Source organism: Vigna umbellata, chromosome 5 (assembly GCF_029865625.1).
Source record: "Vigna umbellata cultivar VRB3 chromosome 5, Vumbellata_1.0, whole genome shotgun sequence".
In the NCBI taxonomy this organism is placed as follows: Eukaryota; Viridiplantae; Streptophyta; class Magnoliopsida; order Fabales; family Fabaceae; genus Vigna; species Vigna umbellata.
In genome coordinates this window covers 9804606-9876694 of record NC_142169.1, presented here as the reverse complement: position 1 = coordinate 9876694, position 72089 = coordinate 9804606, and the positions used below count along the sequence as shown (strand labels likewise).

The following is a 72089-nucleotide window of genomic DNA, read 5'->3' as shown; positions in this document are numbered from 1 at the left end:
CTTGCCAAATAATGTTCCGATCACCCTCGGACACATGATCAAAAGATGGAATGAGAATGCTAATCTTATCACGTGCCACTACTCCAAGGTATGATCGGAAGTCATCTGCATGGGGGCCAGTTGCCACACCCGTGGTGACATTCACGTTCACCGGAGTTCTTTCACCACTATTTTTCCTTATCAATAGTTGTTTCATCCTAGTGGGTCCTCTAGTGGATCTGGTTGGGGGAGCCTCATCCCCTGAAGAATGTGGATGATCAGCCATATATCTGTCAAAATAAATAACAACATTAAATTTTCTTTCAAGACTTATGTAATATCATATAAATTAACAAAACATGTAATAGTAATCATAGGAAATGTATAAAAGGAAACCTTATGTTATATTAATAAAATACTTATACAGAAATTGAAAATTCATACATAAAGATATGGATTCATCATATGTATATTCCCTCATCATGATCTGACCGAATTGCATGTACATCATCGTCAACTACAGATTGGTCATCCAAATTTGTTGTAGTTTGAAATGAATGGTTGTCAGCAATATAAATATTAATCAGATTGTCTTCGTTAACTTCAATTTGTTTTTTGCCTTGAAGAGCAACATACCAATGGTCAGACGCAGGATCTTTGACATAAAAAACTTGAGATGCTTGATGTACCATGATAAACGGTTCGTCTCGGTAACCCACCTTGCGAAAATCAACCAGTGTCATACCCGAGTCATCTATTTTCACACCACTCTTATTGTCAAACCACTTACACTTGAACAATGGAACAAAAAACTTGGTGTAATCAACCTCCCATATCTCTTCTATTATACCATAATATCTCATTGATCCAAGTACAGGAGATTGATCTTTTGATGTGGAAAATTGAAGTGACTCAGCTTCTAAACTGACTCCACTATTTTGTACTGTGCTTTTATCATCTAAAGTCTTCGTATAGAATGTGCAATTATTGACTTCATAACCTGTACAACACACGACATCAAACTTCAAACCATTTGCAAGCCACAATAAAGTTTCAGAAGCAATATACCTTTCAATCATCGAACCTTCAGGACGATATGGATTTTTAACGTACCCTTTCAAAATCTTCATATAACGCTCAATAGGATACATCCATCTTAAGTATACCGGTCCGCACAACTTGATTTCTCTAACCAAATGAACAAGTAAATGTATCATGATGTCAAAAAAAGATGGAGGGAAAAACATCTCTAGTTGACACAAGATGATAACAATCTCGCCTTGAAGTTCATCTAACTTTGTAGGATCGATGGCTTTACTACATATTGACGAGAAAAATGAACACAACCTGTTTATGGTGTGCCTAACATTTTTGGGCAAAATTCCACGAATAGCCACCGGTAACAACTGTTGCATTAAGACGTGACAATCGTGAGACTTCATGCCAACAAGCTTTAAGTCCTGCATTGACACTAAACTCTTCATATTTGAAGAGTATCCTTGTGGTACTTTGATACTCTTTAAACATACACAAAAACTTATCTTTTCTTGTCTAGACATTGTGTAACATGTAGGGGGCAAATAAGTACGTTTACCAATCTCCTTGGGTGCCAACTCTTCTCGGATATTCATGTCAACCAAATCCAAACGAGCATTCACTCCATCTTTTGTCTTTCCGTGAATGTTGAGCAATGTACCAATCAAGCTATCACACACATTCTTTTCTACATGCATCACATCTATGCAATGTCGAACATCTAACTTTGACCAATATGGAAGATCAAAGAATATTGATTTCTTCTTCCAAGGGGTCGTTACAGATGACTTCTTCGATGTTTTCCCAAATACATGATGTATTTTATTAACTTTTTCAAGAACTTCAAGGCCAGTAAGTGGATTTGGTGCTTCGTCCCTCTCTTAATCTCCATTGAATGCTTTTTTTAACCTTCGATATGGATGATTACGTTTTAGAAATCTCCGATGACGCAGATACACTGTCTTTCTTCCATGTTTCAATTGATGAGCTGCAATGTTTTCTTCACATATAGGACACGCTTTATGACCCTTGACACTGTACCCTGACAAATTACCATAAGCAGGAAAGTCATTAATGGTGCAAAATAACATTGCACGCATCATAAAAGTCTCTGAAGCGAATGCATCAAATATTTCAACCCCATCAACCCACAAAACCTTCAAGTCTTCAACTAGTGGGCTTAGATAAACATCTATGTCATTTCCAGGCTGCTTTGGACCAGATATCATCATAGACAACATCATGTACTTCCTCTTCATGCACAATGCAGGAGATAAGTTGTAAATTATCAATATAACTGGCCAACAACTGTGATTGGTACTCAGATTACCAAATGGGTTCATTCCATCAGTGGCTAAACCAAGCCTAAGATTTCTACACTCTTTACCAAATTCGGGGAATTGTCGATCAATATTTTTCCATTGCTTTGAATCAGCTGGATGACGAAGCAGCCCGTCAATTTTTCTCTCATCTGCATGCCATCTAAGATTTTTAGCATCTTTGGGATTCGCAAACAAACGCTTAAGTCTGGGCACTATTGGAAGGTACCAAACTACTTTCAAAGCAGATCCATTTTTTTCTATCTGACCATTATCTTCACTATTGTTTTTTGACTTGTATCGTGATAAGCCACATTTTGGACACTTTGTCAAAAATTCAAACTCTTTCCTATACAAAATGCAGTCATTGGGACAAGCATGTATCCTTTTATACTCCATACCCATTGGACAAAGAATTTTCTTCGCATCATAATTACGAGTGGGCAGTGTATTTCCATCTGGCAACATTTCATTCAACAACGTCAACAGTTCTGTAAAACTCTTATCAGTCCATCCATTGCTCGCCTTCAAATTCATGAGCCTTAAGACCGCTGATAAACGTGTGAACTTAGTTGAACCGACATACAAAGGTGTTTCCGCATCAGTCGACATCGTCTCATACACATGAGCTTTGGCAAAATTTTCTGCTCCAACATCGCGGATCATGTCCTCCAATTTGTCTTCATCCGGTCGATCTTCTTCCATGGTGGAATCAGTAACATTTACACTTTGAGAGTCAGTGGGAAAATGCATTTCTTCGCCGTGCCAGATCCATATTGTATAGCATCTTAGAAAACCATCACATATAAGATGTTCTCTAATTTGAGTTGCGTTCAACTTTCTCCCATTCAAACAGTTCACACAAGGACATCTAAACTTCACTTCATCATCACTTCTCCCCTCATTACATTGCGCAAATTGTATAAATTCCTCTACACCTCTCTCGTACTCAGCACTAATACGTGGTAAATTAATCCAATTTCGATCCATATTCCTAAATATTACATAAAAAGATAAGCTACTAAAAATCAAACTTGCAATTTCATACATATCATTGAAACTTAGTGAATAATATTTTAAGGTTTATAAATAATACAAGAACTACAACACACATTACCAAAACTATAGCAAAAAACATACCATACATTACCAAAACTATAGCAATTTCATGCATTACCAAAATTAAAGCAAAAATTATACCATACATTACCAAAACTATAGAAACTTCATACATTACCAAAACTATAGCATTATGCAAAAACTAATGAAGAAATCACGTTAAGAATGCAAAAGGGCATAAATACCTGGAAGAGGAACGGCGAAAACGCTTGGTGCAAAGAAAACGAAATCGCAGCGGAGAGGGAATGACGAGTTTCAAACGATTTTGATCGGCTAAAACTGTTTCAAACGCGTCACAAATGAGAAAGGACCGAATAATTTCAAGTTTAAACGGTGCAGAAACGCGTACCTGAGATGATGGCTGTCGGAGGAGAAGAAAACGCGAACAGAGCACGCGAAGAAGACGATCACTGTTCCAAGTTTTGTTTTTTAACTCTGAACTGGGGAATCTACCGCGGTTCACTACTTACCCGCGGTATAAAAGGGGTATATGACGCGGTTTCACTCCCAACCGCGGCATATACTGATTAAAAAAATAATCCTAAATGGCATTTTTGAAATTATTTTCAAACTATATGCCGCGGTTCAGCGGGCAACCGCGGTATATACCTCGAAATATTTGAAATATATATTAAATTAATTTCAGATAGGGGTATATGTCGCGGTTGCTCGTAGAACCGCGGCATATACCCCCTGTAACTTCTGAAATTCTCTGACTGGCAGAGAAGTTGAGAAGTTACAGCGGTATATGCCGCGGTTCTCTGGACAACCGCGGCATATACCCTTGTAACTTTTGAAATTCTCTGACCCAGTCAGCACCTGCAATAAATTGGCAGGGGTATATGCCGCGGTTGTCCAGAGAACCGCGGCATATACCCATGTTATTTAATTTTTTATTCACACGTGGCGTCAAAGGTAATGGTTGACTGGAGTATATGCCGCGGTTCCCCTCCGAACCGCGGCATATGTGTTCGATTTATTTACAAAACTGCCACCGCGCACCATTATGTTGCGGTTTCCATTGAACCGTGGCATAATGTGCGCTGTAAAAACCCAATTTTTTACTAGTGTATATATATATATATATATATATATATATATATATATATATATATATATATATATATATATATATATATATATATAACACCAAGATCCAAACCAACAATCTAACTATCTATGCCAAAATTAAGATATTAATATATATACTCAATTACTTTTCCGGTGCTATTAATTATTTTGGACAACACTAGTAAAAAAACGCTATTTAAACTCGCACAATAGGTATCGGTTTAGGCGAAACCGAAGTCTATCAAAACACGGTGGCATTTTTGTAGTTTAGTCGAACTTATACGCCTCGGTTCAAAGGGAACTGAAACGTATAAGCTTTATTACCATGAGAAACAATCACCATTATGAAACTATAAAGGATACCACGAGAAATATCATAGAAATATTTAAAGTACTATCCCTATACTTATTCTCACCAATTTTAATTCACTTTGAATTCATAATCAATTAGCTATTCTACAATAAATCCATCCTTATTTCTAGTATAATCTTAATTAGTCATATAGATTAAAACAGATTGACACACCTTCAGAATACATAATTCTCACTTTCACATATATAAAGTATAGAGAAATGAAAATGTTTACTGATAATTTTATTGTATTTCATAATTTACAGAAGTCCTATTTATCCACAGCAGTGAATAAAAACTAATTCCTATAAATCAGAAAACAATAAAACTGACAAAGAGAAATATTAGGTGGATAATAACTAAGACCTATAAATCAGGAAACAATAAACTATAGAGAGAAATATTAGGAACCGTATTTTATTTTATTGATTACAATCAGGAACAGACAACAACGACGTGAGTACTCCAATATAAAGCTTAATTATAGTTCAAGCCCAGATAGAAGAACTTTATAATATTTAAGCATTACATTCTATAAACTAAACATACATGATATATTCAAACTATTACAAAGTTCACGAATAAGAATCCATATATAAACTCATTACGGTTTCACAACATCATTATCAATTTAATATCTAATCAGAATTAAACCAAGGTTTTCAGAATGTTAATACATCCAAATAGTCATGTTCAACAAGCACTATTTGAAATGCATTTTAATTCAACTTTAAAGGCATACCAAAATAACTATAACTACAAAACAACCATTCATAGACCAGTGAAAGCTTGATTGATACATCTAGGGGGATGTATTGAAGATGTGCCGTGAGATTGGAGGTGAATGGAGGCTTGGAAGGCAGCTGAAACCAAGGGAACAGTGGCGGCAGCAACTGCAGATTCTGGAGGAATTTCTGGATCAGATTGGCTGGGATCTTTGGAGGTGTGGCAGCGGATTGTTGGTGTTTATGGTGAGTGAAGATGGAGGCTAGCTTGGAGAGGTGATTCACAACTCAGAAGGCTTCCTAGAGTGGAAGAAAGTTGCAATGGAAATCAAGCTAAGAAGTGACTCTTGGAGAAGGAATTTGCTATACATTTGAGCAGAAATTCTTTACTACAATCCAAAAGTGAGCTACAAGCTTTGCCTATGAGATTTTATAGATCAATCTCAAGGCTTAAGCAAGCATATTACACGTTTCAGATCTGAAATGCTAATAACTACCCATGTGCTAAATGTGTGGCTTCTAGAAAGCTTTATGAAGCACGTGACAAATGAGTTTTACGTGTGGAGGAAAAACAATTACTAATGCCGCCCCATAGAAGGATAAGCACACCCCTTCTTGTGTAGAAATGTCCACTTTACCCTTCTCCATGTTTTGGCAAATTTGTAACAACTTCTTGTTCTCCAATTTTCCATCCAAAAATAGCAAATAGTATTTGACCTTGGGGAGAATACTCATCTTGGATCTTTTTGGCCATCCCTCTTGTGATGGGTCCTATGGTGCTAGGCCTTCTTGTATCATCCCCTCCCTCTTGAGAAGGATTTGCCCTCAAATCCAAAAGGTCTTCATCTTCACTATCAAATCCTGAAAAAGGTTTAAGATCAGATACATTGAAGGTAGCATGAACACCATATTCAGGAGGAAGATCAAGTTGATATGCATTGTTATTAATCCTCCTTATCACTCTAAAAGGTCCATCTCCTCTAGGATTGAGTTTGGATTTTCTTAGTTGAGGAAATCTTTCCTTTCTAAGATGAATCCAAACTAAATCTCCTTCATTGAAGATTAACTCTTTCTTGCCCTTATTATGTTGCTTGGCATATTTCTCATTTTGTTGTTGAATTTGAATTTTAACCCTTTGATGTAAATCTTTGATAAATTTAGACTTAGATACCCCATCTTGATGAATAAAATCAATAGAATTTGGAAGGGGTATTAAATCCATGGGTGTCAAAGGATTAAAACCATAAACAACTTCAAAAGGAGACAATTTAGTAGTTCCATGAATTACTCTATTGTAGGCAAACTCAACATGAGGTAGGTACTCATCCCAAGATTTGTGATTTCCTTTAAGAACTACCCTTAGTAAAGTGGAAAGAGATCTATTGACTACTTCAGTTTGACCATCTGTTTGAGGATGGCAAGTAGTAGAAAAAGATAACTTAGTCCCTAATCTAGACTATAAGGTCCGCCAAAAGTGACTAAGAAATTTTGTATCTCTATCCGAAACTATTACCTTAGGTAACCCATGAAGTTTAACCACATCTCTAAAGAATAACTTTGCAATGTTGCTTGCATCATCTACTTTGTGGCAAGGTATAAAATGAACCATTTTGCTAAATCTATCTACCACCACAAAGATAGAATCAAAACCCCTAGAAGTTTTGGGAAGACCTAACACAAAATCCATACTTATCTCTTCCCAAGGGGTGGAAGCAACATTCAAAGGAGTATAAAGTCCATGAGGCATTGATTTAGATTTAGCTTCTAAACAAGTTATACACTTAAAGCAATACCTTTGAACATCCCTTCTCATGTGAGGCCAAAAGAATTTTTCTTTCAACATGCCAAGGGTCTTTTCTACCCCAAAATGCCCCATTAATCCTCCCTCATGTGTCTCTTTAACAAGGAGTTTTCTATGTGAACCTTGAGGAATGCAAATTTTTCCTTCTTTAAAAAGATACCCCTCTTTCACATAGAATCCTCCTTGAGGCTTATTGAGACATTCCTCATAGAGATGAGCAAAATCAAGATCTTGTGAATATAATTCAAGAATGTTATTAAATCCAAGAATTTGAGCTCCCAATGTGGCTAATAGATTAATTTTTCTTGACAAAGCATCAGCCACCACATTGGATTTTCCTTTCTTGTATTTAATAACATAAGTGAATTGTTCAATGAATTCCAACCACTTAGCATGCCTCTTTTGTAACTTGTGTTGACTCTTCAAATACTTAAGTGATTCATGATCACTATGAATGATAAAGTCCTTGGCAACAAGGTAATGTTCCCAAGTTTGAAGAGCCCTCACAAGTGCATAGAGTTCCTTGTCATAGGTGGGGTAATTACAAGAGGCACCATGAAGTTTTTCACTAAAGTATGCAATTGGGTGTCCTTCTTGTAATAATACTGCACCTATGCCAAATCCTAAAGCATCACATTCTAGCTCAAAAGTTTTGGAAAAATTTGGCAAAGCTAGAATGGGTGCTTGTGTGAGCTTCTCTTTGAGTAGCTCAAAAGCCTTTTGTTGTTTATCCCCCAATGGAATGTAACATCTTTTTTCACCAACTCATTGAGGGGTGAAGCAAGACTAGAGAAGTTAGGAACAAATCTTCTATAAAAGCTTGCCAACCCATGGAAGCTCCTTACTTCTCCTACATTCTTTGGAGGAGGCCAATCTTGGATGGCCTTTATTTTTTCTGGGTCCACATGAACCCCATTTTTGGTGACCACAAATCCAAGAAATATGACACTATCAACACAAAAGGTACACTTGTCAAAGTTTGCAAACAATTTGTGTGTTCTAAGAATTGTTAAAACAACTCTCAAATGATTTTCATGAGTTTGCAAATTTTGACTATATACCAAGATGTCATCAAAGTAAACAACTACAAACTTCCCAATGCAATCCCTAAGGACATGATTCATAAGTCTCATGAATGTGCTTGGAGCATTTGTAAGACCAAAAGGCATAACTAGCCATTCATATAATCCAAACTTGGTCTTAAAGGCAATTTTCCATTCATCACCTTCTTTAATTCTTATTTGGTGATAGCCACTTTTTAAATCTACCTTTGAAAATATTTGTGCTCCATGCAATTCATCCAACATATCATCAAGCCTAGGAATGGGATGTCTATACTTGATTGTGATGTTGTTGATAGCCCTACAATCACAACACATGCGCCACTTCCCATCTTTTTTTGGTACAAGCAACACTGGTACAGCACAGGGACTTAGACTCTTTTGAACACATGACATGCTTCCATGGGAACTATATCACATAAAACTTCATCTTTGAAGTTCCCAATGGAAAATGCCAACTTCACTTGATTCTTGACTATTATATCCCCATCTTCATTTAGCCAATGAAGTTTATAAGGTTTTGGATGGGGTATAATATCAAGCTTCAACTTCTCAACCAACCTTGTGCTACAACAATTGCAACAAGATCCACTATCAACAATGAGAGAACAATGATTTTCTTGAATTTTACATCTTGTGTGAAAGATGTTTTCTCTTTGTGATAGGTGTTCAAGACTTGGTTGGTTGCTATCCTTCTCACCATGAGAAGTTGTCCATCATCAGCATATATTTCCTCTTCCCTTTCTTCTTCCTCACTCTCACTTTTACTAGTTGGGGTGTCACTTTCACTACTATAAATGTCCTTGCCTTTCAAAATGGTGTTTCTTTTTGTAGGACATTGAGTAGCTACATGACCCCTTCCTAGACATTTGAAGCATTTGATTTCACTTGTTCTGGTGTGTGAGGGTGTCTCTTTCTTGGGTCTCTCTTCTATTTTGGCTAGAGGTTTAAATGGCTCTTTTTCTTTAAAAATTTTCTTTTCAAAAGTAGGTTGAACTTGAATTCTTTTAGAAGAAGATTTTCTCAAGTTTTGTTGTTCTACCTTTATACACATTTGAACAAGATCATTCAAATCTCTATAAGGTAGAAGTTCAACCCTATCTCTTATGTCAAAATTGAGCCCACTTAAAAATCTAGCTAAAGTAATTTCTGGACCTTCTACTATGTCTGCCCTCATCATATACAACTCCATCTTTTGTCTATATTCCTCAACTGTCATAGACCTTTGTTGTAACCTTTGGAGTTTATCCATGAGTTCTCTATTGTAGTAGGAGGGAATGTGTCTCCTCCTAATGGCAAACTTGAGATCATTCCAATAGTGGATGGGAGGGGCTTGATGTCTAAGCCTCTCTGTGACCAAAGCAGTCCACCAATACATTGCATACCCTTGAAAACTTAGGGTAGCTAGAGAGACCTTCCTCTCTTCACTCACTTGGTGGCATTCAAACAATTGTTCTACCTTCATCTCCCAATCAAGATAAGCCTCTACATTGTCCTTCCCATGGAAGTGAGGCAACACAACATTGACTTCTTTAGGGGGTGGGGGTGCATGAGAATTTCTCCTATGCCTCCTAGAAGTAGAAGGCTGATGAGGGTAATAATCACCCATACTCAAAGACATCCCTCCCTCTTGAGAGTTTTCACTCTGACTTCCCCTAGACTTACTTTTCCTTATCAATCTTAACTCATCTTGAATAACAGCATTTTGAAGCTCTCTATTAGCTTTCTCTTCATTCATTTCTCTTCTTATTTCCTTGAATTCATTAACTAAAGTTTGAAGAGAAAAATGTTCTTTTTCACTATCACTAATCCAAGGAGAATGCCTTCTAGACATTATGATGGACTTAAATGTTATTCTTAAAGTAAAGACTAGAGATTTTCACTTGAAAGCAATATTCCAGGTAAGGGAGGTGATTCACTAGGAATGCTTAAGTACCAAGCCTTATCCTTGCCAAATATGCTTCTGGCTACTTACTAGAGTCCTTAGATCAAAATCACTCTTAAATCCACTTAAGTCTTAAAGACAACAAAGAAAACACAAAGCAAAGAAAGGACACAACCTAAACTCTAAATTCGGACCCCTAAGAGAGCTTCCTATTCGCACAAGATATATGCTATCTAGTCGAGAATTGGAAAAGCAATTAAAGTGAGGTCTCCTAGGTGAGGCTTAGACTTTGGATCTAAGACACACTCACCGACTACTCAATTTTTGGTTGTGAGACTTCTCTGAGTCTAGTTACAAATGAGGGAAGAGCACTTGTGAACTCTAGCACCTCACTTGCTTGGATTTGGAACTTACAACCAAAGAAACCAATGGAAATTACAAAAGAAATTTGGTAAATTGGAAAGGAAAAAGTTAAAATAGGCTAAGGGAACAATGTGTGCAACTTTGGGTTGCTCTCAAAGAACTTGAATCTACTGGATTCCAAACAATTCTCTCAGCTGCAAAGTGCTTAAACAAGGAAATTGAGTTTCTGCAGAATGGAACTCTGCTGCAGGTTGCTGGTCGGACAATTCTGGACAGAATTGGTCACGGCTTTTCCTTCTTCAAGAGCCAACTTCAATCACTTTCCTCACCAATTGAACTTCCTTTGATGCTTCCACTTGTAATGAGCCATTTGAATTATAGTTCACCTATCCAACAAACCAGTTAATCATAGAAACTACCACCACAATTGCCAGCAAAATTACATCCAAGTGACAGCAACACCAAGACTTTTGTCAAACAGATGGTGTGCAGAGTATTCAAAATTCAGAAAGCAAGCAATTAAATGGCTATCAATCACGGTGGCACTTCAAAATGATCTTAGGAATGGCTCTAGAACAGATTTAAAACGCAATAAAAGACCAGAAACCAAAATCAAGCACGAAATAGCTATGCAATGAAAGTGGATCAAACTGTTTGTTGAAATGTCTCAATGAACTTGCATTAAATTTGACAGCAATGTTCAAAGGTGCAACCAGAATTTCGAAATCAAGATGTATTGGTCCTATTCTGCCTTTTAATGTTTTAATCACTCTTTCTAACTTGAACTTTTGATATTTTATGGACCAATGGCTTTTGCTACATCCACTCTTATTGAATCAACAGCAAAGCTTTGAAACTTTGGACTCAAAAAATTGTTGCATAGCTCTCGGCAGCCAGCAAAAATCTACCTAGAAAATGACCAAATGCACAGTACAGTTTATATGCTCATTCCAATGACTCAAACATGTTTCAATGATGAGTTAGGACTTGCAGAAACAGCTATAATGAGCTAAATCACGGTTTAACAGAGTTGGAATACTGCAATGGTCATTTTCAGCTCAAATTCACAACCACAAGGGTCAAAATGTAGATTGGCTTTGATTCTGGATTAAAAACAGCAAAAAGAGTTTGAAAATGGTATTTGAAAGTTGCTCAAATCAGCAGAATCAACTTAAGAATGATTGGCAATGATCTAGTACCAATCCAACTCAAATTATGCATAATTTTTAACTCAAATACACTTTGCAGATCGGCTACTGCATTTTTTTTATGCTTACAACATTACAAAACACTTGGAATCAAATCATTTCATGTTCCAAATGATTCAGACATTAACTCATTCAATTGTTGTCCAATAGAACAGTCCACAATGCCAAATGAACAGTGGAATTTTGTTGCAGCAGAAACACTTTATGGAAGAAACAGAACAGAAACTGAAAAGCAATGCAGATCTGAGTTTGGTTGGCAAATTTAAACACCTGAGCTCATCTCTTGATTGTTCATTGCTATTAATTGGTGTAGCCACATCCAAACACTTTCAGAACCGTAAAACTTGGTTAAAAACCAGATTTGATGACAAAAACAGCAAATTAACCAAACATGACTAAGACAAAACTGGAAATGATGCTCAAATGATTAAAATGACTCAAAGTAGCAAGAGATAACCGAATAAAAAGATGAGAGACTCAAGCAAATAGAGTTGCTATCAATAAAACTCAAAACATAGAAGCCTAAACACATCATAGATGTTGAAACAGAAACAGAATTCAGAAGAACAACAAGACATAGCAGGAATTGAATGACAGTTTGGAAATGAAAGATGAAACCACTTATCTCACGGTTCAAGTTAGAACCTAAGCTCTGATACCACTTGATACATCTAGGGGGATGTATTGAAGATGTGCCGTGAGATTGGAGGTGAATGGAGGCTTGGAAGGCAGCTGAAACCAAGGGAACAGTGGCGGCAGCAACTGCAGATTCTGGAGGAATTTCTGGATCAGATTGGCTAGGATCTTTGGAGGTGTGGCAGCGGATTGTTGGTGTTTATGGTGAGTGGAGATGGAGGCTAGCTTTGAGAGGTGATTCACAACTCAGAAGGCTTCCTAGAGTGGAAGAAAGTTGCAATGGAAATCAAGCTAAGAAGTGACTCTTGGAGAAGGAATTTGCTATACATTTCAGCAGAAATTCTTTACTACAATCCAAAAGTGAGCTACAAGCTTTGCCTATGAGATTTTATAGATCAATCTCAAGGCTTAAGCAAGCATATTACACGTTTCAGATCTGAAATGCTAATAACTACCCATGTGCTAAATGTGTGGCTTCTAGAAAGCTTTATGAAGCACGTGACAAATGAGTTTTACATGTGGAGGAAAAACAATTACTAATGTCGCCCCATAGAAGGATAAGCACACCCCTTCTTGTGTAGAAATGTCCACTTTACCCTTCTCCATGTTTTGGCAAATTTGTAACATTTTCTTGTTCTCCAATTTTCCATCCAAAAATAGCAAATAGTATTTGACCTTGGGGAGAATACTCATCTTGGATCTTTTTGGCCATCCCTCTTGTGATGGGTCCTATGGTGATAGGCCTTCTTGTATCATTGATTAACTCAGATCTAAACCCAAAACAATATTAAATGTAAATTTCCAGCACTTCAAGATTCAAACAGCCAACCAAAACATACCAATATTATTTTTCAGAACCTAATTTCACACACACGATGCTATAAAAAAAAAACTTAAGTCACCAAATACGAATTTAAACATGATATGCCACAATTAAATCCTAGCCACCACATTCTGCCAATTACACATATATTGTATTCGAACCAAAACCACACAGTATTCACAAATCAATAGCCTAGAAGAAACCCCAGAATTTTCCAGATTATCAAACACTTAAACAATCAAATCAAATGATTAATTATTTGACATCACCGAAAGCATGTACACAAGACGTTTACTATCATACATTCTACTCTAATTATCCACCTGGTATTAAAATAAATCTTAACTCAATATTTCAATTACTAACTTATACCCATGCTTGTATTAAAATCCCTAGTTCTTACCGTGTGAGGGGGTGTATTGGAAATCCTACATTGCCTAGAGATAAGACTAATTTATAATATATAAGTGGGTGCAAACATCACCTTACAAGCCGATTTTGTGTGGTTGAGTTAGACTTAAGTCCATTTCTTAACATGATGTAAGTGGAGTTAGCCTTCAATATCTATGTTTAAGTAATTATGCATGAGTTCATGTATATTTTGGTTATGTGTGTGCCGTGAAGGTGAGGGCAAATATCATGTGTACGACCTTTGTTTTTATCCAAATATCATGAGACATTGCGCATGTGTTATGTGTATTAAATGTAGTTTTTGGTTTGGTCATATTTATTTTATATGGATTGGGTAGTTTTATGTCATGTAGTCCTTGGAGTGGAACCACGAATTGATGATAATGACTTATGATGTTTATATGATGAACCATAGTGTAGTGTTGATTGCATATGATTGTTAAAATGTTATTTCTTATGTACTTATGGTGGCGTGCTCGAGGAAGTCCTATTTTGGTAAATGGGTATTTGGTAAACAAGAGAGTCATACTTTGGTAAGTAGGCCCTGTTTTTGTAAATAAGATTTAGATAGTTCTACTTTGGTAAATGGGCCTCGATTTGGTAAACAAGAGAGTCCTACTTTGGTAAGTAGGCCCTGTTTTGGTAAATAAGATTAAAAAATTCCTATTTTGGTAGGTGGCCCTCTTTTGGTAAACAAAAGAGTCTACTTTGGTAAACATGCCTTGTTTTGGTAACTAGGATTGTGGAAGTCCTTCTTTGGTAAATAGGTCCTGTTTTGATAAATAGGAGAGTCCTACTTTGATAAGTAGGCCTTGTTTTGGTAAACAGGATTGAGGAAGTTCTACTTTGGTAAGTGGGTCTTGTTTTGGTAAACAAGAGAGAGCTACTTTAGTAAGTAGGGCCTATTTTGGTAAACATGATTGAAGAAATCATCTTTTGGTGTGTGGGCCCTGTTTTGATAAACAAGAGAATCCTACTTTGGAAAGTAGGCTCTGTTTTGATAAATAGGATCATGGAAGTCCTACTTTAGTAAGTGGATCCTGTTTTGATAAATAGGTCGAGTGGATGGAGTATGAAAGAAAACATAGTGGGTAGTAGTGATAACATTGTTTGTATGGATTGAAATATGGATTGATAATGTTTTATTGTGTGGTGAATTTTATTTGAGTAAGGGTGTTATAAACTTAGACAGTAGTTGATAATCATATTAGTATATGTTGTTTATTTTTTTAGCTCACTCTTACATTGGTGTTTTCCACCTACGATAATCATATTTATATGGAAACAGATTATATTACAGAAAAGGTTGCTAATGATGTTGATGTTGTAGAATACGAGTGTAATTGGAATAATTATAATTCCTACATATTTTTGTTTATTTCATAATAATGGAATAAAACTTTAAATGTTCACTATATTACGATGATATAAGAGTTATGTTCTTTTTAAATGAACTCTCTTTACTTACATGTGTCATCTTAAATTGGGACGTTACAATCACCAAATCACATTATCAAACAATCCAATTCATAAACATATGTACTATATGGTTGTTTCCCTTTTCTTATAACAAAAGTTTTATTAAATTATAAAATAATTTTTAATTATTAAAATAAAAAATATAAGTAAATTATAAAATAATTTTTATAAAAATATAATTATAAAAATATTTTTTTTATAATTTTAATATAGAATTTTTTTATCGCATAATAATTTTTATCATGAGTAATTATTTAAATTCAAAAAATAATAAAATTGAAAAATAATTTTTTATTATAAATATTTATTTGAATTTAAAAAATAGTTACTAAAATATTAAATAATGAATTCTTTTATTAATAATATTAATAAGTTTATAAAACTGAAATTAAAAAATATATAAACTTGATTTTGAATTTAATTTTGGAAGTTGAGGGTGTGACACACTAAACCACAATAAATCTATCCAACCAAGTGTTGGCTATAGATTGGGAACAGGAGTTTCACGGATTTTTTGTCGCCGCTCCAAGAAAAGAGGATCCGTGATCTATACAGAAAAAGACTCTTTTGGTGAGTCTGTTAGAATTTGAGATGATATTTTGTAAATTTATATTAAATAATTAAAGTTATGTATATAAATATAAACTTTAATAAATAAATGTATAATCTTCTAAAAGTGGAAAAACTAACTTTTGGAATAATATTTAACAGTATCTATAAATATAAATTTAAATTTTAATATAATAAAACTAATATATTTAATTTTTAAAACAATAAAACTAAAGATTTCTTTTTCTGTTTTTTTTGAGTTCTGTATTAATTCACCTCATTATTCTCTTTAAAATTCACCTGGTATATTTCTCTCATCTCTTACTCTAACAACTTCATTCATAACAAAAATAACACCACACCGCTCTCCTCACTTTGTTTCTTCATCTTCCTTTCTCTCCTCTTCCTTCACAATTTGACGCTTTCTCAACCTTCTTCCTCGTCAATGGATCCCACCAGAGCTTTTGTGAAAAGTGTCAAACGAGTTATCGTCAAGGTTTTTTTTTTCTCTCTCTCTATTTAATCACATATTTCACAACAACAACGTTCGCTCTTCATCTAATCTGTTTCGCGTGCATGGAATGAAGAAAACCTAGAAAACTGTTCTTCCTCTTTTCTAGTTTGTGTCACGATGCATGCATGAAGGATGGATGGTAATGCATTTCATATTTTACAGATGAAAAGGAACGAGATCTATATTCTTTATCGCTGCTATTTTGGAAGCATACATGCTGTGTTATTAATTAATGGTTCTGCCGATCACTGATTAAGAGATCAATAAATGGAATTTTTTTCAGTTAGAAATTAGGTTAGCATTGCATTAGAAATTAGGTTAGTATTTTTGTTAATTAGTTAGTATGTTAGTATGTTATTGTCATTAGCGAAACTAATTTTTGTCGGTTATTTTCTAAGGTTGGAACAGCCGTGGTTACTCGTAGTGATGGAAGATTAGCATTGGGAAGACTTGGAGCTCTCTGTGAACAGGTATAACACTTGCCAAACTGTGAAAATAGCATATATGAATGTGAAATGAGTGATTTTTTATTTTTATTTTTATTTTTAAACATATATGACAATCTGTACTATTGTAAGCATATATAAATTAAATTGCTTATATATGGATGTGAAATGAGTGATTTTTTATTTTTATTTTTATGAAATATTTTCTTAGGATTTTACTTTCTGGATAATTTCAAATTATTGTTTTTAGCTTTTATAAAATCTATCAATTTTAATTTTAGTCTCCACAAATAAAAATAATTCTCTTTCTAAAGGAGTTTTGTTTAATCTCATATCACAAAACTTTAGTAGACATGGTTTAGAATAAATACTTTCGGTTCAACACTTAAACTAGTGACACATAATATCTGAGAAAAAAAAGTGACACATAATATTGAAAAACAATTATTTTCAATTTTAGAGAGGTTCTAAATGCAAACATTTTTTTTTTGCAATAATCGAAATCAAAACACATATTTAGCTAAAAACATATTTAAATATAAATTCAATTTGTATCACTTATTGGATAGCTCACAAATTGAAATTTGAAGTCTCTTTATTATCTCCACCAATTTTAGTCACCATATATTTGACATGTGTGTAGGTTAAAATATGTGTCACATAATTCAGGAACTGAAAGTAGGTTAAACCTTAACAAAATTGGAGTTTAGATTTAATACTAATTTTTTTGTACAGTTTCTCTGTATTTTTAAAATATACTTTGATATATTGAAATATATTAAAAAATTCATATGTGAAAATTATAATGTATTTTGTAGTCAAACAAAAAAAAAATGAAGAGAATACAAATTCACAAAATACCATATCCAAATCCAGCAAAATATTCCATTATTTTATTCCTAAGTGTTTTCCCCTGTTTACGCACAATACCATCCTCTACTTCAAGCATTGGGTATGTTAGTTTATTTGAATATGAAAAATTACATGAATGGTGAATGGATGGAGTGAAGCTGGTTAAATCCTTGTTCGGTTTTTTCTACGTAAAATTATCAGCACTAACAAAGTTTACATATATTTGATGTTTTTCTCTGATTATACAGTTTTTGTAGTAACTGAAAGCTATGTTTCCTGCAGCTTAAAGAGCTAAATGATAAGGATTATGAGGTTATATTAGTGACTTCAGGTGCAGTTGGTCTTGGCCGACAAAGACTAAGATATCGAAGATTGGTCAATAGCAGGTTTTTGTAATTTGTCTTTTGTTGTTGGTAACATAATTTTCAAATTCGTGCATCGAGCTTTGCATTAAAAGCTAGTGCATACTTTAGTTACATAAGTCTGTAAAATTTGGTAAAAGTTAAGTATTTGGCGATTTATGTTCTTGTATCAAGCAGAAACAAATGTTGGTTTATGTTTCTAAAAACATTCCATTTGTAGTTTGTTCTTTTGTAAATGCTACATGAGCATTGTATGGCATTGAGAAGAAACTTGTGTAAACCTTTTCATGTTTCGATCGATATGAACTAGGTAGAATTTGAGAGAGTGGGAAGGAAAAAATGAGCCTGAAATAAAGGGTTTATTTTGTATGCAGCTTTTCGGATCTTCAAAATCCACAAGGAGACCTTGATGGGAAAGCATGTGCAGCTGTTGGGCAGAGTAGTCTCATGGCTCTCTACGATATCATGTTTAGTCAGGTTGGCACAAAATTAAATTGTGCATTCAATATTCCGGAATCATAAATTTGTATTGTATGTTTTGCCATAATACAATAACAGGTATTTTATTAATCTAACTGTTTCCTCTAATTGGATGGTGATATGTCATTTGCCTGGTGCAGCTTGATGTAACTTCGTCCCAACTTCTTGTAAACGATGGGTTCTTCAGGGATACAGCTTTCAGAAAACAATTGTCAGACACTGTGAGCGCATTATTAGATTTAAGGATTATCCCCATTTTCAATGAAAATGATGCCGTTAGTACTAGGAAGGCGTCCTACGAGGTATGCTGCTTTTCCTTACACAAATTTTCCTTCTGAAACCTTACTATTTTTTTCCTTAAAAAAACACTAGTTTGATTTTCTTGGTCTTGTGCGTTTGACTACTTTTAAGGGCAAGAACTGTCTGCAGGATTCTTCTGGTATCTTCTGGGACAATGACAGTTTGGCAGGTCTATTGGCTCTAGAACTTAAAGCTGACCTCCTTGTTCTATTGAGTGACGTTGAGGGTCTTTATAGTGGCCCTCCGTCTGACCCTAAGTCAAAGTTAATTCACACATATGTAAAAGAAAAGCATCAAAGTGAAATTACTTTCGGAGAAAAATCAACATACGGAAGAGGGGGTATGACTGCGAAAGTTAACGCGGCTGTTTGTGCTGCTTTTGCTGGCACACCTGTCATTATTACTAGGTACCTTCTATTTCACTCATATAAGAAAATGTTGGACTGCATATGGAAATATTGTCTCAAAAACTAATTACTTTTTGTTTCACTAAAAATCCGACATACACGGTTTGATTAATTTATATTTGTTTCTAGTCTTTCACTAGTGGAGAGAGTTGTAAACTACTTAATTAATTCCCTGTGAATCATACAATTGTGAACAAAGCATTGTGATTAAAATGGAACAAACTGTCTTGTAAATAATTGTTACCCTTTCTTGGTTGTGAAACTTCATTAAGGATATCCATCCAGTTGATTTGACAAGTCCATTCCGTACTCACTTCCCTTGTTTGTAAGTACAAGAAGAAAAACCATACAAAACCACGGCATTGTTAGTTTCAAGATCAAGTGACGAAAAGATATCATAATTATGTTGTGAATAATTTTCATTCTTTTACCGGTATACGTATGAAATATGCATTCATGGATCACCTAGGCACAAGCATGCTTGTGTAATTTTGCATTCTTGCTGACTTCAAATTGCATTTCAACCGCCATGGAAGTGGCTTTGCTACAGACAACATCATAAGAGTACTTCGAGGGGAAAGAATTGGTACTATCTTCCATAAAGATGCTCATTTGTGGACCAGTATAAAGGAAGTGAGTGCTCATGAAATGGCAGTTGCAGCACGACATAGTTCTAGACGACTTCAGGTGAGTGAAATTACATGTATAAAATGTGAAGGGCAGTTTGGTAGTCTTGTTTTATTACATAATTGGTGCTTCTGGTTTCAGCTCCTAAATTCTGAAGAAAGAAGAAAAATATTGCTGGCAATAGCTGATGCATTAGAGAATAATGAAGGTTCGATAAGGCTTGAGAATGGAGCTGATGTTGCTGATGCAGAGGAGATCGGATATGACAGAGCACTCATATCACGTTTAACCCTGAGACCCGAGAAGGTAGAGACTTTATACTGAAGTGAAAAGTTGAAAGAAAACCTGCGCAGCTTTTTGCTAGTGTCAAGTCAAATAGGACCTGCTGCAAACTTTTTGAAATCAGATTTCATGAAGTTTTCTCTTTGATAGAACATGATTTTGTTTGACCTTATATTTTGTATTTTTCAGATCTCTAGTCTTGTAAAGTCTGTTCGCCTTCTGGCTAACATGGAAGAACCCATTGGTCAGATTTTAAAGAGAACTGAGGTCAAAGCCCCTTATAATTATTTTAATACAATACATAAGTAACAACTTGAAATTGGTTCTGTGTTGTTTAGACGTATTAACTTTTGTATTTATCCAATAGCAAATTCTAAAAAATGTTATTAGAACATGCATCCTACAGCTCAACATTCATATTTGAAATTCTGATTACTTCTCTGTGTCCAGCTTGCAGACAAACTCGTCCTGGAAAAAATATCATGTCCTTTAGGTGTTCTCCTGGTTATATTTGAATCTCGACCGGATGCCCTTGTTCAGGTTAGGAGACCCTATTCCTTCTCAATTATAATTCATCGCACATCTTCAATAAAAATGCCAGAGATATGAGTAGAGATTTAAAACTTATGTCTAGTGATACTGGTAAAGTGAGTCTTAAAAATTCGTTTCGTGTATTAAATGTTGATCTTTGTTGAAATGGATTAATAGATAGCTGCATTGGCAATTCGAAGTGGAAATGGTTTACTTCTTAAAGGAGGAAAGGAAGCCAAACGATCAAATGCAATCTTACACAAGGTTTGTGCAACTCATTATCATAGACCTTTCTTATTTCATTGATGTCAATAATAATTGTCCACTTTATTAGGAGAATTTTAACTTAGAACTTAAATTAACTCAACAAAAGGGCCTAAGGTAAGGATTGACCAAGTTTAATAGCATTATATTAGATCAATTATATAGTGGATGAGAGACTTACTCCAATTATCGTCTATAGTATTCTTAGTATTTAAAAAGCCCAGGGCTTAGTTTAAGTTAGAAAATTACTAAGAAAGTGAGAGTAATCCAAATTTTCTATGTTTTATTTTAGCCATATTTCTAGTAGAATCATGACAAACTAAGGTAATCTCAATTAAGACTTTCCAACTAAGGCTACCTACTTGATGTGCTACAATTTGCAAATGCAGATGACCTAACAATAGATGTCTAACTGACTTACAAGAGTATAGTTTTTCAAGATTTATAGTTATATTTAAGCAACATATCTAGCAAATTTAAGGTTGTAATTAAGACAAACCCAAAGGGGCAACAATTAAAGCAAACTAGAGATGACTCCAATTAAGACGACTTTTCAACCAGTATTTCTCCATAATTTTAGCTTATTAATGTTTATATATTCACTTTCATCATTATTGTAGGTTATTACTTCGGCTATTCCAGATACAGTGGGTGCCACACTCATTGGGCTTGTGACTTCAAGAGAAGAGATTCCAGATCTGCTCAAGGCAATTAAAATTCTTAAATTCATTTGTCTGAAATGAATTTCAACTAACTAATTATACTTTGCCACAGCTTGATGACACGATAGATCTAGTGGTCCCTAGAGGCAGTAATAAGCTTGTTTCTCAAATCAAGGATGCAACAAAGATTCCTGTTCTTGGTCATGCTGGTAATATATGTATTTGCGTTTTCTATCTCTGATTAATGTTACAGTGTAAGATTTTATCAAGTTGGTATTTTTGAAATGCAGATGGAATATGTCATGTATACGTTGACAAATCAGCAAATATCGATATGGCAAAGCAGATCATTAGGGATGCAAAGACTGATTACCCTGCGGCTTGCAATGCAATGGTAATTACAGTTTACATCCCTTGGAATGTCTGCTCTAATGCATGTTTATCTGCCTCATATTTCCGTTTGAGTTTTCTTCATTTGCCATTTCATTATGCAATTTGATCTATTGACTCCGCTCATTACAATATTCTGTGCTGATGTTCTTAGGAAACCCTTCTTGTACACGAAGATCTGTCAAGCAATGGTGGACTTGTTGAACTTGTTGCTGAACTCCAACGCGAAGGTTTGACCTTGGTTGTTGCGAATAAACTTATGATGAACAAAACATGCACATTCAAGTTGGATTTTATATACATTCTTAGGTTAGAGAGAGTGCATTTAAAATTGAAAGAGAAAATATGTATAATGATTAATTAAAAGAAAACTTCAATTAAAAGGTAAACTGTTGTCATATTTATCAAAGCTGATAATTTTGTTCTGACTTATGAGGTATGAGTTTCAAGTTTGTGAAAAATTAATTTCATTCTGTTTATTTAAATATAGTTTCTTTTTCTAAAAATTTACATGGCTTTGTGCTGTTAAATTGGACCACATGCACAAAAGGGATAACAGGACTAGTGCGATTTAATGAATCTGCAGGCGTTAAAGTATATGGTGGACCAAGAGCCAGTGCCTTGTTAAATATTGATGGAACAAACTCTTACCATCTGGAGTATAGCTCACTAGCTTGTACAGTTGAAATTGTAGATGATGTATATGCTGCCATCGACCACATACATCAACATGGAAGGTAAATTCGGGTTCCCCTGCAGAATCTGCATTTTGAATCGCTATATTGCAAACCTTGTTAAAAATCTATTTCTTTCCTTCCTGTCTCTGCAGTGCACATACTGAATGCATTGTTGCAGAAGACTGTGAAGTTGCTGAAGCTTTCTTAAATCAGGTTGACAGGTAAATATATTTTTTTCCAGCAACCTTGTTGGTCCTTTGCTTCCAGTGCCAAATTCCAAGAAATACTAATGCGGCACTATCGTGTGGTAGTTTAATTACAATGCCTGCAGTAATTTGTCTGAACCACTAACCTCTTCACTTTCTAAAATTTCATTGTCTAGTATATTGGATATTACATTAGTCCATACATACAATTCTTTGTATTTGATGATTGTTTTTTTAGTTCCATCTATATATTCTAAAATTTTTGGGATAAAGTCACCTTTTTTTAAAACAATGGAAGGTCTTCTCATTACAAAATCAGTTTTTGTAGCTTGTTTCATCTGTATCAGTAGAAATGTTAGTAGTATATAATGTAACCAGCATGTTATGGATATTTATACTACACTTTTGCTCTACTTCTATTTTTCTGTTATAAAAAAGAAAAAGAAGAGTTGTTAAACCATTAAAGGAACATATTTTGTTTCATTACAGAGGCTGTTTAGTTGTGGCTGGTTGTTTCATTTGTATTCATAGAAATGCTAATATTAATGTAATAAGCATGTTATGGATATTTCTACCTCACTTATGCTCTAGGGCTTTGATCCTATCATTTGTTCTGTAGATTGATAATTAATAGAAGTTAGAGTTTGGGAATGTTTCTTAGGGCTGTTCTGTTAGGACGTGGAGAGTCTAGGAGAGGAGGAAGGGGAAACAGAACACTTAACTTCTAATCAGTTAAGTGAGGGGGCAGGAAAGGGCCTATATATTAGGACCTTTTAGTGTTTCAGTTAGTTAGTTGAGTAGTTTGTATGTGTTGACCGGTCTTAGCACCAGGTGGAGGAGGTTAAGCTCCTAAGATATAGTGTATTCTTGATTCATTGTTGTGAATACCCTTCATACTATTTCTTCTTTACAAGTTCTTGATTGTTATGTTTGAGATAGAGAGAGAGCTTGTTAGGAATTCCTTCCCGAATCCCTAACAAAGTGGTCTGACCTGCCGGATACGTTCGGAGGAGAATGAAAGTGATGGACGGAAGAGTGCAAGCGGTTGAAGGGAAGATGGAACATCTTGAATTGTCGCTAGAAGGATTGAAGGCGGAGACCACAACGAATCATCAAGAATCGATAGCAATGCACAAGGACATCCAAGAACTGATAAGGGTGATGGTGTGCGCAACAAGCAAACTGAGGAAGGTTCCGATGGGAGTCAAGGGTCCGTAAACAATAATGGTGGAAACCAGCGCGTTGATCATGGGAACATAAATGGTGAGGGGGAGAGATCGGGGAATTAACCTAATTGGAGACGACGGGTGGAATTACCCATTTTCGAGGGACCCGACCCCTTGAACTGGATCAGCAAGACGAAGAAATTTTTCGAGATTCAAAAGGTAGCAGAGGAGGAGAAGATTGAACTGGTGCATATTAGCATGGAGGGAAGCGCCGGATATTGGTTCAAGTTTTGGAAAGATAAGGCAAGTAACCGAACGTGGGAGGGCCTCAAGGAGGTGTTATTGATCCGTTTCGAGAGTCGTCACCGAGGCGGAATTTTTGAAAGAATGGTGGCGATCAGACAAACGTCCACTGTAGAGGAGTACGTGAGGGAGTTTGAAGCGTTAGCTGGACAGACGAAGGAGTTTTCCGATAATCAGTTGCTGGGTTATTTTTTGGCGGGACTACTGCGCGAGAAGTTGAGGTGTCAACTGAGGCCCCATGACCCACGTGACCTGATGACGGTAGTGAGAATCGCGCGCGGCGTTGAGGAGGCGCTTCGTGGCCTGGGTTTGCTGGGGTGGTCTAGGGCCAAGAACCCGCCTTTATGGGGGCGATCCACCAACGGCGGAGCAGTGGTGGCAAGAACCGAGGCGCAAAGGAGCACGCCGGGGAGGGCCGTTATGACAGAGAGTGTGGGGTCGGTGAGACAGGATGGAGCGTCGAGGAATGGACCGGAGAGAAGTGGCAGTTTCGACGGAGGAGACAACCGGGGAAAAAACTTTCATAACCTGCCATATCCAGAATTTTTAAAGTGGAGAGAGGAGGGGAAGTGCTTCCGCTATGGAGGGCCTTTCAGTCCTGGCCATCAGTGCCCGGAAAAGAGTTTGAGAGTGGTGCTGCTCGCGGAAGATGAAGAAGAAGATACGGAGGGGATCGGGGCTGAAACGGAGGCTCCATTCATGGAGCTTTCAGCGTTTTCTGCCGGAGGGCTGACTCAACCTAAGACGCTCAAACTGCAGGGCAGAGTCTAGGGAAGAAACGTCTTAGTATTGGTTGACAGTGGTGCCAGTCATAATTTCATAACCCTAAACCCTAAACAGTGGTGCCAGTCATAATTTCATAAGCAAGCGGTTGGTGGAAGAGCTAAAGCTCGAGCAAGAGGACACCCTACCCTATCAGGTGAGCTTGGGAGACGGCCACAAGAAGGAGACCCGAGGATGTTGTCCAAAGGTGAAAGTAGGCATGGGGGGCGTTGAAATCGAAGAGAGATTTTACCTCTTCGAGTTAGGAGGAGTTGACATGATCCTAGGGGTCGAATGGCTGGCCAAGCTTGGGGAAATCACACTCAACTGGCGAGATTCAACCATGGCGTTCAAGCATGCCGGGGAAAGGGTAGTCATTAAGGGCGACCCGGCGTTGGAGAGGAGGGTGGTCAAACCGGAAAAATTGTTAAAGTTGAGCGAGATAGACGCGTGGGCCTTGGTGTAGAGTGTGGAGAGTGAGCTGGGAGAGGAAGAAGAGATCACAAAAGAACAGAAGGAGGAGTTGGAGGGAATTATAGGGCATTATACAGGGGTATTTCGGGAACTCCAGGGCTTGCCACCTAATAGAAAGGAGGAGCATCAGATTATCTTAAAAGAAGGCACAAACCCTATAAATGTGTGACCCTACCGCTATCCACACGTCATGAAGGCAGAGATTGAACGACAGGTGTCGGAAATGCTGCATGCAGGAGTTATAAGGCCGAGCGTGAGCCCTTATTCCAGCCCTGTCATCCTCGTAAAAAAAAAAGACGGTAGCTGGAGGTTTTGTATAGACTATCGAGCGTTGAACAGGGCCACCGTCCCTAACAAGTTTCCGATCCCAGTGATTGAAGAGCTGCTAGACGAGCTCCAAGGCGCACGATATTTCTCGAAGGTGGACCTCAAGGTCGGTTACCACCAGATTAGGATGGACGAAGCGGACGTTCAGAAAACGGCGTTTCGAACGCACTCGGGGCACTTTCCAATGTCGTTCGGCCTCACCAATGCCCCCGCCACTTTCCAAAATGCCATGAATGACCTATTCAGGCCATACCTACGAAGGTTCGTGCTCGTCTTCTTTAACGACATCCTCATCTACAGCACGACGTGGGCGGAACATATGGAACATGTGAAGCAAGTGATAGACCGACTGCAACAACAGAACTGGGTAGCCAACAAAAAGAAGAATGAGTTCGGGAAGAGGTCAATCTGATATCTGGGGCACGTCATCACGGAGGAAGGGGTCAAGATGGATAAAGAAAAGGTAGGGGTGGTCGTCGCATGGGGAGAACCCAAAACACTGAAGGCATTACGAGGGTTTTTGGGTTTGACCGGGTATTATCGAAGGTTCGTCCGGGACTACGGAAAAATAGCGAAACCCCTTACAGAGATGTTGAAAAAGGGAAAATTTGTGTGGACCGAGGCTACCAGGGAAGCAATGGAGAGGCTGAAGAAAGCTGTGACGACGGCGCCAGTGCTGGCATTATCGGATTTTACGCAGCTGTTAGTGAAGCGTCTGGCGGAGGACTTGGGGCGGTGTTGTCACAGGGAAGAAGACCGATAGCTTATTACAGCAAAGCATTGTCGGGTGCGAATATTGGGAAATCAATATACGAAAAAGAGCTCATGGCGGTGGCGATGGCAGTGCAACACTGGCGACCCTACTTGCTGGGGTGGAAATTTGTGGTGTATACAGACCAGAAGAGCTTACGGTTCTTGCTGGAACAGAGAGTGACGATGTAGGCCCAACAGCACTGGATAGCCAAGTTGCTTGGCTATGACTTCGACATAGTATACCGAATAAGGGCCACGAACAGGGTAGTCGATGCGTTATCACGTAGAGAAGGGGAAGAGCTGGTTGAAGAGGGTGACCCAAACGGAGAGGAGGTGGAGGCTGAATTAATGGGGGTAGTGCGACCGTACTAGCGTGATTTCCAAGATGTAATAAGGGAAGTAGAGGAAGACGCCGAATTGCAGAAGATCAAGGAGGACATTACCAAGGACTCGAACATGCACCCTGCGTATACGATGGAGCACGGGCGTCTACATTACAAAGGCCGACTGGTCCTAGCAGCTAAATCGGAATGGATTCCAAAATTGCTCACTGAATTTCATACCACCCCGACAGGGGGGCATTCTGGGGTATACCGAACTTATAGGAGAATGGCCCAATCGTTATTCTGGCTTGGAATGAAGAGGAGCGTAACGGAGTATGTGGCTCGATGCCTAGTGTGCCAACAGCATAAGTATCTTGCAGCTTCTCCCCAAGGTCTTCTGCAACCATTATCAATTCCCCAAGCAATTTGGGAAGACATCAGTATGGATTTTATTGTAAGATTACCGAAGTCAAGAGGGAATGACGTCATACTCGTGGTAGTGGACCGTTTAAGCAAGTATGGTCATTTCCTTCCCCTCAAACACCCATACACGCGCGGACTGTAGCTGAAGCATTTGTGAAGGAGGTCGTCAAGTTGCACGGGGTGCAAAAAACGATAGTAAGTGATCGTGACCCTTTATTCCTCAGCATCTTCTGGAAAGAAATGTTCAAGCTGTAGGGGACCCGTCTCCAGATGAGTACTGCCTACCACCCCGAGACCGATGGGCAGACTGAGGCACTTAATCGCGTACTAGAGGGGTATTTACGTTGTTTCTGTTTGGAGCAGCCAAAGAGCTGGTGTACCATCCTTCCCTGGGCCGAGTACTGGTATAACACCAGCTATCAAGGGTCGGCCAAGTGTACGTTGTTTGAAGTAGTTTATGGCAGGGTGCCACCAGCATTAACCAGATTCATCCTTGGGGAGACCATGGTGGAAGCAGTTGCACAAGAGATGCAGACGAGGGATGAAGCATTGCAGCAACTCCGTTTCCATTTGGCAAGGGCGCAAGACATGATGGTGAAGCAAGCAAATCGTAAGAGGAGACCAGTATCCATCAAGGTGGACGATTGGGTGCATTTAAAAATCAGGCCACACCGACAAACTTCTATGCCGGTAAGACTACACCCAAAGTTGGCAGCGCGATATTACGGGCCATTTAAGGTAATTCAGAAGATAGGAGAGGTGGCGTTTAAACTACAATTACCAGAGAATGCTAGAATCCATCCCATGTTCCACGTGTCCCAACTGAAACTGGCAATAGGAACGAAGCAAGTGGAGAAAGAATTGCCTGCTGATTTACAAGTAAATGGACCCACATGTTGGCCAAGCAGGGTGATCACTAGACGGGTTCAGCAACATGAAGGGAACCCACGCGAGCAAGTATTAATTGAGTGGCAGAATGGAGGAGTGGAGAATGCTACATGGGAAGATCGGGTGGTGATGCAGGAGCAGTTTCCCGACTTTAACCTTGGGGACAAGGTTAATCTTCAAGGGGGGAGTGATGTTAGGACGTGGAGAGTCTATGAGAGGAGGAAGGGGAAACATAACACTTAATTGCTAATCAGTTAAGTGAGGGGGCAGGAAAGGGCCTATATATTAGGACCCTTTAGTGTTTCAGTTAGTTAGTTGAGTAGTTTGTATGTGTTGACCGGTCTTAGCACCAGGTGGAGGAGGTTAAGCTCCTAAGATACAGTGTATTCTTGATTCATTGTTGTGAATACTATTCATACTATTTCTTCTTTACAAGTTCTTGATTGTTGTGTTTGAGATAGAGAGAGAGCTTGTTAGGAATTCCTTCCCGAATCCCTAACATGTTCAGAGGTTGGCTTCAGTAAGTTTTGTGTAAACCCATTACCCAACCCACTAGGAAAATATCTAATAGGACTGGGTTAGGTTTCTGCATTTTTTATGCTAAACTCAATCCAACTCACTTTTAAGTGAATTAGATTAGATTGGGTTAATTGATCAAAATTTTGAAAATGTTTTTTTTATTAAAAATTTTAATTTTCAAGTATCAATTTAATTAAAAAATATCATAATTTTTGTAAAAGAATTAATGGACGATTAAATCAAGTTATAACAAGTTTGTCAAAATTAATTCAAAACATGAAAAACAAACACAAATATATATATGATGACAAAGGAAGCTTAGGACCAGTTCAAGGTGGAGTGATAGAACGAAGAGGATATAGCTTCTAAATATGTGTAGAGTTTAAAGTTGTCAAAATGAATGGTAATGAATTTGTCAGAGTTTCTTGATCGACTTTTAAAGGTGGTCACACATATGTGGTTGTTTAGAGAAGAACTGAGTGATCAATGTGTGGCGGAGAAAATCTTAGCTTGTCTTCTTGAGAGGTTTGAATCAATAATCTCCTCTCTAGAAGGGAACAAGAATTTGACGAAAATGATGAATTCTCTACAAGCCATTGAGCACAGACAATCTTTCACAATGGAGGAGAGTATGGAAGGTACCCTAGAAGCACAAACCAGAGGTAAAGTTCAAAAATGGAAAAGTTGTTGGTGATAAAAAGGAGAAGTTTGAGGAACAAAACAACAAGGGTAAAAGTTGGAAAAAGTTTCCTCCTTACTCCTACTCCAAAAAGAAAAACCATACTAAAAAGTTTTGTTGGTTCGAACTAGATGTCAGGGGAGTCTGTAACCAACTTGGGTTTATAAAAACCGACAAAACCAACAAGGACAAACTGCTTAGATTGTCCTACACACCACTAGACAGAGGAGCAACTTTTTGTTGCAAGTCGCTACTCAGGAAGTAAGAGCAGAGGAAATTAGTTGATAGAGAGTGAATGCACAATCCACGTGTCCCATAATACGAGCATTTTTAAAGAGCTAGGGAAGACATACATATCCAAAGTCATTATAGGAAAATGAAAGAAACATAGTGCTGAAAGGTAAAGGAGTTGTGTATGTTAAGACTCTCTCAAGTACTAATTTATTTAAGATGTTTTTGCACCCAAACTAAGTCAGAGTATGTTGAGTGTGGGAAAGATGATAGAGAAAAACTATTCTCTAATTTTTTTAAAAATGAAGTGTAAAATATTTTACCCATCTAAATGAAAGATAAATGTTTTCTGGTTGAAGGGAAGAATAAATAGGAGCAAGCCTTTGCAACCAAGGCGGAAAACTCACATCTGTGGCACAAAAGACTTGCCACTCAAATTATTCCATTGTGAAATATTTGAGCTTAGAATTACAACAGATTGAAGGTCAAGAACTCTAATACAAGTCGTGACATGGAATCTATAAAAGTAAAGCATGCGCAGCTCAAAAAGGAATAGAAAGAAGAATAAGACCCTTAATGATTTGCGGCAAAAGAACATTGCTGAGGCGATGCAAAAGAATGACATGAAAATTAGCTCTTTTCAGTTTGTTATTGTGAAGCAACAAATCTTGTTGAAGATCTAAAGAAGCAAAATGAACAATTCAATGCTAAAATCATTCACCTTGAACAAAAAATCAAAGAATAAGGAAAGGAAAGCTAGATGGTTTGGAGGGGAATCAGTTCAAGGAAACAAGGGATTGAACTTCACTAGCTCGCATGTTTTTAACAAAAATGTCAAGAAGATGATGATGACGACTACAACAATGAAAATGGTGAGGATGACAATGAAGGTGACAAGGATAACAATGAAAATGAAGACGATGATCGTGATGATCACAATGAAGATTATGATTGGGAGGAGCATTGCAGCTCTAAAAATCAATCAGCATATATAATAATGAAGGCACTTCTGAAAGCCAAGTTTGAATTGCTTAAGATATTGGAGTATTGAAAAAACATCTCAAAGAAATATTAGAACTTGAGAATGTTTCTTTGATGGGTCACTCTAGCGGAGCATTTTATTTGTACCGCCATTTATCATAAGAAGAGAAGACCTTGAGAAGACTCCTATGTCATAAGCAAATTAATATAAAAAACGATGATACCACCTTTAACAAAAAACATTACGGTTATAAGTTTGTTAATTTCTACCAATTATTGGACTTTTCGAACAGTTTTTATCACGTCAGGATGCATGTGATCAAATAGAATAAATGCATCGTTGTGATTTTATTCATAACTATTCTATGAATTATGAATTAGTCTAGTTATGGACTTGATGTTGCTGACTGAGGAATATACATTTTTTCCTGGTGCATAAACAGTGCTGCTGTATTCCACAATGCAAGTACAAGGTTTTGTGATGGAGCTCGATTTGGCCTTGGTGCAGAGGTAATGTACTTTCCATCAGCATACTCTAACAACAGCGGCATAGTCATTCATATTCTCTCTTGTATTCCTGGTTTTATTGTTGATCAGGTTGGAATAAGCACAAGCCGAATTCATGCCAGAGGTCCTGTCGGAGTTGAAGGGTTGTTAACAAATAGATGGTACGGAATTCTTCTGTGCCTTATGTTTTTTCTTCTATTCTAAGAAAGTTCACGTCAACTGTACAAACATCTTCAATTATTCATGAATTTGCCAGAAATTATTCTTGAATGTACACATTTCTAAGTTTTTATTTTTACGTTAATTTTCTACTGAATTAAATTAAGCTAGACTAAATCATGCACTATATAATGCAGGATATTGAGAGGAAGCGGGCATGTTGTAAATGGTGATCGAGGGATCACCTATACGCACAAGAATCTACCAGTAAAAGCATAAATGCGCAGCTAGAGATTGGTAAGGATTATCGCCATTCACCTCATTAAACCAGCAGAAATTTTTCTGTTATATTTTTCTCGTACAGAAGTTTTTGCTGCCGTCCGTGCAATGTGTATTTTGACTTCCATTTACCCCTTCCCAGATTTTTTTTTCTTATCTGGAACATGCTTAGGGGAAATAAATTAACTGCACGAATGATTAGGCTATGTACTCGGGATTTTTTTTTACTAAATTACTGCTTGAGATTGTGAAACAGCAATGCAGTGACAAATAGGATTATAAATTTATGGTTTTGAACAGCAATATAACCTTCTGAAGTTGCTTAATTATGTTCTTCTAGATACTCTAACTTACATTATTAATAAACATTGCTGTGACTTAAGGGTTCTGCACTACAAAGTTTAGATTACAATGTGGATGAATTAAAAGACGCAACTCTCAATTTCTGAACGTGCATCAAGAAAATATCGATCCAAACTAATAAACCACCTTAACATGAAGAAGGGCCAGAGAAGCTCAAAATGTTCTTATATGATGATTTGAATAGGTAAGAAGCCTCATGTTACTTAGAACGCTTTAACAGAGATGGATTTTTTTAAGTAAAATAGTTAAGAGTTGAAATGGCGTAGTGATTAGTTGATAATTGGACAAAAATGTGCGTGTGGCACTCAAATCAAGGAAATATAATTCCTAATACTGTAAAGTGCAATAATTTTTTCGATGGCTTCTGCAAACAAAGGGAATCGTATGTTCGATCTCATTGATGAGATGCTTGATGGGGCTCAAGACTCTAGCCTCCTTAGCTGCAATATATTGTTTGACGTTTTTTTTCAAGAGATAAGCAACTTGATGACGCAGTTGCATTATTATTTTTGAAGATTGATTTCCATGGAATTTGTTCTCTTGTGCCCATATAAAACGTATAAGTAGTTGGCTAGTTGCACAAGAGCGTTTTCAGGTTCTTTTGACCAAAGGTATTGTCCAAAATGTTCATAGTCTGACTAAACAATATGCTCCGTGGAATCTATAAAGAGAGCTTGTTTGATACAGCTACAACTTTTCTTCTAGAAATGAACGTAGATTTTCTAATCATTGAAATGATAAAAATATAAAAAGTAACCCTGAATAATGTGTTAGATTGAAGATGGACGTAGTGTTTTTGAGCCAGATATTATTTGATGGAACCGTGTTAGATCGTTTGGCAAGATTTGGAAATTAGATTGCTGCGAAGAAAAGAGTTATTGCAATTAACCTTGTGTGAGTTGACAATGCCACGGTGGATATTGGATTTATACAGGGATAGTTTAAAAACTAGCCAATATAAAACTTCTCCTTGCTTTGAATATTGGAAGTTTTTATTTTTTTTTTTGTATGTGAATCTGTTTTTTTTAAAGGCGTTAAGTGTAGTTTTTCAATCAAAATTGATTTTTTTCCTCAATAATTCTTTTTAATAAAATTGGTATGCAGTGCAGCACGTAAATATGTAATAAGAAAACAAAAATATTCACGAGGTCAAACAATAATTAATACAATAAAGAATAACATCGAAGGTTGAAGCTTATTATTGTAGCATAGAACTGCATAACAGAATGAAAAATACTCTGGCTGTGTTTAATTCCTTTCTTTTTGTTTTCTGAGACAACTATAGACTTCTCAACGATCAAATTCTCATCCTAAATTCTAGGGGCAGCCTAGTGGAGCTGAGTAGTTTTTGTACAACCATAGGTATAATCTTAATGTTTCCATAGTAATCCAACATGAAATTCTCTCCTAACTCTATCAAAATTTTGCAATGTTTCCAAAATAACTGTTTTGGAAACCTAAAAAAGTAGAAATAGTGTTGAGATTTTTTTCTCATATATTTTCATTTACTCAAGAGTCAATTTCTCATCCCAAATCTATTCATTTTTTAAAAATTGCTTTCCAAAAAAGTGTTTTTAAAAAATAAAAAAAAAACAGACAGTTGAAAAATATTTTCTCATCATCTTATGTTTTCAGTCAATTTTCCAATCTCTGCTTTTTACTTTTACTGTGTTTTGCACACTACCATCCCGCCGCTACTTAAGCAACCTTCTTTAGTTATAATCTGAAAACTACATAGTTCTTGAAAAGAAAAATCAAACACACCCATAAAAAGTACTCTATCACAGTTTAACTAAAAAGGTGTTTTCAACGGTAAACATCATTTTACAAGTGGTATACGTACTTGTTGCTAATCCAAATTGTAAATGTTTGTTTTCTGTTCATAGAAAAATTCCTTTCTGTTATAATTTTATCTTTAAAATCCAGATATTTAAGTGAAATTTATTCGGAAGGGTCTAACCGATTTCATTCAAACAGTTTATTATTATTGCTAGGGATACAGACTCAACAGAATGCTTGAACAAAAAATGAAATGCATTAATCTGCTTTTGAAACTGCCAGTTCGAGCAGTTGTTTTCTTTTTGTTTTCTTTCCAATAAAAGTCAAAAGTATATGGAAGGTTTCAATGACTCAAATTTTCTTCTATTAATGTGAAGAATCATATACAACCCCAAGGAAAAGGGGTGCTCGTCTTTGGACAATACAAAAGTTAAAACATTCCCACAATTTCTATCAGCAACTAGAATTCAGTGTAAAATAACGTCTCAGATTCATCAGAAATAATTTGCATTTCATATTTCTCCATCCCATAAGTCTTCGAGACTTTTGTAAGGACTACAAGTTTCATGAACTGCAGTGTCACCACGAAGTAACCTTTGCTGCATCAGATAACAAATAAATGAATAGATTGAAAAAAATGTTGGACACAAATATTGTATTCTGCACAAAATTGAATTGTTAGTATATTTCAAAGGCATTCTAACCTGGTGAATCTGTGATAATTTTAAGAAGAGCTCATGAGGAATACACCAATCAAATAAACTAAGGTTTTCCTTGATCCTACATTCATTTACACTTTTTGGAAGAACACTGTGGCCACTTTGGATTCCCCAACGCAACGACACTTGTGCTGGAGACTTGTTAAGCTTTTCAGCAATTTCAATCAACAGTGGTTCCTTCAAGACTTCCCCTTTTATCCATGACCCAGGAGAGCCCAAAGGAGAATATGCCTGAAGGAAGAAGTTGTTGGTTCTTAATTGTTAACAAAACACATGCAACAGAACCTCAATTACAGGATCAGAAAGACATCACTAAGATCAGTCAGAGTAATACTGTGAGATGAACACCAGTGGACATGCAAAAATTGTGAAGAGCATGTTGCTGCCACATTGGGTGACATTCAACTTGGTTAACTGCTGGTGGAATTTTAGCATATCCAAGCATGTCTTGCAGCTTCTTAGTTGAAAAGTTGCTCACCCCAATTGCACGCGCTTGACCTGATGCAAACAAACCTTCCATAGCATTCCATGTATCCGGAAGACACAATGGAGCCATAATCTCAGGGTCCCAACCTCTTGAACCTGGCTTTGTCCTAAACGGCCAATGCATCTTTCACAAAATAATTTATCATCAAATTTCATTCAACCAACCACCTCCAGTTTAAGTATCATTGCCTAGACTGCTTTAGAATCAAGAACCATACAAGGTATAAATCAATGTAGTCAAGTTGCAGGTCCTCAAGAGTCCTTGTCAGTGCCTTTGAGACATCTTCAGGAGCACAGTCACTGGTCCTGCATGGTTAAAAAATTCAAGACAACCAGTGAAAATTCTTTACTCCTAACAGAAATATACGACACCAAATGAAGTTTTAGGTTTATATTCCTTTCTAGCCTTCTAAAGTTGTCTATAATCAAACAATAAATGAAATATGTATTAACTATTAAGTTGTTCCAATCCTAAGTTCATTAAGATAATATCATTATAGTCAATTACATCTGAGATATTGTTTGTTTGAAGCTTGAAATCACTTCACGATTTTGTCCTTAAAAACCACCTTAAAAATATAAAAAGGTGAAGGTTTATTTATTTCTAAACAACGTGAGACTGTTGGATACCCAACATAAGTCCTCTCAAGTATGCCAAAAGCTCAATGTAATTAGACTTTGCTAACAACATAATGATATTTCTTAACATATTCCAATCATAGATTGCCATAAGATTAGTGAGGTATTACTCTGAAATTAAAATGATGTCTACTTATTTGACTAAAAATATTTATACTGATAATGCATGAAAACTAAAGTTGCCAAAGGCATGATCAGAAAAATAAGTGAGGTCAATTTATCTGAGGTAAAGAATTTGTCGAGATTTTTACCATAACTTTGATGTGATGAACATCTCACTACGCTTTACAACCCCAGTAGAAAATAGTGTTTTCAGAGCCTCTCCTACCTGCATCAAATGCAAACTTCCTGGCATCAAGAAAAAACCATAACAAACAAAAACCAATTATCCTCACCCCCAACCTCCTCAAAAAATAATATTAAAAGACAAAAAACTGACAGGGATTCTCAGCTTGTTGAATTCTGTATTAATAAACAAATTTACCTCTTTCTCGTTATCATACACCTTAGCACAATCTATATGTCTGTAACCGGCCTGCTACCAGCAATTTACAACATTTTAACGAAAGCTGAAATTAGCAGATGTAGCTGCTTCTCTTGTTACCAAGTCTATCTCAGTTAAACTCAAGAAAATACGACATTGAATAGAAAGAAACCACCTTGACGGCAGCAATAACAGCTTCACCCACAACACCTGGAGCAGCTTTCCATGTTCCAAGACCAACTGCAGGAATCTTTGCTCCAGTGCTCAGATCAAAATATTGAGGCCCTTCTACAGTTTCTTTGGCCATGAATCTCCTGCGGAAGAATCAAAAGGATTAAGGATTAAACTTTGATTTAAAATAATTAATAGAGTAACAAACATAAACAGATTTGAAACACAAAGGCAGAGAAATATATACCCTTTGGAGTCAAATTGCGTAAAAAATTTATCTTTAGTTTTTGGTGTCTTAATTATATACCCCTATTGTTATAAGATGAGTAACTTCATATTGAAAAGGCAAATGTTTGCGTACGGTATTTGTCATGAGCCAAAAGTTTAGGCAGAAAAATTGATCAGTGGAGGATGATGTTAACAAGAAATTCGGAGCAACCAATGAAAACAATGGAAAAAGGGAATTTGGCCTTACCCAAGTCACTGATTAGCAACGGGGATTTAGGTGATTATGCATGATAAAGCAAGATAACTCCAATCCAACAAAAATAAGAGCAATACCTTCCTTATGCAACTCCTTCCCAGTTTCTCCTAGGTTATCGGTTGCATTTTATATTTAGTTTCAAAGTTACGTTACTCTTTTAATCCTTTTTATTTATGATTTGTAATTCGTGTCCCTTTTGTTTTATTTTCTCGATTTTATTCTTTGCATTTTATAAAATTTATAATTTTGGATTAGTTTTCAACTTTACGTGTATTTTGTTCTTTATTTAATTGAACATTAGATGTAGCATATTTATTGAAAATATCATAACAAATAATTGAGTTAATTGAAAATTTGATATTAAGTCAAAAATTGTTTTCTTAATTTAAAACAAAAAAATTAGAAAACCAAAATTACGGATAAAAGTTGGAAAGGAAGTCAAGTTACCATTTAGCTTATACAAAATAACGAAATGTTCTGACAAGGACAATTTGTTTTTTAAGATAAAAATAATAATATATAAGAGTGAATGGAAATCTTTTAAAAAGTTCATTTTAACTAATATTTTAATCGAGCACTTTAAAGACTAAATACTTACTTTTTCTATAATAAAAATACATAAAAAATAATTTTAAACGTGAAATCAAATTTTAGATTTATAATAATCAATTTAAATTGTGATAAAATTATTTTAATTATGAACGCTTTTTAATAAATATATATTAAAAGTCAGTTGACAAGTTAAGCTAAAATATGGTGAATTATAAAAGATACACAGGAAAGAGATCAATCAAGTATATGTAGAAAGAGTTATAATGTGTGAAATTTGAGAAAAACGGAAAATATATATTTGAGATAGTGGACTAATAGTGTAATAATGTGTGTCTTCTAACTAACTAGTGTATCAATAATTCTCTTTTTATCATCCGGTATATTAATAATTAATAATGTTATGTATTTAACATTTGCGTAAATAAACTTAAATAAATTATTTAAGTGGTGACTTCTTTTTTAATATTTTAAGCAAATAAATGTACACAATTAGTGGATTAAAATATAAATAAATTGAACAAGTTAAATTCTATTTAATTTCATTGTTTAATTCTTTTTGTTGAATTTAAAACAGATTATCATCTTCCTTAAAAATAATTTAGAAAATGCAGTTTTCTTTTTCTATATATAAAATCAAGCATTAAATACTCTTAAACCTTTTAGTCAACATTTTTACTTCCATTTAAATTCAACAAAAATCAGAGAAAATTATTTATATAAACTCGTATTCTAAATAAATTGTAACTTACAGGACTGATTCGACATATGTAATACCAATGTGTTAACAAACTACTTTGACCAATTTAAAAAGCAAAGTTAAAAATAATTTTAACTGAAAATTAAAATACATATTTTAACTAAATTATAGACATTTATTTTAATTTTATATAAAATAATTTGACATATTAATTATAATATATTCACATATTTTAATAAGAACTTAAATATTTTATCATTATAAATTTTAATTCTAAACATTTATTATTTCATAAATACAGCATTCCCTAACCATTCAAACCGAACCGGTCGCAAGAAAAGGGTAAAACAGAGCAATTAAGAGCATGAAGAAAGATGATTATGCAGCAAAACCCTGATGGACTGCATATTCATCTGCCTAATCTATAAATAGCAGTGAATATTTTGAACTTACATCACAACAATGAAAGGTAAAAGAATGCATGGGAGTATCACACAATGAATATTGAATGATGGGCATGGTGAAATTTGTAAAGGACGCCTAAACAATCTTTTAAGCATTCAAGTCTTTTAAATTTATTAGTGTACATCAGCAACTCTCAGCATGATGATACAGGACAGAACATATGATTGTATACCAAAAAACAACGGCCTCTGTCAACATTTTACGATCTTTCAATAAACGAAGTCCTTCAGGTTCTTCAACCACGTTAAATATTCCTTCTTGTCTTTAGCAAACATGTATTCCTGCAAGAAATTGGTTGTGCTGGGCTTGATCCCCCTGATCTCGAGATACTTGTGAAAAGCCTTTTGCAGATTTTCATCCAAATCACTAAAAAGGAATGGAGAAGAAATGGTCAGAAAGTATGTATGGGAGAGATTATATGAAAATAAAATAGATAATAATACTATATTCTTACAGGAACTCAGGCCCCTCGTATGCCAGCTGGTCTTCGGATTCCTCCGACTGCTTTATTGACACGCTATCAATGGAAATCTCATCGGGAAAAGCAGTGACGCCAAATTCCAGAGACACTCCATTTCCTTTGAAAACACTCACAACTAAAGGAATGCTAGATTCACTCTCATTCTTCTCATCATTTTCGTCATCCTCATTTTCTTCAGGTGCAACATTAGGGATGTCAACTTGAACTCTGATAGTTTCATCCCCAAATTGTCCTTTAAGTTGTATGGTTCTTTCCCCGGGATTGTCCTCAATCTCAAAAGGAAAATCATCTGGGATATCAATCTGGAAAAGTTTTACAAAAAAGACAATAAAATCAACCCATGAACCGATCAATATTACCTAAAATACCAGAGGAAATTCTATAGGACAAAACACATTAATGGCATTCCCGCAACAAACTATCCCTGACCATAGTTCAGGCAAGGCTCGAGAAGGAAAATGTTTTTCTATGTATATTTTAGTTGTTAAACTACACAGTACGTTTCAGGCAAATCAGGAAATGATTTCTGGTAATTTTAACCTTGAATATTAGATTGACTTTAAAGCCACCATTTCTGTACATTTTCTTACATGAAATATACTTCAACAATTTAACAATAGTATGATATTTCACAAACCTATGCAAACACATTTCCAATGAGAAAAATAGTTACAAACTTCATTTCAGTCACCATTACCAACAAAAACTGCATTCAATATTTCAATATACTAACAAAATACACTTTACAGAACACCTCAAAGTACATTTACCAAACTAATAAGCTAATATTGACTCACACGACTGATACCTCACTAATCATAGCATATATATTTATATGCCCTCAGAATAAAATTTAGTGATAAAACTAAACAACATCGACGGATACATAATCAAAAGTAATCACATATATGAAATAAAAAGAAAAGGAAAAATAGTTAAATGAATACGTTTAGACTTTTCGGCAGTATGAAAAGAAATGGCGGAAAGGAGACAAACCAAGAAAGTATAAAACCCCATATGAAAACCAACTGATCTATAATCTGGTTCTCACAAGATTCCTTCTAAAAATTTGCCTGAGCACTATAAATTTATTAGACAAAAGGTTTTTCAATCCAGGCATGTCATACAGCCGACCATGGTTAGCAACTTAACTAAAATTAGCAGACGTTCATTGACTTAAGCATTAATAAAGAATCAGACAGGGAATCCCAGTTAAACTACAACACTACAATAAAAGGCCTGTATGAGTTGTAGATATGCAGAAAAATAAGATTAGAACTATACAATAGATAACAATAAAATAATTTCAAACCACACGTATAACAAAAAAAAATGCTTCAAATCAAACATTAAAAACAGCAGCAATTATTGTGTCCCAAACAATTTTCCTAAAAATGACACCCTGAAAAACTGATTGAGTTAAGCAAAATGAAATCAAGTGCCATATTATAAAACTCAGAAAAGAAACACAGGGTTCACAAACCACCACCACAACGTTCTGTTACCAATTCATAAAAAAACAGCTCAAAATTACATACGCCTCATTTGAGCACTGGCCTATTCCAATCCATTCGCATAAACCATCAATAATTTTCTACCTTCACTCAATATGGGAATCCCTCAAGCCAATAACCAACTCACGATAAACTTTTCCATAAAATGCTACATTTCTAAAAAGGAAAATAAGAAAAAAATTAAAATGTACTTCTCTGATTTCTCAAGTTAGCTTCTTAAAAATTCAAATTTTAACTTACGCAAATATTTATTATTTTTTTTTCTTACATTCTCCTCCTAAAATTTCTTGGGAGAAACAGGTTTATCCAATCATACCCTTAAATCATACCCTTGAAAACAACCTTTACTCCTTTCAATGAACATAGGGATATCTCACCATCACTACCATAAAAAAATAAAACTGATACCACATTCAACGTTGTTTTCCTATACTATAACTGAAGTCACAAGACAAACCGAAAGAAAATTCACCGGCACAACTATATTCTATTCAATATTCTTACAGACCCAGGAAAAAAAATTCATGAGGAAAGCAAAAAAAGGATAAACTTAGAAAAAGGAACAGAGTATTCTTCAAAGAGAGTAATAACAGTGAAAAAGAACAAACTACCTGGTGCTGAGTATGAATGTCTTCGAGGGCGCATTCGATCTCAGATTGAAGCACTTGAGCGAGATTTTTATCTGCGCTAGTCTGCGTTGCGAAGGCGTTTGCGAAGCGTAGAGAGGGTACAACAGTGATCGCTGCCTCTCTATGGAGAGCAGAGAGAACATTCTGGAATGTTCTAGAAGATGACTGTGCCGTGGCGCGGCGGGCAAGCTGAGGCAACAAGGAGGAGGAGGCGCGGCGGAGCATTGCGTACATGGCCATTTCCGTGTGGACAGATAGACTCGAGAGACAAAGGGTTTTAGTGTTAGGGTTTTGTGTATAACAGTGAATTTTGGGTTTACCTTATTTATACAAGTTTGAATAACATATAAATGTATTTTTCACTCTAGATTTTGTATGGTAAAATATATATTTTTTTAAATTCTCAAATTAGTGAATACGTCTTCTAGAATTTTATTTTATTTTATTTTTTTAAATTCTCAAATTATAATTTTATAAATTTCAATCACGGATGTTAAGTTTCCCTAAAATTTAAATATGTTTATAGATTTTCTTTGGCTTAAATACCTACTTAGTCCCCGTGTTAATAGCTGAATTTCCGTTTAATACCCGGTTTTAAAAATGAAGACATTAGGTCCCTATATTATGAAAAGTGTATGACTTTAGTCCTGTCCGTTAAGTTGGTAGTAACGGTGTTAACTCCGCGCTGACGTGGCTACGCTTCTTTTCTCTCTCCTCTGCTCTTCCTGACACCTTCTGATTTGCTCCTAAATTCCTTCCAACTTTTATATTTGTTTTGTCTGTAATTGGCAGCCCCGTTTTTAGGCAACTTCTTCCACAATTTGCTGAGTCTTGGACGTGAGAAAATAAGGTGAGGGCCCCTCCATTTTGCAAACTCTCTTGTCATGTTCTGCACCTTGCAACCGTGGACGACCTTCCATACTCTTCTTCCTTCACACGTTGCACACCATTCCAGCCGTGGGTTCCCTTCTCCATTCCAAGAATCTACTCTTCTCCTTCTCTTTGTTGTGCATACCATTCCAGCCCCTTGCTCACGTGAATTTCCTTCCAGCCGTGGCTTCTTTCTCCATTTCAATCAGCCGTAGCCTTCTCATGCTCCCAAGCTGCTGGACATGGAGATAACTGGATTACTCTTCTTTGCATAGACCAAGACCGTGGAGCACCTTGGTGCTGGACTCTGCTGCCATGTACTGCTGCAGCTGTCCGAGAGCTTCTCTTCTTCTAAGAAAAATCAATGGACAATGTGCTCTCTTCCGTGTGCTGCTCTTGATAGCTGGCTGCTCCAAAGCTTTGCTTCTCATGGACCCTTTTGGATGAAGATTTGAAGGAGTGCAGATCTTGTGTTGATGTCCGCATGCAGCCCTCCATTGTGTTTCTCTTCAAAATGAAGATCACTTGCAGCCATGGGCCGTGGCATGCTTCTCTGCTGCTGGACCTTCTTTCACCGTGTGCAAGTTGCTGTCTTTAGCTTCCAGCTAACGTGTGCTGCCTTTGACGTGATGTACCTTCTTTGCTTCCACATTTGAGCTCACTCGTGAGCACCTCTTGGAGGTGAGAAAAGAAATAAGGTTGGGGCCCTCCAAGCTACTCTTCCGTGACCACATATGTTTTGAAGCCAAAAACAACAAATCTAGTGTGACCGTGAATGCATAAGAATTGTGGCAGCAACTTTCTTTAAAAACCGTGAGCTTCCTTTTTTCCATTGAATGTCCAAAACCAAAAGCTTCGTGGAAGAGCATGGAGAGTGAAAAATCTGCACTACAAGCCAAAGTGAATATACATCTTTTCCATGTGGGCCGTGTGGTTGTATTCATTAATTAAAAATCAAAAGCATAGAATGTTGGAGCTCCTTCATTTGCACGTAGGCTTTCAAAGTGGTGGCCCCCTCCTCCATGTGCTTCATGGCCGTTTGCTTATATAGAAAAGGAATGACAATTTGCTCCTTCCTTAATGACAATTTGCATAGACCAAGACCGTGGAGCACCTTGCTGCTGGACTCTGCTGCCATGTACTGTTGTAGCTGTCCGAAGGCTTCTCTTCTTCTAACAAAAATCAACGGACAATGTGCAAAAAGCATGAAGTGTAGAGAAAGGTTTGGTGAGAGAGAAATCATGAAAATCATTAATATACAAAAAGCAGAAGGTGTCAGGAAGAGCAGAGGAGAGAGAAAAGAAGCGTAGCCACGTCAGCGCGGAGTTAACACCGTTACTACCAACTTAACGGACAGGACTAAAGTCATACACTTTTCATAATATAGGGACCTAATGTCTTCATTTTTAAAACCGGGTATTGAATGGAAATTCAGCTATTAACACGGGGACTAAGTAGGTATTTAAGCCATTTTCTTTTAAATATCAATATATTTTAGGTTTCCTTTAACAAGAACAATGACAAAAGATCTGCTGTGAACTGCTTCTGAAAAATAGTGGTCTCCACTTTTAAATGTTTATGGGATTAGGTTAGTTGAACAATTCATCGTTAAACGTCTTTAAAAATATATTTATTTGTTTTATTTGTGTATATATTTCTGAATAATAATAATTTAATTATATTATTGAATTATATGGATCTGATTAAATCTTTTAAATAATAAGATTTGATTATATCATTTAATAAATAAGAATTTGATTATATCTTAAAATCATAACAATCCAAGTATTTCAAGTGTTCTTATTATAGGCTCTAAATTAGATTTTTAGTATCTATTTTACCTACCACTGCAATAAAACCATTTCATTCTCTTAATAAAACCATTTCATTCTGTTCTGATATTATGGAAAAGAAAAAAATCCTAAACTCTTAATAATGAGATAGAAAAAAAAATAGCGAAATAAAAATAAATATAAGTATAATAATAATAACTATAATAATTATAATAACGGTGAGATAGTCTAAATAAAGTATAAAAGAAAATATAATATTTTAAATCATAAGATTCTCTTATTTTAATATTAAAAATTTTAAAATATAAATAAAATTTCGATTAAAAACATAACATTTCTCTAAAACATGTTATTCCCTTCTTATCCTACCTCTAAGTTTTCTCATTGTTCATATGTTTGAAGTTCATGAAGCGTTTAAGTGATTTTCAACTTTATCTAATATTTTTTTTAAAGAGTAAGTTACTTTATGCTCTTTCTCCAATTTTCATGTTTTGCAATGCATATGAATTTGTCGCATGTGTCTTCTGAGTCTTCCATTAGGTTCTCTACTGATAAGTGGTTTTCATGAAATACTCATATCATGATTATGTAATTTGTATGAGCATATATAGTTCTTTGATATGTGGAGCTATTTTGGATTTTATAGAGTTATTTAAGCTTATATCGGGAAGTTAACTACCTACTTTTAAATTGGTTTAGTTGCTTTGTTGGTCCCCACTTTCAGGATAGTGTGTTTTACTTGGTCTCCACTTTTAAAAAAGTATCAACTTCGTCCACACTTTGTATAATGTGCATCAATCAAGTCCATTCTGTTAATTTTGCAGGAACGGCGTTAATTGTGTGGTGATGTGGCAAAACAATATGGTAACGTGACAAAACACATTTAGAAGGAGTAAAGATGTTTAAGTCTACTGTGCAACAATGTTCTTGACATGCGCTTACAAAGTATGAGCTTATATATGGTTTCCCTAAGTGAAGTATGAACCCTAGTGAAGTTGGGAGGTTTAGGGTTTAGAGGTTACTATTCTATGTTGGGAGTTGCATGGTAGGTCTTGGTTCAAGAAGTGTTCTTCCCTCCTTGCGAGTTGGTTGACGAAGTCTTCTTCATCTTTCGTTGGGAGTTCATTGAAGAAATGTTGGCTGCTCTCTGATTTGGGGTTTCTTCATGAAGTCTTGTTTTGTCCTTACACGTTGACTTAGGAAGTGGTAATGTCATGGAATTAATGTTGTTTGTCTTGCTCGTGGGGGATCTCGTGGTGGTTCATCCAGAGGATTGGTTGGAACACAAGTATGCCATTGTGAGGAGGTTGTTGTCTTGAGAGTGGCCAAAACTATTAAGAACGAGGGGAAATAATTTTAGGGTTGGTTTGATGTGTGGTTTTACTTTTTCATTTGTGGTAAATTTATTTGGTGGTTAATGAAATGTTTATTATAGTTGGACCTTTTGAACAACAAAGTCGAAATGAAGAATTTAAAGGATGCATTTTTTTTAAATGACACAATGAAGATAATGTGGATGAAAGGGATACTAATATTGCTAGGTAAAGGAGAAAGATTACTAGTAAGGAAAAATCAGTTATGATTTCTAAAATATGGGGGAAATTGTTAATGTGGATGTTATGTTTTATAGGATTAATTAACATCATCCTTGTTTGTATTTTGTTTAAAATACCATGAAGTGTTGTACTAGTGACATGTCATCTCCAAGTTAGGTATATATGATGTTATTGTTATGTGATGTTATTAAATGAATTAAAAATTTGAAATTATGCTTTGAATATACAATATACAATATAAGTGATATTGACTATATAAGTGATATTCTGCTTTAAATCAGATTTAATATACAATAAAATTAGAAATTATGCTTCAATAAAAGTGATATTCATTTCAATATACATTAAAATAAAAAATTTTGCTTTAAATGCACATGGTATTCATGTCAATATATATTCAACAGAGAACATTGTTCTTCAACAGAGAACACAAAACAATATAATAAGTTCCTAACCAAAATAAAGACAAAACAATATAATAAAGTTCTAACCAAAATAAAGTGCATAATACATATTGAAGTTCCAATTTATATGGCTTCCAAAATAGGCACCAATATGTATATTAATAATGTTTCATGACTTCTAAATTGTTGTTGGAGTTGGTTGACTTTGTTGGGTTCTTGAAGCTGACATTGAGTAGTCTTACTTGATTGAGATGGAGTTGGGTTTGTTGCAGTGGGCTGGTGTTCTGTTTGAGTTGCTTATGGGCAACTAGTTCTTTTATGTCCAAGTTATCTACTTATCCCACATCTCTTACGGGTTCCACCTTCTCTTAGTTGTGTTTCATCCTTGTTTAGCTCCTAAGATTCTACTCTTCTTTTCTTTTTTGGTCTTTGAGGCAAAACCCTTTTAGGTGGAGGCAAAACATCAGGATTTGAAGTCATTTGGCATAGATGAGGATCGTTCACAACGTATATCATTAGAATGTATGTTTCTTCATAGATTGATCTCGTAAACTAATGTGGATGTAGACTTCTCCATTGATGTTAAAAAGTTTCATGGCATTCAATGCGTGACAACATGGGATTCTCGTTATAATCCATTTTCTGCAACTACATTCCAATTTATCTATGTCTGCTACAAACTTGTCACCAATGGTGGATGGTGTATACCTTAAATATTTTGAGTCTTAGTCAACTTCAAAATGAAAAAAAAATCAAGTGAGAATGGGCCAATCCATATTAAATCATCAATAATTGAAGTTGTTGTGAAAGCGTACCTAGGCATCCAATATTTTATGTTGTGTAATTCCTTTTCTAGTCTTTTCTTTTTTTAATTTTCGGGCACAGGGAACCTTCACATGTAGTTATCTTGTCTCTATTTCTTGCCCATCTCTTCATAAGGTAGATACGAATATCTTCCATCATTATTATGGGCTTACCCCTTGCATTTACTATGACACTATTAAAAGTTTCGAACATATTATTGACAAGGGTGTCACAAGCAGCTATTTTTGGAAACCTTGACCTTGACCAAAATCTAGTTCAAAAAAAGTAAAACATTTAAAAGAAGAATAAATAATTGTAAATAATTTACATGGTTTTCAGTTTTGAATACAAGCCTTGGGGGAATATCTATCAAGTGTTTAAAGGCGTTTTCATTCAAATCTTTAATTTCTCTCATCACTTCCTCCCATGCTTGAGGGTGTGTGAATGATGTTGCCTTCCATAAAAGACGTTTCAATTTTTTTCCAGAAATTTCTTCCTAAAATTTGCATACATGTGGCGCACACAGAACCTTTGTTCCACACCAGGTAAAAGTTGTTGTAATGTGTCAAAAGTCCCTATGAAAGTAATCGTTCAAAATATGTCAGTTAATTTAAAACACAGGCAGATTCAAGGCTAAGGTTTGATACTACAAAACAAGAAAGAAATATATTACTTACTTTTTGTTGATCTGAAATAAATGTACATCTTGAACAAATTCCAGCACCACCAAGGTCGTCAATTAACCATTCCAAAAATCAAGTCCATGTTTCTTTATTCTCGACTTCAAAAATAGTGTATGCCAAAGGTAACATTTGGTTATTACCATCTCTTTCAACAACAACTAATAACTCACCTCCATATTTCCTTTTCAAAAAAAACCATTGAAACAAATAATAGGCCTACATGATACAAATTTGTCATTACATGCCTTCAAACACATGTACAATCTCTTGAATATTGGGTTCTCCTCGTTAGGTTCTACATTAACTTTGATAGTTGATCTAGGATTTGACCTCATTAGCTCATTTGCATACTCATATACTCTTTTATATTGTTCTTTGAAACAACCAGCAATGTTCTTGTATGTCATTGTTTTTGCCCTAAACGTTGTAGACTTAGACACACTAATGTTCCATTTCTTACAAACTTTGTTTTGGAGGTCAATGAGATTAATATTTGGATTTTCTTTTATGGTCTTCTTTAACATGCCACTTAACCATTTTGAAGTCACTAAATGGACATTAAATTCTTTACTACATGTGTGCTTGTTTATAATCTTTCTTATTGTCATGTACTTTGGGAAGCTTTATATGCATAATAATTGTACCATGGACATTTTCCTTTTGCCCCACAACACTTCACACAAACTCTTCGTTTGTCATTTCTAAAAATCTTCATTTTTCTTCCATTCTCTACACCATAAGTTGTGATTGCTTCAGTAAAGTATTTCTTTTCAGTGAAGTATGTCCCCACTTTCCATTTATATTCTTCCATAGTTTTTGGTATTGAGAAAATCCCAAAATTTCCATACCGGTCTCTATCATCATCTAATGAATCACTTAATACAATATTGTCTAAACTTTCAGATTCTCATTCACTACCAAATAAACCCATGTGTTGTACATGTTGATATGGACTAGAAGACCCACTTGGTCCACCCACTTCAACTTTGACACTACCTTTACAAAAGTCATCGTCCACTTCATCTCCATGGACACTAACATCCACAAGATCATCTTCACTAAACACATCCTCTTAGGACCCATTTCAAGTACTAACATCAGACTCATCATGTCCTTCATCATGTCCTTCACCCTCACCTTCCACATCAATATCATTATGTCCCTCACCTTCCCCCTCCACACCAACATCATCCTCACCCTTCTCAAAATCAGCAACATCATCTTGTGCCTCCACCTCCATAACATCATCCTCACCCTCACCCTCCCCCTCCTTCTCCACACCAACATCACCCTCACCCTCACCCTCACCCTCACCCTGCCCATCCCCCCAAAACATCAACATCATCCCTACCCTCTACCTCAAACTCCACAACAACCTCATCCTCACCTTCATCGTGGCCCATTCTTTCAATAACAACCTCATATTCGGCATCTACATTTACTTGTACATTATAATTACCACTATCCACACCAACTTCGGGTTCACTGTCCACATGGAATTGTTCACCATCATTACAATCACCTTCACCTAAAAAATATTCCAACATATTAATTACCTGAGGGTCTGCCAACATATGTACAACATACAAGTGAACTTGACCATTCAGTATGCCAATGTTGACCAGATGACATGCACCTTTGTCATCAGATAACAGTTCCAACCTTCCTTCTAACACAGAACCTCCACCCACTAAATACCACAACTCTTTAAGATTCACATAACACATCTCTTTTATAATGAACAAAATATCAAAGTAGCTCTATCTATCTAGGTCAATTACCAAAGTATTGGTTTCTCTAACGTATTTCAGTGACCTATTATTGACAAACTTACCCTCATGGTGAAAGACCACTTCAATATCAGAGTTAATCATCTTAACTAATATATGCCTATATATTTAACCCTATCATATATCAAAATGACCACACAATATAACACATATTACATTCAATACCTTAAAAGCACTAACACAACAATTTCAAATGGGGCACCACAACCAAAACAACAACATACATAATAAAGGACTACAACGAAAATAACATCTAACTTCATGGGGGTCCACCACTATGAGTTGATTCCATAAACAAATAACCAATACACCACATTACATACAAAATTACAAGCAAACACAACATTCAAAAAATTTTAAAATAGAACTTCCACTTTAAAACAGTAAGCCTAAATTATCCAATCAATGCAACACGACAACACTACCAAAAGGAAAATATAGACACACATTCAACAAAAATGCACCATAGACCTTCAATGGAACCCACTTCGTTATTAAAGAAAGGTTGATTTTGTAGTTTCACTTCTTCGATCCTTGAAATCCCTAAATATGTTTCTTTTTTTATCTATTCGAAACCCCCAAATGTGTTTCTCTATTACAAATCCTCAATTGAGATTCCCTTCTTCTCTATTTGTAATCTTGATCACAAATTCTCTTCTTCTTTATTCCAAATCACGAACTCAACTTCTCTTCCTCTCTATTAGAAATCCCCAAATACATTCACTCGTTTTCTTTGCTCAAAATACCTAATTTCATGAACATTCAATTTGTTTTCTAAATATAAACTCTAATTTCAAATTTTTTTTTCTAAATATAAACTCTAATTGACATACACGTCATAAAACATATGCCACAATAGAAAAATATGCACAACACAGCTTCACCAATAAGTCAACATTATTTATTTAAACATCATGAATACAAATGAACTTGATTGATGTACCATTACATAGTATGAACGAAGTTAATTCTTTTTTAAAAGGGGAGACCAGGTAGATACATAACCTTGAAAGTGGGGACCAACAGAGCAATTAAACCTTTTAAATATGTTGATGTATTGTTTACATTGTATGGTTGTTTTGGTCTAAATTGGCCATTTTTGTTTATTGGGTTGTAGTTGTGTTGGCTAAATGAAATGTGTTTTTTGGATTGAGTTTAATGTTGATTTGAAGAATCGATCATTTAGTCATTAGATTGACTTGATGTTCAAAAACAAACTTATTTTAGAATCCTCTACTGAGTCAAGATTACCAAATTGGTCGTTTGAATAGGTTCCTAGTTCCCTAAAATTCAATGTTGAAGTTTCTAGTTTTTGGTGTGGCATTGAGTGACGTTGTTATGGCGCTGAGTGGAAAAACTATGAGCTTTTGTTTTTTGGGCACTGAGCGCCACTTTTGGGCGTTGAATGTCATTTCTCCTTAATTCGTTGGGTGAGAGGTTTGACTCGTTGGACAAGAGTTTTTATGAGAGCTTTGGCGTTGGGAGCCATGTCTGGCACTAAACGCTCCTTGTTTTGAAGTGAGTGCATGTTTTCTATGTTTTCTTATTTCTTGTTTATTTTATAATGGTTTATATGGATTCAATACCTACTTATGTAGAATTGTTGGTGCTTTATAGATTGTAAACATGGTTATATGTATGGTTAAAGAATGTTGTGAAAGGAATTCCAAAGAGAAGTTCTTGTATTTGTACCAAATAGTGTGTGTATTGATGTAGGGATTCCGTATTGGGGGTTATCTTCACATTTAAATAACCATCTAATCTCAGCTAGAGAACAGTGGGTTATGTCATGAGGAGTAGTAAGAGGTCCTAGTTTATGAGTTTTTCTTTGGTTATAGGTGGTTGAGGATTAACCTTGTGAGGTAGCTTAGGTGGCAAGTTGTTTCACCACGACAAGTGCGAAACTCGCTAGACTCCGATATCAATACATGTATCCAGATGATCAAGTCTAGAGTGTATACTTGTATGCTTAATATTGTTTGATATATATATATATATATATATATATATATATATATATATATATATATATATATATATATATATATATGTTTATGTATTGAGAATTATGTTTCAGTTATATGTATTAATAATTATGTTGTGATTTCTTATTAAATGTTACTTGTTTTGGTTGTTTGAATTAATTAAATTGATGTTATAATTAGTTGAAATTGTTGTTGAATTGTGGTTTGGTAATAGGTTAGAGTGACGGCTAGAAATTAGTCTAAAGTTGGTGGTTGAAAGGTGAATTTTATAGGAATTATTTATTGAATGAACTTGATGTTAGGAGTGTGAGATTATGCAATTTAGCCCTTAGTTAACTACTTGTATAGGCTTTAATTTGGTATTTGGTATGTTGAATATGCTATTTGGTTTACGGTTGATTGTGGTTTGATCTGATGGACTGAGTAGTTGGCCAATTGAGCAAATTAGTATTCAACTTGATGTTTAAACATGTTTTTTAATCAATTGCAGTGATAATACCAATTTGGTCATTTGGATAGGGCTTGAGTGCAATCAGATTAAGAATCAAAGCTTTTGGTTCTTGGTGTGTTGTTCTACGACCTTGTGTGGTGCTCTACGGCCTTGTGTGACACTGAGTGCTGCAAAGCCAGAGAGCCTCTAGGCTCCAAGGTTCTATGTAATTGTTTTAGGCATTGAACGTTGCAAAGTCAGAGAGCTCTTGTGTCATGTGGCGTTGAGCAACACTTTTGGGCGTTGAGACCCATTTCTTCTATACATGTATGATGCCTTTCCTTCATGAGAGGCAGTGCTTGCTAGGCGAGCATGTTTACATGGGCACTAACGTTGAGCACAAAACATGTGTGCTAAGTGCTCCTTGTTCCTAAGTCATTGCATATTTATGCGTTTTTCTTATTTTTGCTCTATTTGAATTAAGTAACTTTGGATTTTATGCATGTTTATTATCATATTAGCACGAGTGTAGTGACAGGATATGACAATGATTATTTTCGAGTTATGACAACAGTTTCAGAATTGAGGCATATTAAGGCGAGGTAAAAAGGGGGGACTTTTGGCCTCTATGCAAAACCGAAGCCAAAAGTTGAAGATTTTGCTTTGGTTATAAGAAAACCAAGCCAATAAACAGAAAAATAAAATAAAAGAAAATAATTTTGGGTTTATGGCAACTGTTTCAATAGCAACTGTTACCATATACCCTTTCTTGCTTCGCTTCCTAGATTAAGCGCTGTTATAGGTCTAATTTTATTTAATATATTTTAATGTAAAGATCTGTCGCCTCGTTTTCAGCTATAACCAATGCCATGTACTCTCTTTTGCCTTAGTTTTTACCACAATCGTTGTCTAAAGCCTGCGTTTTTTTTAAAATGTGGTTTTATTTCTATGACATCCTACATCACAAAAATCACAGAAACAAACCTGCATAATATATAAAATGGTTACATCACAAATACAGACCAGAATATATTTTTCAATAAAATAGAGAATTATTACCATTTATATTTCTCATAAACTCAATGTTTTCATATTCTAATGTACATAATATTATAACCTAACACCTACATACTATTTTACAAATATATTGCAAGGGCTTTCGTTATGAAATTGATGGACATGTCTAGAAGTGGAACATGAGTCTTGAATCTCTACATAGAACCCAATGAATTCAATTAGTATATATGATTTCCAAACGATGGACAATTTTTTTTATTATATGAAAATATTACCTGTTAAAAAAGGAGTGTTCAGTTTCTCACACCAAGAGGGGGGTGAATTAGTGATGCGTAAAAACGTTCGTTTTAAAAATAATTTTTGCAAAGAAGGATGTCTTTGAACTTTTCTTGAAACACAAGAAAGTTTGTATATAATGCAATAGTAAGCTTAATCGAATGCAATGATAAATTAATCGATTATATGCAGAGATAGGGATCAGAGAAATCAAACACTGGTTTTTATACTTGTTCGGCCAAGCCTACATCTAGTGTCCTTCCAATCAACCTGAGTTGGAAGCCAATGAACTATAAAGATCTAGGTTTTTACAACAAGATTTTAATAGCGACCTCACGTCAAAATGTAAAATACCTCTCTAACTCACTAATATAAATATAGGTAGTAAACAATACAAACACGCAGCAAGAACACTCTCTTTTGCTGTCAAACCCTTTGAGTCACCCTCAAAGTCAAGAACACAGTTCTTCTTCCTGTAATCACAACAGGAAACACCAGCCAATCTTCACGATTGCAGATTTCCTGATCTTGTAGTGTACACCTATTTATGCAGATAGATCAGACGTTCAAACCCAGTAAACCTTGCTTCGCAAGGAACCTTCAAGTTTTTGATCACCACGGTCAATCTTTGGTTCTTGGAGCTTTTCTTTCCTCTGTAAGATCACACAACATTTTCTAAAAGATATGAAAGTATTAATTCTCAAAAGTTCTTACAGAATTCAAATCAGCGTCAATTTATAGTATTACACACATTAGACGCATTTTAATCGATTTAGCTATTAACGTAGTCGAATACATTTGACAATTGTAACAGAATAATAGCAGTCAAATGCATTAATTGAATACACATTTAATATAATCAATTTGTCATAAATGTTTGGTCAACATGTTCAAAAATATGACCGTTGTTACAGTTATGTCAAGCATTTAAACAGTTTTCAAATCAACATCAAACTTAGTTGAATACACGTTGCATGCAATCGATTAAGTGAAAACACTTAGCACACTTTTGAAAACTTTTCTTCTCAAAATATCTCACAGCACACTTGAAAAGCATTTGTGCAAACCCACGAGTTTTAATCGATTTCACCCATAATGTAATCGACTTAAAAACTGTTGTTTTGCCACACTTTAAAGTTCAACAAAAGTGCTTGTGGTTTTTCATTTCTGAAAACATATGGTATGCATACACAGATAAAATCACATATCAATCACAGTAGTATGCTTTAATCAACACAATAATGTTCACATATAAGCTTTTAATAAATATAACACAGTAATCAAAAGCATATTACATGTATAACACAATACATACATGTGTTATTATTAATTATGTGTTTTTATCATCAAAAACACAGTTATCACTAAGATTGTGGGTTCAGCTAAACTTGTGCTCCCCCTATCAACAATCTCAACATTACCATTTCCCTGTCACTTGTAATATGGGCACGAATAGTTGTCGTCATTCATTTCATTACATAGTAATCATACTCATATGAGCCGATTTGTTAATTACACTACAATATATCATCACAATAGTAATTAATTAACAATGATATTTGGAATAAAACAATTATACGAAAGTATGGACCAAAATACCAAACCTTGAGGGCCAACCATCCAAGCTTTTTAGCATTAGTAGTTGATTTCCCTAACAATATCACATGTGTTGCAAATGAACTATGAAAAAAGAATGTTTTAGGATACACTTATATAACAAATACAGTTCATAACATTGAGGTTCTTACCAATCTACTACTTGTTTGAGATGTTTGTGAGGAAATTTGTGCAATGAACAAAACCACACAACAATGTCACCTGAAATAGGTAATAACTTAATTGTTGTCTTAAAATCACATATGAAACTTTCAAGTTAACAAACTACACTTACCTAGAAAAATAAGGGACAAAATATATCTCCTTCCCTGCTTAAAGTAGTTGGTGACGTATTATTGGGTGTCATCAAATTTATTGCCTTCATGAGTGACTTGGGGGTCAATGAACCCATAGACATCATTGGACCCCAAATTGTTATTGACACCAAAGATATATATGAAAACAAAGAAATTTTTTCATATAAGTAACCAGATAAATCAATTTTATATAAAGAATGGTTCATAGACTTTCATCATCCACAATTAAATTAGGGTAATATTCAACTTCTTTTTCCTCGACGCAAGCTCTATGACATCATCCTTATACAAGTACAATGGGATGTCCGAGTCTATACTAAATATAGTAGAATCTCATGCAACCATGATCAACTCATCTGCAATGGTGTTAGTAAGTTGTTGTAATGCACCAAGAGGGTTGTAGATAAATGATATTTCTTGGGTGTAGGACTTCCCTCTTCATGTGTCTCCTATAACATGGAAACTTATTTAAGTCTGAACATCAATAACATGTGATGTTCAAAATTGAGTAAAGTATAATGCGAGTCTATATTGGGGGGTGTCAACACCCAATTTCGTCCGGGTTGACTAAATAGTGAGTCTCTTTTGATTTTGCCTTATTTTACTTTATGTTTTTATAATTTTAATTCTATTTTTATTATTATTTTATTTCGTTTTTATTATTTCATTTGATTTTCTATATGAGTATTTTAAAAAGAGAAAAAAAAAAGAAAACAAAAGAATAAAAAAAAGAGAGAGGCAAGATCACGTACACCCCATTTCTCAAAAGAAAAAAAATCGTTCCTCCCTCACACACACAGACACACGCTCCCTGGATTTCCACCCCTCTGTTCCTCACACACCCGTAACCACCTCAACAACTTGGCCTTTTTCACTCCCAACTCCATTACCTCTAGGGGGATCCATTCACCTCTGAAAAAAAAACATCTCCGCCTCCACCACGTTTTTAAGACTACCATCATTCACGCACTGGTGGCCACCCCAATAACATCCCAGACACCACGCCTCAGTGCTAAAAAAAAAACACCATTCTCCCAATCTTCATCACCTTCATCTCAAACACCATCTCCAACATCATCAACACGTCCACGGCCAAACACCCATCCTCCATACTCACACTCACAGCCCATATTCATCACATCATCCTTATTACCATACGGCCCATCATTTTGATTTTCTTCTTCTTCATTTTCATCACTCACGGTTACTGGAAATTCCCCAACAATGGCCTAATTTCAAACTCCTCTCTACCCTTCCCCATACTCTGTCAACACCGAAAGAACCCCTTATCACCTCCAATCCCATTATCATCATCAACCCTGACTTCTAATACAAAAATCCCCCAAATACCTTTTTCCTGCAAAGAAAAGAGAATCAATCCAAGCACTCAATCAATACACAGAGCAGAATAGACCCATATGCGCACAACACACAATAATCGTTCCCAATCCAGTAGACAAAATATCAGACAATACTGAACCAATCAATAGTTGATAAAAAAAGGATGGGAAGAAAGAATGATGCCGCGACGGCCTGCGGTGGTTGGCCTCACTGAGGGTGGCGTCGAGGGGCGAGAGTCTCTCTCGCACGCGAAGAGGCGGAGAAGAGAAGGAGTTGGCGGAGCGGAGTTTGGGCTGACGCTGGCTCCGGCGTGCGCGTGGTTACCGGCGACGCCACGAAGGCGGTTGATGAGAGGGTCGCACCTCCCACAAAAGTTGTGCATAAAAGAATGCAGTATAAACTAGGAAGTGACTCCTAGGTCGTCTCTCAAGGACCAAATATGGTTCGAGTCTTAAGTTAAACAAGTAGTGGGGGGGTTTTGAAAATGTTTTTGTGAATGCAATTGAACTAAAAAAATGAAAATTAAACACAACCGAACATAATTGAAAGCATTGAAGTGAATGAAAATAGTAAACCGAACAGTCCTAAACCGAACATTGCACACCAGCGAGATAATTAAATTTAGCGTGAAAACTAAATGCGTGACCCACTTGAATTGAAATTGCTAAATCAAAAAAATATCTGAAATAAAATTAAATGCCTAAGGTGCAGAGAGCGGCAGCAAAAAAAATAAAACATTCAACGAAAAATCTTAATCAATTTAAAGGAGTGTAAATTAACTTTGGGATGATGAGCATTGAAAGAAGCAAATGGTCAATAAGAAAAATGACTTAAAAGTTGACAAGCATTCAAAATGTATTCTATATGAAAATCGTAACCAAACTTAAATATAGGATAAGCATTTAAAATAATTTAAAACAAAACCCTTGGAGCTCCTCTCACATGGACGTCGCACCAGCCCTTAATTGAATCCATGTGCTTCCACGTGAAATGAATCACCAAGTGGGCCACTTCTTCTTTCCCTAAATCACCATGTGCTGCTGGACCACTTCCGTGCAACACCTATCCCTCCAAACTGTGACAACTATTCTCTCTATAAAAATAAAACCAAGAGCTTTGTAAATTCCTCCCATGTGCCGCGTGTGTTGCTTCCCGTTCAATCACCGTGCGCTTCCAAAGAAAGAAAATCTACATCCTTGTGCTGCTGAAATATAAAACCGAAAGAGACCCTGCCTCAGCCGTAGCCTCCTGGCCGAGACACACCTCTCCCCTTTCTCCTCCAAGGGTTTTTAAACCCCCGTGTGCGATCTGTCCAAGCACACCTCTATTGGACCTGCTGTCCGCGCCTCCCTCTCAAGCTGCTGGATGTGCTACGTGAACCAGCTGGGAGCATGAAGTCCAGCCCGTTGAGATCAGTGTGTTGCTGCTGTACTTCATGGGACCAGCCCACTTTTCTCCTCTCATCCAGCGTGCTTCATTCTGTGCGTGTGCGACAGCTGGACGTGAAGGCTTTCCCAAAGCTTGCTGGACGTGCCAAGTGTGGGCTGCTGTACCACCTTCAAAAATGCTGGACACACCTACCTCCACGCGTGATGCTTCCAAGCGGGCCGTGAATGTGCAGCTTCTTTGCTTTTTGGACCGCTAGCCGTGTGGTGTTGCTGCCTGGACCAAGCCAAGTGCTTTTGCCACCACGTGTTGCTGCTGGGCTTCTCTATTTGCTGTGTGCACCGCTTACTGCTGGACCACTTCTCCGTAAAAGCCAAAACTGAATTGCTTTTCTCCAAATTGGAAACCACGTTCCAGCCAAGAAAGGGTGTGGTGGCTCCCACTTTTATTCCAATTTAAACACAACATCTTGCATAACTCCTTAAAAATCCATCATGAGCCTTTCACACTTCATTTCCAATTGAATTTAGAAATTACTATCTCCCTGGCTGTTATACCCATCCAGCCTCCAAATGTCTCAAAATATATTTCCAAAATTTTCCTGTAATTAATAAATCAAATAATTAGCTTCAAAAAAAATCCAAATTAGCACAATTGCGAATTTCAGATCAAATTAAGCACAATTAGTAAAAATGGGAAAATACAGGACAATTAAGCACAATTCCCAGATTAATTATAGCACAATAAACTAAGTGAAGTGAAGAAAATATCGACTCATCAAAATAGACCACACTTAGTCTTTTGCACTCCTGGGCAAAATCAAGACGCAAATCAAGGAATAGTTCAAAGGACATCAAGGAAGGGACACAAACTCAGCACACAGAAAACAAAGACTAACAAGGACTAGAACAGAATTACACAGTTCTCAAGGAATCTGGACCAAGAAAAGAAGTAGACAATTCCAACACATAATGAATCAGAGAAAGCAAATACTCATTAAATCATCCAAGCAATTCAAGACATGGCAAAATGATCAATCAGCTCAAGAGGTGAATCAAAAGCAACAAAAACTCACAGATGCACTATCAGTGTTTCTCTCAAGTGTATAAGGTAAAGAATTTCAACTCAATGCACTCAAGAAAGCAAACAACAACAGACTTGGCAAACCTCTAATATCAACACTCAAAACATATGCATGTTCAAATCAAAAGGTCTTTAATGGGTGAAATGGGGCCAAGGACAAGGGAGGATAAACATGGATGAGAAGTTACAAACCAAAAGAAATAGAGGAGCAATGGGGAACAAGTGTAAACACAGTCAGCTCACACCCAAAACCTCTAATTCAATCCTCTTCTTGACTCCCTTATTCACAAAATATTTTTTTTTTCTCTTTTTTTTTCATTTTTTTTTCATTTTTTTTTATATTTTTTTTCCATCCTGTCTCTTTTCTTTTCTCTCTGTTTAGGACACAACTATAAGAGACAAGATACACAACATATTTACAAACATAAAACAAGAAGAGGAACCAACCAGCCAATTCATCAGAAACCCCAAGGAGACCACACTTGTTCCCAAAACACTTCCAAAGCTCCAAAATTCCCTAAGGTTAAGGTACTCATGGTTTTTCACTTAGGGCTAGTGTATGAGCTTCAAAACAAGGAAATGGAGGAAAGTATAGGCTCAAAAGGGGTTATCAAAGAATCAGAGCAAGGTAAGCTTATTTGGCTAGAGAGGCTCAACAACAAAACTGCCTTTATCACTTCCAAACATGCATATCAATCAAGAATTATCAACAAGAGTCAAGCCAAGGCATATGTGCAAGCAATCAAGAGACATATCACACACAAGAAAGAACATAAAGTGGCTCAAATTCTCACATAGGGCATTTGTGTCACAATCAATTCAACTCTCAAACATCATGATCATCTTCCCAAGCAGAGAAAAGCAAGGATTTCAAACATATCAGAGTATCAATGAAGTGAAAGACACATCTACAACCTAAACAAAGTCCAGAAATCAAGAGAGACATGTAAAACTGTATGCAAGACACGACAAAAACTACCTAGAAAAGAAAAAAAATTTTAACCAAGAAAACAAAAACTAACAAAGAAAAATAAAGATCTCCCCCAATAGACCACACTTAAACTACACAGTGTCCTCAATGTGTCATAAGCATAAGATCAGAAATCATAACAGTCAACAGATCATGGACAAGTGCAATAAAAGTAGGGAAAGGGGGAGAAGAGAGAAAGAAAACTCCCCTGATCATGGTGGCAGTTGCCAATTTTGGACTTTCAGGGAGATGTCTTCCACCACAGGATCCAGCAAGGAAGTTTTGAGGAAGAATTGCTTCATCCTCCAGATTTGATCTAGCAGGGAGATATCATCCACAGCTGGATCTAAGAAGCAAAGATTGTTGATGAGCAGGTTCAGCTGGTGCCTATTAATCTTGAAGCTTTTGTCAGTGTTAGCACCTTTATTTTCCACTGTGGGTGTTTGTTGATCAAATTCATTTGTACCTCCTGCAATAGGGTTAGTGCAATGTGGCTCTACAGAAATTTCATGCAGGGGTATAACACCCAATCCCAATTTATCAGACTGAACCTCAGATACATCCTCAGAACATGAATCAATTTCAAAATCACAAGCAATATCAACTACAGACTCAGATTCATGTTCAATGCATGGAGAATAAACATTCGGATGCGATAGCAAAAATTGGTTCTCATCATGCATAGAGGGAAAATTAAAATCAGACTCAACAACAATACAATCATCAACATACCCCTCAACAACATAATTATCAACAAAATCACATTGAGGTATGTTTACCTCCACTTCCCTAAAGATTGGTAAAGTGGTGGAATATGAAAGTTGTCTACCTGATTCAAAATTACTGCTTATACCTGCCTGGTCCTCAAAATCTTCAGCAGTCTCCTCAGGTGCAAGGGTAGGGACATAGGATGATGGGAAAGTAGATGGCACAGTAGTAAGCTCATGACTCTTCTCCCCATCTTCTATGTTGATGCCACTATCATCCTCATCTGGAATCTGAACAGTCTGAAATGGTAACTCTGAATCTTGAGACTATTCCTGATTTAATTGAGTAGCCATCTGCCCTATCTGGTCATTCAAGCTCTGAATGGACGCTCTGGTCTCTTGCTGAAACTGCAGGTTCTGCATGGTTAACTGCTCCAACAACTCCTTCAATGTAGGCTCAGAAGTAGAAGGCTGAGGAGCTATTTCGGTAGAAGCATCATACTGCTGACTCTCGTATTGCTGGACTGGTGGAGGCATAAAAGTACTTTGGAATGGTGGTTCTTGATATTGATGCTGTGGACCATCATACCATCCCAAGGTAGGGTCATTCCATCCAAGACCGTTGCTGTAAGCATATTGCACAGGGGAAAATTTGCTCAGAAACTGATGCTCAAGATATCCCCAATCGGTAACGGATCTCAGAGGAAGAGAGTCATTCCAATCCTTAGCTGCTCCTTGTAATGAATGCGGAAATGCGCTCAAGAAAATGTAATCAAGAGGGACATCTGGAGGCTTCATTGAAGAGCACATGATGTGGAGCTCCTCCAAATGTCTGTGTGGGCATTCTCCTGCAAAACCATGAAACTTAGGCAGCAAATGTATCAGTCCAGGGGTGAGATCACAATGAAGATCATCCTCCTTAAGTGAAACCGGCTCACAAAGAGCACTCTCAGAAATTAGAGGATGAGTCGTATTGCTCTCAACATAGAAATCAGCAGAATATGAATTACAATCAGAGTAACATGCAGAAGGAGAATCATAATCAGAGGCACTAGCAAAACAAGCAGTGTTCACGAAATCAAAATAGGTAGACATGGAAAAAGAAGAATACTAAAAATCACGAAACAACTAAAACACAACACATTTATACATGCAACACGCACACACAAAACAGAACATCACATCACATCACATCACAACACAAGACAAAACACAACACACACAAACACAACAAAAACCTAAGACCGAACCATTGGTCCCCGGCAACGGCGCCATTTTGATGAGAGGGTCGCACCTCCCCCAAAAGTTGTGCATAAAAGAATGCAGTATAAACTAGGAAGTGACTCCTAGGTCGTCTCTCAAGGACCAAATATGGTTCGAGTCTTAAGTTAAACAAGTAGTGGGGGGGGGGGGGGGTTTTGAAAATGTTTTTGTGAATGCAATTGAACTAAAAAAATGAAAATTAAACACAACCGAACATAATTGAAAGCATTGAAGTGAATGAAAATAGTAAACCGAACAGTCCTAAACCGAACATTGCACACCAGCGAGATAATTAAATTTAGCGTGAAAACTAAATGCGTGACCCACTTGAATTGAAATTGCTAAATCAAAAAAATATCTGAAATAAAATTAAATGCCTAAGGTGCAGAGAGCGGCAGCAAAAAAAATAAAACATTCAACGAAAAATCTTAATCAATTTAAAGGAGTGTAAATTAACTTTGGGATGATGAGCATTGAAAGAAGCAAATGGTCAATAAGAAAAATGACTTAAAAGTTGACAAGCATTCAAAATGTATTCTATATGAAAATCGTAACCAAACTTAAATATAGGATAAGCATTTAAAATAATTTAAAACAAAACCCTTGGAGCTCCTCTCACATGGACGTCGCACCAGCCCTTAATTGAATCCATGTGCTTCCACGTGAAATGAATCACCAAGTGGGCCACTTCTTCTTTCCCTAAATCACCATGTGCTGCTGGACCACTTCCGTTCAACACCTATCCCTCCAAACTGTGACAACTATTCTCTCTATAAAAATAAAACCAAGAGCTTTGTAAATTCCTCCCATGTGCCGCGTGTGTTGCTTCCCGTTCAATCACCGTGCGCTTCCAAAGAAAGAAAATCTACATCCTTGTGCTGCTGAAATATAAAACCGAAAGAGACCCTGCCTCAGCCGTAGCCTCCTGGCCGAGACACACCTCTCCCCTTTCTCCTCCAAGGGTTTTTAAACCCCCGTGTGCGATCTGTCCAAGCACACCTCTATTGGACCTGCTGTCCGCGCCTCCCTCTCAAGCTGCTGGATGTGCTACGTGAACCAGCTGGGAGCATGAAGTCCAGCCCGTTGAGATCAGTGTGTTGCTGCTGTACTTCATGGGACCAGCCCACTTTTCTCCTCTCATCCAGCGTGCTTCATTCTGTGCGTGTGCGACAGCTGGACGTGAAGGCTTTCCCAAAGCTTGCTGGACGTGCCAAGTGTGGGCTGCTGTACCACCTTCAAAAATGCTGGACACACCTACCTCCACGCGTGATGCTTCCAAGCGGGCCGTGAATGTGCAGCTTCTTTGCTTTTTGGACCGCTAGCCGTGTGGTGTTGCTGCCTGGACCAAGCCAAGTGCTTTTGCCACCACGTGTTGCTGCTGGGCTTCTCTATTTGCTGTGTGCACCGCTTACTGCTGGACCACTTCTCCGTAAAAGCCAAAACTGAATTGCTTTTCTCCAAATTGGAAACCACGTTCCAGCCAAGAAAGGGTGTGGTGGCTCCCACTTTTATTCCAATTTAAACACAACATCTTGCATAACTCCTTAAAAATCCATCATGAGCCTTTCACACTTCATTTCCAATTGAATTTAGAAATTACTATCTCCCTGGCTGTTATACCCATCCAGCCTCCAAATGTCTCAAAATATATTTCCAAAATTTTCCTGTAATTAATAAATCAAATAATTAGCTTCAAAAAAAATCCAAATTAGCACAATTGCGAATTTCAGATCAAATTAAGCACAATTAGTAAAAATGGGAAAATACAGGACAATTAAGCACAATTCCCAGATTAATTATAGCACAATAAACTAAGTGAAGTGAAGAAAATATCGACTCATCAGCGGTTCACGGTGGTCTGGTTCGAGGAAGCTTGGCGCGGCAACCAGTGGAGTCTGTGTCGGCGATCAGCGCACTGGTGGCGTCCTAGTTTGCGGCTGGCGGCGGCCGATTTGGCGGAGGCGGCAGTGTGCGTGCGGAGGTGACGCCCCTTCATCGGAGTTCTTGGCTGGGAGAAGAGAGATTTGGTTCGTAGTGGGCATATGGAAAATGGAAGAATGAAGAAGGTATGAACAGACCCCTAATGGGATTTTGAATAAAGAGTCTTTGGACCTAGCTATTGGGCCACGTCCTTTTCCTCCTGCCACATGCACAATTCCATTCACACCCCCACTGCCCACTCGCACCCCTGTTCCGTTTTGGGCTTCAGCCCATTCTGTTTCTGCAAACAAAAATAAAAGAAGAATTGGGCCTGTGCACACTATTTCGGGATGCACCTCCAGTTTCACCCTTATACCCCTGACAGATACAAAGTTGGAGAAAAAGGTTTTGGCCCAAACTAAAGAGCCTCAACTTTACGTCGCACCTCTGGTTTTTAATCTCTACACCCCTATTCTTGTTGGGCTGTTTCTCTTGCTTCATTTTTATGCTTTTGTTTCTTTATTTTTATTAGCATTTGTTTGGTTATTAGTTTTTACTGTATGTAACCCCTTTATATGATAACCCCACTCCTAGATCTTGTCTTTTATTTTTTATTTTGGTTTATTTGCTGCATTTTAAACACGAAAAAGACGATAATAAAAAATAATAATAAATAATATTAATAACAAAAAAATATGTTTTGAAAGTTAAGCACACGTGTGATCGCTCGCATCGTCCTTGTGCTAAAAACCTTTCCTCTTTCTTAAATAAAAATTACAAAAATCTGTTTCAAAGGTTAAGCACACGTGTGATCGCTCGCATCGTCCTTGTGCTAAAAAAACCTTTTCTTTTTCTTAAATAAAAATTACAAAAAGTATGTTTCAAAGGTTAAGCACACGTGTGATCGCTCGCATCGTCCTTGTGCTAAAAACCTTTCTCTCTTATTTAAATAATTAAATAATGATATAAGTACTCGTGCGATCGTTCGCATCAGCCTAGTACTTAATATCTTCAATCTAAAAAATTTAAATAATGATATAAGTACTCGTGCGATCGTCCGCATCAGCCTAGTACTTAATATCTTCAATCTAAAAAATTAAATAATGGTATGAGTGCTCGTGCGATCGTCCGCATCAGCCTAGCACTCAATACTCTTAAGTCTTCCTAAATAAGTAGATAACGGTATGAGTGCTCGTGTGATCGTTCGCATCGTCCTAGTGCTTAATATCGTTATTTCTCTTTTAAAAAATAATTAAAAATATTTAAATACCATTCTAAAGGTATGAGTACTCGTGTGACCGTTCGCGTCGGCCTAGTACTCATTACCTTCTTTTTCTCGAAAATGTCAAAAACAAATATATAAAATTTTCAAAAAACTAAAAACATCAACACTCTCAAACAAACAAACAATCTTTCCGCTAGAACTACGTTACCCTTGATTCTTCACCAAAAATGGAGATACGTAGGAGCAAGGCCAGTCCTTGTCAGGTTCATTTCCCAAAAATACAAAATCATTTCCAAACAAATTTCTCAAACAGTTTCAGAAAGAACTACGTAACCCTGATTTCTCATTTTGAATGAGAATACGTAGGAGCAAGGTCAATCCTTGTCGGGCCCACAAAACTAAAAAATATATTTTGTTTATTTAGAATTTTATTTTAGGGAATAATTAAACATTTTGAAAACCACATCACATTCGCGCATTTAGTTAAAGGTACTGCCTTAGGGCAGGCGTTGTAGGGTGCTAACACCTTCCCTACACGTAACCGACTCCCGAACCCAGAATCTGGTTTTCGTGGACCGTGTCTGTTTTTTTATGGTTTTTCCGTAGTTTTCCAGAATAAACTATGGTGGCGACTCCAAAATCTCTTTTCCAAATTCGTTTCTTTTTTGGATCGTCGTCCCGTCGCGATTCCGGTTGCGACAGATGGCGACTCCACTGGGGAATGCTAGAGAGTCGAGCCATTTAATTAGATGCGCGAATTCGATGTGGTTTTGCTTTGTGTTTTTCTTTCACTTTTCTCTATCTATGCTCGATATTTGGAATAACTGCAATAACTGTTGAATATTGAACCCTAGGGTAGAAACCATGTTTATATCTGCCTGAGAATTTTTCTGGTTGTTTTGCAGGTGAGGGTTTGGGTATGCATTGCATTCTCCCTTCACACACGCACTTTCAGCATATCATGAGTGGGGCCCTATACCCGGGTCTGAGCGTAACTTAGAATTAGAGGAGTTGTGTAGCGGTGTCACTCTGGGATGTACTTCCTGTTTGGCTATCGTGAGAACTCCAGCTAGAGTCTGTTCTCTTCATATGTGTTTCCACACCTAGTTGATTACTCGACTGTTGTGGAGATACTATAAAGGGGGCCATAGCTCTAGTGACCATTGATCTTTAGGTTCAGGGTACCATCCTTGTGAGATTGCATATACTTGACCTTGGATCTTAAGTGTTCAACCTTCATTAGGGCACAAAGGGAGATGTGTGCAGTCTTATAACCCTCATTTTTGCTTAATAAAATCCAACACCTTGTACATATCTTTATGCCGTTTTTATACACCTTTCTCTTTTCTTTCTTTCTTTTTCTCATGCATTTTTATGGTCTTGTCACTGGTTCTAGTCAGGAAATTATAAATTTGTGACTAAGCCTTTGAGATAAAATGGAAATTAACATGAGATCTGAAGTCAAGGGGAGTTTAAGTTCAGACATTTTAAAGGAAAGGATAGCTATTGAGGCAAGGGAGGGTAATATGGATGGCCTGAGCGAACTGCTGAAGAAAATGAAGACAACCCAAAAGGATGCATTCAGGAAGGAGTATGGGAATTTGTTGAGCCTGTTAGAGGTGGAAGTTCAAACACCGACCATTACTCTTTTAGCCCAGTCTTATGAACCACCATTGAGATGTTTCACTTTCTGGGATTTCCAATTGGTGCCTATAGTAGAAGAGGACGATCGTCCAGGCAGAAATGGACGCTCGTCCTGGAGCAGAAATGGACGCTCGTCCTGGAGCAGAAGAGGACGCTCGTTTTGAAGACGACGCTCGTCCTTGAGCAGAAGAGGACGCTCGTTTTGAAGACGACGCTCGTCCTGAAGCAGAAGAGGACGCTCGTTTTGAAGACGCTCGTCCAGATGACGTGAGAAGAGGACGTTCGTCCAGGACTCTTAGAATGGACGATCGGCCAGTAGAAGAGGACGATCGTCCAGGCAGAAATGGACGCTCGTCCTGGAGCAGAAGAGGACGCTCGTTTTGAAGACGACGCTCGTCCTTGAGCAGAAGAGGACGCTCGTTTTGAAGACGACGCTCGTCCTGAAGCAGAAGAGGACGCTCGTTTTGAAGACGCTCGTCCAGATGACGTGAGAAGAGGACGTTCGTCCAGGACTCTTAGAATGGACGATCGGCCAGTAGAAGAGGACGATCGTCCAGGCAGAAATGGACGCTCGTCCTGGAGCAGAAGAGGACGCTCGTTTTGAAGACGACGCTCGTCCTTGAGCAGAAGAGGACGCTCGTTTTGAAGACGACGCTCGTCCTGAAGTAGAAGAGGACGCTCGTTTTGAAGACGACGCTCGTCCTGAAGCAAAAGAGGACGCTCGTTTTGAAGACGCTCGTCCAGTGGGATAAGAGGGCGCTCGTCCAAGATTTAGGACGTTCGTCCAAGCAAGAGAATAGGACGCTCGTCCAAATTTCAGTGAACGCTCGTCTGCTTTCGATTTTTCCACGGGCGCAACTTTTGCTGATGTGTCTATTTAATCCAGAAATACGAAGGGCTTACGGTCTTTGGTTCTTTGGAGATGCATCTCACTTAGAGGAGAGCTTGGAAGGCTCCTAGGACTCGTGGGAACACTCCCTTTTCCCTCTTGGTTTCTTCATCTTCTTTCATGGCCATTTTATGTTGTGAGGAAGGAACTTTTGCTAAAATGCTTCATCGAGTTAAGAACGCTTACAAGAATGTTGTTCGTTTCAAGGGAGACCCAAGATAATGGACTTTTAATAAAGATTCCCTTAGCCAATGAATTGCAGAGAAGGTTAGGACAATCAAGTTACCATTCAAGTCAATCCCTGCTTACCGAAAAAAAAAACTTCGTAGTGTTGAGCAGCAGATGAAAACAGCATTTGTGAAACTAGAAAAAGAATGTTAGCATCAAGCTAAAAAGGAGACATCCATAAATAATGATTCAGATGAAAGATTATGTCATTGAACAAGGACAAGTTACAAAGAATTGGAAGTGACGTCTCTCACAGCTAGCTTCCCTTGCCTATGAAGCCATTGAAGGCGTCCCTAAGTTCTTAGCTGATGCTGAGTCTGTAATGTTAATCATCAGCCCGCCTAAGGGGATTGAACTTTCCTCAATTGTTGCAGGAGCTGACTAGAGAAATGAAGAATGGGATGGCTAAGGCCCGAGATGGTTGACAAGGACTTTCCATGCTTCACATTTTGTGAACTTCTAGAGGTGGTGGATGTTTCATTGTATGAACCACCCTATTGACTCTAGTTCATGTTAATTTCCAAACTATATCGGGGCAGTGTTTCACAGCTTTATAATTTCCGACTAGAGTATTTGAACTACATTATTTCTTCTTTTTCTGTTCATTTTCGTTTTCTTAATTTGTTTAAAAAAAAAAAACTTAAAAATACGGCTAAACATCCAAGATACCCTAAAGGACTTGAACCAGTTACAGAATCTTGGAGAACCAAGGAAAAGTTCAAGAAGGGATGAAAGTCGGTGTCCAACAATTGAATGAGCAAATGAGTTGAATTCTAGACCTTCTGAATGCCTTGCAAAGCCGTGTAGATTCGCGCGCATGAGCGCAACAAAGAGTTCCAAGAGCACAAACTTTCCCTCCTTATGGTCTTCCCTAGAATTACACTACACCCTTGGGAGTGGACTCGGGACAACTTTGCATTCAAAAGGCCGAAGAGAACGCAGTTGAAAGAGGAAAGAAGCTTGGGGCACTTTCATGGTCCCTACCGAGATGATTCAACCACGCCTTGTGAGTAAGACAATGACGAAGGAACCCGAGTTGAAATCTGCTCCTCGTGTCATTACGCCAATGGATGTTGAGGCTGACAGACATAAATTTGAAATGTTTTTGAAAAGTCGTGAGAGTCATAGAAGTTGGAGGAAGCCTTAAGTTTGAAAATGTTGTAAGGCTATGCTTAGTCCCAAATGTGGTGATACCTCCCAAGGTTTAAATTACCCAAAGGGACCATTTGTCTTAAGATCCATCTCATGACATATGGGAAGAAAATGGTTGTTCATGCATGCTGAAAAGTTCATAATTCATTTTTTCCAAGATAGTTTGGTTGGCGTGCCACCAAACTGGGGCACTCACCTTGAATGTTCGTGCATCCGGTCTTGGGGAGATCTGGTGGATGCTTTCTTGAGGTAGTACGAATATATCAAGGATGTGGCACCTGATAGATTACAACGGCAGACCTTAATGAAGGAGTCTAAATTGTTCAAAGAATATGCCAAAGGTGGAAAGAGACCGTTGCTCAAATGAAGTTTCATTAGAGTGACAAGGAAATGGTTCCCATATTCCTCAATACTCTGTAATCACCCTTCTGTGAGACCGTGGTGAGCAGTGTTTCCATAAGCTTTACAAACTTGGTGATAATCAAATAAAGAATTAAAATTTGTGTGAAGACTGAAGAGATCACTCAAGGTCCTACCATGGCAATAAATGTGAACAAGTCTAGTCTAAGCTTGGGATAAGGAGAGAAGAAAGAGATCAATCATATCCCACCGCTCAAATACCGTTGGCCTACCCTTTGAAACCGTTTTGAGGAAGATTGGAGACTAGACCCAAACTCAACTTCCTACCAAGCTGTCAGGTAGAAAAATGTTTGATCAAGAGAAAAGGCCTATGAGTTTCACTCCTATCCATATGACTTATGCAACATTTCTTCCATGTCTTCTGCATAAAAAGGCGTGGCCTCTACTTGTTACATGAAGCCTTTAAAGCCTCAATACCTCAAGACTCATGATACATCATACACAAAAGGTGATTACCATGGAGTGGCTATCGGTCATTCCACCAAAAATGCTGGTGGTTCAAGCGCAAAGGCAAACTTTGATTCATTCAAGATGATTAAATTGTGAAGAAAGTCAATCCAACATTGAGGCAAGGCTTGAGAATGCCTCCACAAATGCCATGAAGAAATGAAGTGGGCTTTAAGATCACACAAGAAATCATAAGTCATTGTACAAGTGAATTTGATGTTGTGGAGTGTCTTGCTACTGGGAAGTATGCTCATTGGTATCACGTCTTCATCCATGACTTTGGATGCGAGCATTCACTACAGGGTTTCTCCAAGTAGTGCTGGAAATCGAGTCCTGAAAGGGTATCGTGGAAAAAAGGAAAACAAAATTGAAAAAAAAATGAAATAAAGTCAATCTTGAGTCACTTATCTTTCTTGCAAATCGTCAAACTTTTGTTTTTCGAAAATAGAAAAGAGCAAAAAAAAAATGATGAATAATCAAAAGGAAAATTGGGATGTCAAGTTTTTCGAAGGTCAAGTGTTTAATCAAAAAATAACAATTTGACGCTTTCTCCCGAGACGTTTGTGCGCATTTTGCTTGAAAACCTTCACCCTTCACTGTTCCAAAATAAAGGATGTTCCCCAACAAACACTGTCACTGCCCTTAGTAATGATGTAAGCCTTTACACTGGGGCAGATTGGCCTGGCCAAAATTTTCCTTGCTTGCGCTAGTTGGGTGATCCCCGAATCCATTGAGACAAATAGAGGAACTTTCAAAAAGAGAATAAGTCCACTAGATTGAAAACCCGAAAGGGCAGTCTAGAAAGGAAAGGAAAGGGACAAATCACTCATGTTGAGGTCATCTAGTCGTAGAATTAATCTTTTGAAAAGAAAGCAATCAGAATTTGAAATGATGTGTGGCCATCTTTTCTTTATCAAAAAAAAAAAAAAAGAAAAAAAAAAAAACAAAATATATCCATTGTCACCCCGTTTGAGCCAAAAATAAATTCTCTTTCAAAATTATTCCCAAGCAAGCGTTATCATCAATATGAGTCAACTCATGATGCAAATGAAGAGCACTCAATGATCAAACGAAGAAATTTCATCAAGAAGAGTGAACAAAGAAAAAACAAAAAGAACAAAAAATCACAAAGTGATGATAAAAAAAATGAAAAAATCGAAGTTCAAGAAAAAAAAAAGCAAAGTGCTCAAAAAGGTCAAAAAGTTGACACAATGTCAGATGATAACCCTTGTTTCAAAAAAAAAATAATAACCGACAAGCATTCATTTGGGCCTTTAACCCTTTCTTTCGATACCTTCTAGCCCTAGCCACATTACAAGCCTAATAAAGTCCACACAGATTGAATAATTTTTGCTCAAATTTTCATAAAGCTTAATTTTGCGATAAGACGAAATGACTTTCAATGTGTCAAAAAAAAAAAACAAAAAACAAAAAACAAAAAATTTTTGAAAATGAATAAGAAAAAAGAAAAAAGTAATGTCTCAGGAAGAAGTGATCTCTTTGCCAACTAGGCAAAAGCATGCAAAAGAAAATCAAACCAATTGGGGTCATCCTTTTAACCGATCTTTTTCATGCCCACTACCTCTTCCAAACATAATCTCGTGCCAAAAACTGGGGCAGCTTTGTGAGTCTCCCAAGAGTTTTTTTATCAACCCATAATTTCAAGACTGGGGCAGCTTTGTGAATCTCATTTGAATTTTTCACCCGAATTTTCAAAGATCCATACCCCATGCTCATTTTCCCAAGCACCAAACTGGGCAACTTTCGGGATATCCCGTTTCACTTTGACATTCACATATCACATCTCCGAGGAGGAGTGTATGGGGAATGATGTGCCCACGTGGTTGTCCCAGTCTTCTCCAAACCATCCTAAACATCTGTCATTTTTCTCACTTGCCAGTAAATTCAAGCATGCGTGCATTGATGTCACGAAAGAAAAGTCAAAATGTAATCATATCAAACATTAGACCTTGAATGTATGACATTCCTCACTTTCACAAGACATTGAAAATAAAATTTGTTTGATGATGTTTGCAAGAAAGATGACTGACTCAAGCAAAAAAAACAGGCGAAACACGAAACAAAGCAAATGTTTTCCATATGTGTGCATTCATCCATCAAAAAAAAAAAAATCTCTCAGATCGAAACCCTCTTCATTGATATGAATGGTTGTCGAATCCTTCTTCAAAAATACAAAAAGAATAACATTATGGTTTTCTCTTTCAAGTCATGTTGTTTCATGTTGATCATTGTTTTTTCTCTCATTTTAGGGTTGACACCCACATCTTTACACTCTATTCACCGCCTTTAAGTTAGTGTTTCAACATTCTACCATGGTCTTTATACTTTGTTTCTCTTATCCTCATATTAGGACCTTCTCTTTGGAAATGGTCACTGATACCTTTTCAAAAATCAAAATTTTGTCAAAGAAAAAAAAAACCATTTCACAAAACTACAAGTTTCAAGAATTTCCAAATCCTAAAGCCCAGTTTTCACACTGGCCCACAAGCCCAGTTTCCACACTGGCCCAAAAGCCCAGTTTCCACACTGGCCCAAAAGCCCAGTTTTCACACTGGCCCACAAGCCCAGTTTCCACACTGGCCCAAAAGCCCAATTTTCACATTGGCCCCCAAGCCCAGTTTCCACACTGGCCCAAAAGCCCAATTTTCACATTGGCCCCCAAGCCCAGTTTCCACACTGGCCCAAAAGCCCAATTTTCACATTGGCCCCCAAGCCCAGTTTTCACACTGGCCCTCAAAGCCCAGTTTCCACACTGGCCCCCAAAGCCCAGTTTTCACACTGGCCCCCAAGCCCAGTTTCTACACTGGCCCCCAAAGCCC

General features: G+C 36.7%; 3 protein-coding genes across 8 annotated transcripts; 1 reads left to right on the top strand and 2 right to left on the bottom strand.

The window, feature by feature from the left end:
* The first annotated feature begins 16159 nt into the window (after window positions 1-16159).
* Window positions 16160-31796, top strand: LOC124825710 (delta-1-pyrroline-5-carboxylate synthase-like). Of its 3 annotated transcripts, none has more exons than XM_047298394.2 (20): window positions 16160-16312; window positions 16729-16800; window positions 17911-18014; window positions 18365-18467; window positions 18611-18772; window positions 18900-19177; window positions 19714-19864; window positions 19946-20110; window positions 20276-20353; window positions 20537-20626; window positions 20795-20881; window positions 21502-21588; window positions 21656-21752; window positions 21834-21937; window positions 22088-22163; window positions 22520-22670; window positions 22763-22831; window positions 31089-31155; window positions 31243-31313; window positions 31509-31796. In XM_047298394.2, exons 1-20 carry the CDS (start codon window positions 16262-16264, stop codon window positions 31588-31590), a joined length of 2145 nt encoding a protein of 714 aa, XP_047154350.2. In that variant the 5' UTR covers window positions 16160-16261; the 3' UTR covers window positions 31591-31796. The 3 variants fall into 3 exon arrangements, with proteins under 3 accessions (XP_047154350.2, XP_047154348.2, XP_047154349.2); XM_047298392.2 differs by having other exon boundaries at window positions 18882-19177; XM_047298393.2 differs by having other exon boundaries at window positions 19714-20110.
* A 2283-nt stretch (window positions 31797-34079) lies between these two features.
* Window positions 34080-36847, bottom strand: LOC124825711 (NADPH-dependent aldo-keto reductase, chloroplastic-like). Of its 4 annotated transcripts, none has more exons than XM_047298397.2 (8): window positions 36793-36847; window positions 36236-36374; window positions 36061-36111; window positions 35828-35904; window positions 35156-35243; window positions 34786-35061; window positions 34437-34682; window positions 34080-34331 (listed from the first exon to the last, which is right to left on the bottom strand). In XM_047298397.2, the coding sequence occupies exons 2-8, from the start codon at window positions 36365-36367 to the stop codon at window positions 34245-34247; spliced, it is 957 nt and encodes a 318-aa protein (XP_047154353.1). In that variant the 5' UTR covers window positions 36368-36374; window positions 36793-36847; the 3' UTR covers window positions 34080-34244. The 4 variants fall into 4 exon arrangements, with proteins under 4 accessions (XP_047154353.1, XP_047154352.1, XP_047154351.1 ...); XM_047298396.2 differs by having other exon boundaries at window positions 36707-36845; XM_047298395.2 differs by lacking the exon at window positions 36793-36847 and adding an exon at window positions 36479-36666.
* Window positions 36848-38329: 1482 nt separating this feature from the next.
* On the bottom strand, window positions 38330-41356 carry LOC124825713 (Mitochondrial glycoprotein family protein). The gene is made up of 3 exons (XM_047298401.2): window positions 41036-41356; window positions 38884-39212; window positions 38330-38795 (listed from the first exon to the last, which is right to left on the bottom strand). The coding sequence occupies exons 1-3, from the start codon at window positions 41291-41293 to the stop codon at window positions 38639-38641; spliced, it is 744 nt and encodes a 247-aa protein (XP_047154357.1). The 5' UTR covers window positions 41294-41356; the 3' UTR covers window positions 38330-38638.
* Window positions 41357-72089: the final 30733 nt, after the last annotated feature.

What these genes read in the sequence shown, in the direction of transcription:
- LOC124825711 (XM_047298397.2), bottom strand. Translation starts at nt 36,367, where the DNA reads ATGGCCAAAGAAACTGTAGAAGGGCCTCAATATTTTGATCTGAGCACT. An exon ending in TTCATCACATCAAAGTTATG is followed by an intron (nt 35,244 to 35,827) that starts GTAAAAATCTCG and finishes TTAACCATGCAG; the next exon opens with GACCAGTGACTGTGCTCCTG. An exon ending in AATTATCACAGATTCACCAG is followed by an intron (nt 34,332 to 34,436) that starts GTTAGAATGCCT and finishes TATCTGATGCAG; the next exon opens with CAAAGGTTACTTCGTGGTGA.
- LOC124825710 (XM_047298393.2), top strand. Translation starts at nt 16,262, where the DNA reads ATGGATCCCACCAGAGCTTTTGTGAAAAGTGTCAAACGAGTTATCGTC. An exon ending in CTGCGGCTTGCAATGCAATG is followed by an intron (nt 21,938 to 22,087) that starts GTAATTACAGTT and finishes TGATGTTCTTAG; the next exon opens with GAAACCCTTCTTGTACACGA. An exon ending in CACATACATCAACATGGAAG is followed by an intron (nt 22,671 to 22,762) that starts GTAAATTCGGGT and finishes CTGTCTCTGCAG; the next exon opens with TGCACATACTGAATGCATTG.
- LOC124825713 (XM_047298401.2), bottom strand. Translation starts at nt 41,293, where the DNA reads ATGGCCATGTACGCAATGCTCCGCCGCGCCTCCTCCTCCTTGTTGCCT. An exon ending in ACATTCATACTCAGCACCAG is followed by an intron (nt 39,213 to 41,035) that starts GTAGTTTGTTCT and finishes AAACTTTTCCAG; the next exon opens with ATTGATATCCCAGATGATTT. An exon ending in TACGAGGGGCCTGAGTTCCT is followed by an intron (nt 38,796 to 38,883) that starts GTAAGAATATAG and finishes ATTCCTTTTTAG; the next exon opens with TGATTTGGATGAAAATCTGC.